General features: G+C 38.6%; 6 protein-coding genes across 6 annotated transcripts; 2 read left to right on the forward strand and 4 right to left on the reverse strand.

The window, feature by feature from the left end:
* Window positions 1-5,637: 5,637 nt before the first annotated feature.
* mvk (mevalonate kinase) lies at window positions 5,638-14,379 on the reverse strand (the record flags this gene model as incomplete). Its single annotated transcript, XM_079251515.1, has 10 exons — window positions 14,249-14,379; window positions 13,848-13,995; window positions 12,691-12,835; window positions 10,709-10,864; window positions 8,987-9,090; window positions 8,806-8,851; window positions 8,600-8,690; window positions 8,096-8,215; window positions 7,756-7,909; window positions 5,638-5,789 (listed from the first exon to the last, which is right to left on the reverse strand). The coding sequence occupies exons 1-10, from the start codon at window positions 14,324-14,326 to the stop codon at window positions 5,638-5,640; spliced, it is 1,194 nt and encodes a 397-aa protein (XP_079107641.1). The 5' UTR covers window positions 14,327-14,379.
* Window positions 14,380-14,760: 381 nt separating this feature from the next.
* On the forward strand, window positions 14,761-18,025 carry mmab (metabolism of cobalamin associated B). Its single transcript, XM_079252021.1, has 9 exons — window positions 14,761-14,894; window positions 15,372-15,427; window positions 15,522-15,615; window positions 16,860-16,917; window positions 17,019-17,091; window positions 17,189-17,286; window positions 17,368-17,432; window positions 17,520-17,579; window positions 17,659-18,025. The coding sequence occupies exons 1-9, from the start codon at window positions 14,791-14,793 to the stop codon at window positions 17,741-17,743; spliced, it is 693 nt and encodes a 230-aa protein (XP_079108147.1). The 5' UTR covers window positions 14,761-14,790; the 3' UTR covers window positions 17,744-18,025.
* A 363-nt stretch (window positions 18,026-18,388) lies between these two features.
* Window positions 18,389-21,936, reverse strand: aldh3b4 (aldehyde dehydrogenase 3 family, member B4; the record flags this gene model as incomplete). The annotated part of the gene is made up of 9 exons (XM_079250662.1): window positions 18,389-18,588; window positions 18,676-18,775; window positions 18,865-19,031; window positions 19,109-19,652; window positions 20,460-20,545; window positions 20,632-20,752; window positions 21,026-21,136; window positions 21,248-21,443; window positions 21,884-21,936. 9 exons carry the CDS (start codon window positions 21,934-21,936, stop codon window positions 18,389-18,391), a joined length of 1,578 nt encoding a protein of 525 aa, XP_079106788.1.
* Window positions 21,937-22,941: 1,005 nt separating this feature from the next.
* Window positions 22,942-33,248, reverse strand: ube3b (ubiquitin protein ligase E3B). The gene is made up of 28 exons (XM_079251539.1): window positions 33,219-33,248; window positions 32,871-33,087; window positions 32,531-32,699; window positions 32,210-32,327; window positions 31,201-31,260; window positions 31,008-31,112; window positions 30,788-30,884; window positions 30,613-30,698; window positions 30,422-30,504; window positions 30,191-30,296; window positions 29,983-30,103; window positions 29,689-29,866; window positions 29,275-29,441; window positions 28,980-29,147; window positions 28,710-28,881; window positions 28,197-28,315; window positions 27,977-28,091; window positions 27,790-27,889; window positions 27,591-27,710; window positions 27,102-27,278; window positions 26,902-27,012; window positions 26,680-26,817; window positions 26,536-26,601; window positions 26,390-26,448; window positions 26,115-26,297; window positions 25,744-25,855; window positions 25,561-25,653; window positions 22,942-24,716 (listed from the first exon to the last, which is right to left on the reverse strand). Exons 3-28 carry the CDS (start codon window positions 32,689-32,691, stop codon window positions 24,525-24,527), a joined length of 3,207 nt encoding a protein of 1,068 aa, XP_079107665.1. The 5' UTR covers window positions 32,692-32,699; window positions 32,871-33,087; window positions 33,219-33,248; the 3' UTR covers window positions 22,942-24,524.
* A 429-nt stretch (window positions 33,249-33,677) lies between these two features.
* Window positions 33,678-38,207, forward strand: kctd10 (potassium channel tetramerization domain containing 10). Its single transcript, XM_079250722.1, has 7 exons — window positions 33,678-33,754; window positions 34,603-34,816; window positions 35,277-35,446; window positions 36,333-36,419; window positions 36,491-36,543; window positions 36,671-36,866; window positions 36,967-38,207. The coding sequence occupies exons 1-7, from the start codon at window positions 33,752-33,754 to the stop codon at window positions 37,183-37,185; spliced, it is 942 nt and encodes a 313-aa protein (XP_079106848.1). The 5' UTR covers window positions 33,678-33,751; the 3' UTR covers window positions 37,186-38,207.
* Window positions 38,208-38,583: 376 nt separating this feature from the next.
* On the reverse strand, window positions 38,584-47,061 carry myo1ha (myosin IHa; the record flags this gene model as incomplete). Its single annotated transcript, XM_079251063.1, has 31 exons — window positions 46,927-47,061; window positions 46,692-46,807; window positions 45,291-45,489; window positions 45,121-45,201; window positions 44,586-44,765; window positions 44,400-44,498; window positions 44,186-44,299; window positions 44,028-44,099; window positions 43,826-43,945; window positions 43,686-43,753; window positions 43,191-43,296; window positions 43,016-43,096; window positions 42,834-42,925; window positions 42,427-42,521; window positions 42,280-42,326; window positions 42,023-42,103; window positions 41,749-41,854; window positions 41,543-41,660; window positions 41,340-41,453; window positions 41,173-41,249; window positions 41,032-41,100; window positions 40,346-40,430; window positions 40,102-40,264; window positions 39,926-40,009; window positions 39,759-39,852; window positions 39,629-39,684; window positions 39,416-39,551; window positions 39,261-39,331; window positions 38,896-38,993; window positions 38,715-38,814; window positions 38,584-38,610 (listed from the first exon to the last, which is right to left on the reverse strand). Exons 1-31 carry the CDS (start codon window positions 47,047-47,049, stop codon window positions 38,584-38,586), a joined length of 3,072 nt encoding a protein of 1,023 aa, XP_079107189.1. The 5' UTR covers window positions 47,050-47,061.
* Between the last annotated feature and the right edge of the window lie 8,472 nt (window positions 47,062-55,533).

Here is a 55,533-nt window from a genome sequence, read left to right on the forward strand (position 1 = left end):
GCAATTCCCTTATGTGTTATACCAACGTGTGGCTACAAGTCAGGACAACCAAAGGTTACTGAAACCCACAGAAATCTCTGAGCTTTGAAGATTTGCTTCTGTAGACACACTTGTGAAGTTGACAAATATCTACTTTGCTATCAAAGAATCTCAGTGGTACTTAGCCATTTGGCTCCAAACACAATAACACTGCAGATGTTGAATATATTCACTAAGTGAGCAATCAGTTGCAAAGTGGGCTGAAAATTACACTTATCCCCCCCCATGATGGTATGCATGGCGAAATAAATCAGAGAGCAGTAGAAGGAGCCGAGGGGCAAGAGGGAAAGTGGTATCACCTGATCTGTCTTATGTTAAAAAGCAGCAGGATGTGGCAACTCTTCAGAAAAAAAAGGAATTCGCATCACCCTGGCACATTTTTATACCAGAGATTTCTGTGAAATGATTGCTAATCTATGCAAAAAAGCAATCAGTGACTCATTCATAATGCATGAGCAACGAGATACCACTTTTGCTACGCTTTTGGATTATTAGATGTTATCATAAATGCAGCAGATGAAATATGAACACTCCTACCTGTTCCACTGTAATTGCATGACTGCAGTGGTCCAGACATACTGTACACTGGGGGAGGAAAAATGTGAAGACAGGAACAGAGAGACAGACAGACCATCAGACTGAACATCCATTACTATCTGACTGCAGATAGCTCTAGATGGGAATATTTGTTTCTAACAGCTTTATATATCCATTTGTGCCATGATTTATCAACCTAAAAGCTGCTGTTTTAAGTACATCTGTCTGACATTTTAATGGTCCATCAATCACACTAAGTCACATGACAACATTTTGAGATCATCCTCCTCTGAGCTGCTGAGAACCAAAGAAAAAAACACAATCCAATAAATTGGCTGCAATCCCAGGGAAATGATGAGAACCTATTTCAAATTCAAAGCAAGTTCAAAGTATGAATGTTAGATAAGCTGCTTCTCAAATTAATGCAAATTAAATTTCATTTAGGATGTTTTTGTTCTATATTAAAGTCTCTCATATACTGAATATCTTTTTTCTATGTTAGTATTTAAGATGTAGTTTAAAGCCTGCCAAAAAAAAAAAAAAAAAAAAAATCCTGTTTGGATTATTGGATTCAGATTAATGCTTGACTTTATGTAATATCATTTATTCTATATGAGAGCGCTGCAAACTTCAACGAAATAGTGAACTCTTTAAACACTTAAACCTTTGACTGAAAACATTGATGCAATATCTAAAATTACTACCCATTTTTGCTTTCTTAAAAGGAACACACAAATAAATAAAACTAAGTTAAAAAAAAATTAACCTTGACCTCAGAAGTCTGATTAGCTTCACACCAGGCCACACGAGACAGAGACAGAATGTCTCTGCTTTATTTCTTCTGTTTGAATGTTAAAAAACCAGAAGTCAGACTTGTTTAAAAATGAGCGTTAAAGTGTCTGAACAGCACCTGGAAGGCTTGTGAAAAGCACTGACAGCTTTAATACGTTTACATTTGGGGCAACGTCAACACAAGGGATTTGCTCTTAACACAGCAAGGATGAAGGGTGGAATAAAAATCAATGAGGCTTTTCAAATGCAACATGAAAAAACAGCACTTTATTCTGCAATTAAACAAGAGCGCTCCTGGCACTGAGGGATGACGGAAAATGTTGCACGTGCCCTCAACTTCACAGGATCAATTCCAGGATCGATTCTAAGACATGATACAGTTCCATGATGGAAACCAGGACAGAGTTTGGGGGGGGTTTACAATTATGCAGTTCAAGGAAGTCTGCGTGCTGCAAGATGGTTTGGCATGACAGAAGCCCACTGCTAGACCAAACAGACCTTCCAGGTGGAAACCTCATTTCAAATGTTTTGGCTATGCTGGGAAAAGTAAAGGGATCGGGCTGGTGCAGTGTTTACAGCTAAAAGGCTTTTGGTTCGCGCCTCGTTTGGGGCATTTCTAAGTGGTGTTTGTATTTTCTGCCAGGGGATGCATGTTTAAAAGAGCTCTCAGAGTGAGTTAATTGTTTGTCTCTGCATTGACCCTGTGAAGGACTTGCAATCTGTTGAGGATATGCCCTGCCTCTCACCCGATGGCAGCTGGGACAGGCTCCAGCTCCCTTGCCACCTCGAATAAAATAAAGTGGGAATGGAAAATTAATGAAGAAAATAAGCATATAATACTCTAACACACGACTCTTTTTCCGAGGGGAAAAAAAAAAAGTCTGCTTCAAAATTTCTTATAGTCTGATCACAGTACAGCAAAGATGAAGCACACTATTCAGTCCAAATGTGAATAAACATCTCTCCTTATTGTTGTGCCAGGGTTGCAGGACTGACCAGAGAAGCCAACATCAATACAGAGCAGTGGAAAAATTCACTCTATTGGGGAGAGGGAAGTCTGGGCTTCCCTGCTTAGGCTGCTGCCCCCGCGACCCGACCCCGGATAAGCGGCAGAAGATGGATGGATGGATGGATGGATGGAAAAATTCACTATTGTGCTGCTTTAAAATGTGCCTCATTTAGCAAAAGTCACTCAAATTTTTTTCTCATTCAATGCTTTCTGTTCACAAGTCTCTCCACTTTTTTTTAATCCAACACTGAGTTTAAAATGTTTTCAGGACAGAAGCAAATATTTCTCTGGCAAAACCTGAAATGAAGAGAGCTACAAACTTTTGAAGAGATTACATGAAATGAAATGACATAACTTGAGACAGAGATGTCTCAAACCAGCTTACCAACGTCTTTAGCATACATCTGTTACACAAAACCTACTTTTAAAACTATTTCAGTACATTAATTTCATTTGGACATATAAAATGAACAATAAAAATATACAGGGAAAAAAAGTCCCTCCACACCAATAACTATCTACAGATTGTGAAAGGTGTGTATTGACATTTTTAATTAATATTTTCTGCAAGTATTTAGTGCATGTATATAGAGCAAAAAGTAATATAGTTGCCTTGATCATATTGATATCAGGACAGTGACTTACCAGACTGTAACAGGCTGAGGTGGGTGTTGTGGTAGAAAAATCAATAGAAGTTTGTTTTCAGCATACTGTGAACCAGTGCAGCTTCCTCGTGCTCCTTAGGATTAATTTAATAAAACAGAAATTAGACTAGTTGTAAATGTCTTTAAAATGTGCAAATTCAAGACAGAGGTCATATCACACAAGGCTCTAGCAGCAAAGTCTCTGTATGCAGCAGCTTTTTGTTTTTAAATTAAATGACTTCCTTTATGTGTAAGCTCGTTGTATAAAAGTTGGCGACTCCTTTTAATACACACTGTATTACAGTATGAGGAACAGTGATTAAAAAAAGAACAATGGATTCATTTTTTATATGTTGCAAAAAGCAAAATTAAATCCTCCAAGTTCTCTGACAGGACCCCTGTATCCTGCTGTCCAAATCGGACCCCTACTAACAATACTGGCCGCCAACCCCCACTTACTGAAAGGGCAAACATCCCCAAGAGGATCATAGAGCTCATGATGGAGAGGAGCTCATGATGTTGACGTTTCCTCTGTCATTGTATTCTTATGAATGCTGCGAGAGGATGGTCGCCCAGATCTCCCCCTGCTGCGGCCAATTCCATATTCACTCTGGATACAGACATTGTGTCAAGAGACAGAATGGAAAATGTGTGTTTTCCATAATAGCATCAAATGACGATTTGTGATCCAGCAGCTTATATAGGTGGATGGAGGGGTCCACTGTCGGAAGCAAATCACACACCCAATCCCTATTAGCAAAACCACTGGACATCAGCATCATGATAGCTTGTCAGCCAGGTCTAATTCTTTATTCAAACTTAATGGCTCCTGACAAGCATTTCACCAGTCCACAGGGCACCAGAGGGAATGTGCCAAAGTCAGGAGGAGCACTCAGCAAATTCACATTTACAATTTCAGTCCTCCTGCTTGGACAAAATGAATTATTCATCCTTGATTCACTTACATTGATCCATCTGGACAAAACTCCCTAAAACACCCAAAATGTTAAATGATTTGTACATGCTCCACCTCACCACGGGGCTAGTGTACCTATTTCACCAGTTCCCCTTGTCCTGACATTCTCCCACTATCTTTTACCCCATTCATCCATCCCTCGGTTATTTGAGATAATGTAAGGCCCTTCCTAGATTCTATTTATCAGAGCAGAATAAAGCAGCCACTGACATTGATATAAAAAAATACCATCTGTGCCTTGCAGGGGTAAAAGGAGTGAAAGAATGAGACGGAAAGTAAAAAGAGGGGCTTGAAATAACACTGGCTCGGTTGTAGCCTTCTTGTCTACCCCACCCTCACCCCCGCCCCTCTCCATCCTCGTCAATGCCATTTCAATTGAAAAGCGCAGTGGTAATTAAATTCCAGCAGGGGTTAGGGGCAACTGTGCAGTGCGCTGACAGGGGGCTGCCCTGACATAAAGATGACAATTCCAGAGGACAGAGGGGGCGCCAGCCAGAAAAGGAGGGAGGGTGACAAATGTCGTTTATTCACGTATTCTGCCAGATTTGGACTACTCAATCTTCATGACATTTAAAAAGTACAAAACGAAATGGATATTCAAACTCGACTGAATCCTACAGTGACCTTTTCCCCCAAATCGAGGATATTCTAGATCTGTCGTCTGCATCTGCGGCATATTTGGTCATGCTGAGGAGAATAAGCGATTAGGTGAAAGAAAATTTAGGAAAACGGTTGTGTGTGAGCAAAAATGTGCGACTCAGAAGGATGCTGGTTGTTGTTTATTCACATTATTGTGGCGCTAATCCAGAGTCTCCAGAGAGGCCAAACACTCCTGCTGTCCCCTTTCTCCACCCTCAATTAGCAAAACAACACAGCCATTTACTCTAACTGCAGACACAAGCAGAACAAAATAATGAAATTCAAAATATTTTCATTTCTGTACAATTTTAAAATAATGTTTAAACTATAGATAAAATATGTATCAATGCACCAATAAAAAAAGCAGCATTCTTTAATTGAATTTGATGTGACATGTATCAGCATTGGGTATTTATAAGCTGTGAGAAAATCATTGTGATCACTTAAATTTCCTGATTTTCTCTTAATTATTTAATCTAAAAAACTAAAAAGTGAAAACTTAAAATATAAATGTTAATCACATTCATTCTGGCAGACATCCAACATTATGATAAATAGTAAAGTCTGTCAGTCATCTAACTCGTGAAAAACAAATGGGCTTTACCCATTTTAACATTTGGAAAGAATTATAATTTAATATGTCTACTAAAGCCTCTAAATGAAAGTCCTGATTTATGAAAAAGCATTTGAGAAACTGTGATGCCACCTAGTGGATACTGAGGTCAGTTCACATGGCATCAATTCCATGAAATGCTTCACTCAAAACACAAGACTTAGTTCATTCTTGGGAAGAAAAAAAAAATGTATCTCCCCCTCTATACAGGAAAATCTGTAATTAATACTGATGAACACAGTGTGGTCCAGCTTTACACATTGTAAAGTATTATTTGGTTATCGCAGCACATGTATTAGTTCGATATACCTCAGGTTTTGAGGTTAAAAAAAAAAAAGAGAAAAAAAAATCAAACAGTGCCTACATTTTTTTCAGTCACAAGAGGGTCTCAGTAACGATTTAAAACCTCCAGAACTTCCTCCTTAACAGATACAGAGGAGTGCTGCTGGACACCTGGTCCACCAATACTCGTTTCCCAGCAGTCAAAGCCGCAGTCTCTCAAGTCCTGCACCGTGCTCTGGACAACCAAGGAGTCCGTTTCTGCAACAAAAAAAAGTTAATATAATGTCATGTTGAGACCAAAATGTACTAGAAAAGCAAAACACGTAACACATGAACACTCGATGCAGAATGGAAAGACTGAAACTTTGTCTATGTGGCCTTAAAGTTTTGCCATTTCTATTACAAATCAACAAAAAAATCTGATCTCTTAACCGAAATACATAACAAAAAGACTTTGTGAGTCTGCTTGAGTCAAATTCATGGTACATCCCTGTTTTCCTTTTTTTTTTTTTTTTTTTTTTAAAAGAAAATGTCTGCAGTTCATTTTCTTATGTAGCACATTACACAACATAAGTCGTCTCCAAGCACTTTTAAAGACATGCTTCTGTAGACCCGCACAGCAATAGGGACAGCAAACACATCCAGCTGATGTGTGAACGTTTCAGATGCAGGCGCAGCTTTAGAAGGAGAAGATGAAAGAACTTTATGCCTCCTTTGACTCAAAGAGCATTACTGTCTGACTCTTTTAAAGCATTAGAATAAACAGATACTTAAAAACAGCTGCTATTCACAGAGAAAGACTTGAGCTCAAAAAAAAAAAAAAGAGCATTTTACAAATCTATTTGGGGATTTAGAACTTATTCATATTCAGCACGCTACAGGCTGTAGGCATAAACAAAAACTGAACTTGCAGGTTATTTTACTGAAGGAGACGTTCACCCACACCCCCCTCCCATCTAGATACATTGTTGTAGCTGTACACACACACACACACACACACACTTCACGTACACGCTTCTCATAATTTCCTGCCACTCAAACTTAAATCAGAAACTAAAGGTAAGGGAGCTTTAGAGGGAAACATTTGCTGTGAGCAAGAGTTTCCCTGGAAGATCAAACCTAATCACACCTCATCACAATGTATCCATTACACAGTCACATGCAAAAGTTTGGGCACGCTGGGGCAGTTACTGAAAACATTTTTGGCTAGATCAGTGTGAATTCTTTCATTTTATTTTTTCCATTAATGGCAAAAAAAATGGTACAATATGAAAGTATCTGAGCATGCCACAAGCTTTAAGCTAATGATTTTCACAAAAGCCTCAGATCCTAATGAGCTTCTTTAGACTATGGCTTCTCCATAATCATTATTGGCAATTGCTCATATTTGCTATAAAGGCAAAGCAGTTCCCATGTTTGACTGAAAAAATCTTCAAAAAGATTTCTTAGACTCTGAAAGTGCAATGCAAGTTTCTACTAAACAAACACAAACTTTATAGGAGAGCCATGAGAAGAAAAAGGATGGATCCTCATCAAAATATACAGCATTGGATTTCAGTAAAGAAACATCGGAAAATTAGACAAACACATTTCTGACTACTGGAGCTCAGAAGTGGGTCAGTCATGTTGTTGCAACAAGCGGTGTGGGACAGCAATCAGACAGAATAGCATGGATCCAATCACATACCAGCAACTTCTGGAAGAAAATTTTTTTTTTTTTTTTTTTTTTTTTTTTTTTTTAAGAACTGGGGATAGAAAGAAGATGACTTCTAAAGCAGGATAAACACACCTTGAAATCTTCAATGGATAAAATGTAGAAGGGGAATATTTGCCATGGAAACATCCTGGAATATCTGTAGATAATCCTCCATAGAGCAGAGGGCTAAAGGAGCTCACAGAGCTAGAAGCCTTTTACAGAAAAAAATCCAATGAAAGAATCCCAGAAAGAAAAGAATCTACGACCTGTGAAACTTGCCAAAGGTGGTGTGGGTGAACACCGACCAAACAGGATGCCCAAATGTTTCTTTCAAACCCTTTTTTGCTTTCGTTATTTTGCTGACTTTACATTTCTGCAGTTTTGACTAACTTTGCTAATCATTAAATTTTTAGTTAAGTATAATTTTCCCAAACATGTACTTAGTAAAATGTTGAGGGATGCATTTTAGCCTTGACGACTGCAGTGACTGTTGGGAATTAAAAATGACAACGACAGAACCACTGGTACCTGGTCTCAGGAGTGTGATTCCACAGCCTCCTCCACCTGCACCGGTTAGCTTGCTGTGGAGCCCTTTGGCCAACGTGACGCGGCAGAGCGTGTCCAGGGAAGGGTGGCCCACACCCATCACATTCAGGTGATGCTGGTTGATGTCGATTAACTCCTGGAAATTATATGATATAGCTGCATTTATACTTGTTTGACAGGTGTATGTTTATATTGGCTCGCTCCTTAAAAGAGAATTTACATTCAAAACAAATCACACATTATTATACTTCAAGCATGACAATAAAATTGAATGCCTCCAGTGAGAGTAAAATATTTTACAGAGTGTACTACTGCATTGTACCTCTAGAATATTGTAGTGCTCCCCTGTGATTGGCTCAGATGTCATCTCAGAGAGGACCTTCTCACAAGTGCAAGAAACAGCATCAACTGAGTCCAGCACGGGAGTCATGACAGACGGAAACTGCAAAAGGAAACAACAAAGCAAAACTGAACATTTCCAGCATTTGTGAAAAACAAAGATTTCTGAGAGAAGACTGGAAATTTCCAGGAGGTTTTTGATGGACAGGTTGTGTGCTGATTGTACAAAAACATGTTTGACTTTGACTGCATTCAGCATTGCCACAACAACACACAGTCCCATGTCTGTCTGAGGCAGAAATCCTCACACCTGCTGGTGTCACCAAGGCAACAGCACACAGGGGTGCTGGCTAAGAGTTTAATTTTAATATTTTATGGAGGCACTCAACCCCATGCTCTGGAGTATCTGCTACGCAAAAGCACTGCCTATTATATTAATTATGGTGTCAGCAAGTTACACATGGGGGAGGAAGAAGCCATTTAGTACCTTGTTAATTTTGTCCTTCACCCTGGCAACAAGTACCTTGGTGCTGCGTGGTACTTTGGTATTAGTGAGGAGGATTCTTAATAATGGCACCCTGGAAGCAAGGGAGATGAAAGAGTTTTTAAATCTGCCGATGCACCGATTCACACAAACATTTGGTTTCAGTTAGAAAAGAAAAAAACAATTCAATTCTTCATCAGTGTCTGTACCTGCTTAGTGGTATTATCTTCCCCGCTAAAAACCTCAGCATCCCGCCTACATAAAATGAAAGCAAAATCATCTAATGGACACTTGTCAGCTAATAATGGACTGTGATGGTGCAATACTCTGAAGGTTTAATTAAAATGCATTGTCAGTAATGGAAGAGAACCAAACACCACATTGCCTCACCCCATGTTCCTACGGCGTTGTCTACCCCTGAAGGATTTCCATGGATGATCATCTCCCCTTGGAAAGCACAACTGTTGATGAGCTCCAGGTCTTCCTGACACCATCTGCAGTGAATTAAAATAAAAAGAGGGACTCTGGAGGTAAACAAATCAGCAAACACCAAGAAACACAACTGTGTCTTCACTTAATGGTTACTGATGTTTGGTTTGGGATTGCAGTCTTACTCTAGTCTGAGGTGTTTGCAACACATTCTTTTAAAGGAATACCATTCCATAAATAGGCTAAAATGTGTGTAATTTTTCCCCACACAAGAAACATGACTGTTTTTGATATGTCTGCTATTTAAAATGCATTCAAGGTGGTAAAACAGGGGTAGGCAACTCCAGTCCTCAAGTTCCACAATCCTGCAAATGTTAGGAGTTTCCCTGCTGCAACACACCTGATTCAAATCAATGGCTAATTAGCAGACTTGTGCAGAGTTTGATGTCAAGCTCTGCTAATTAAGTCTGATGTGTGCCAGGTGTGTTGCAGCAGAGAAACTCCTAACATTTGCAGGACTGTGGCACTCGAGGACTGGGGTCGCCTACCCCTGTGGTAAAAGAACTGGCATATTCTTCATAAATGTATCCGTTTCTGGAGTACAACTACAGTTGTTGAAATAAAAATGTTGATCGATTGATCAATCGATTGAGTTGTATCATCAGGTTTAATGATTGTGTGTGTGTGTATAAACTAGTTGCTGAAAAACATATGCAGCTCAGGAGGGAGAGCCATTTTTTTATCCTTTTTTCAGGAGCTCACAGAAAAACTTGAAAATTTACATTTTTAACAATAGAAATTATATTATTGGGTGATATTACAAGACTTTAAAACTTAGATAACTCTCTCAAAATAACAAAAGTTATACATAGTACAAAGTTTCTTCAGATTTAATGCTGAAGGTCCATTTCAGTGAAGTAATTGTGATGTAGGTTGATGTTTGATGACTGGTGTGAAGAACTCAGTGTTGAGTTCATGGACGAGCATTCATTCATTTATTCATTATCCTAACTGCTTAGTCCGATAAAGGGTTGCAGGGAAGCTGGAGCCTATCCCAGCAGTCTTTGGGCGAAAGGCGGGGTACACCCTGGACAGCTCGCCAGCCCATCGCAAGGCCGCATAGAGACAAACAACAACTCATGCTCACACTCACTCCAAGGGGACAATTTAGAGAAACCAGTTAATCCAGTGTTTCTCAATTACAGTCCTCAGGCCCCCCCACCCTGCATGTTTTATTGGCAACCCTACTTTAACACACCTGAATGAAATAAAGGGCTCATTAACAGGCTTCAAAGAACTTGATTCAATAATCTGTTCAATAATCTGACTCAGGTGCTTTGGAGGAGGAACATGTATAAAGCAGACAGGGCTGGGGGCCTGAGGACCGGAGATGAGAAACACTGAAATAACCTAACTTGCATGTCTTTGGACGGTGGGAGGAAGTCAGAGAGAACCCACGTATACACAGGGAGAACATGCAAACTCTACACAAGAAGGCCACTGTTTAAGACCTGCCCCAGCCGAGGATCAAACCAGCAACCTTCTTGCTGTGAGGCCACAGTGCTAACCACTATGCCTTCATGGACGAGCATGCAGAAGTATTTTGTATGTCCAAATAAATGTGATCAAAGATGGTCATTCTACCAATAAAGGGTTAATGGTTAATCCTTATACTGACATTACCTGGCTGTGTGATCCATCTCTTTGAGAGGAGTGGGGATGACTCCACTTGCACAGAGTAGAGCTGCAGCTAAACACACCGAGTAGGCAGCACTTGACCCCAGACCTGCTCCAGTTGGCAGCTCTGACCACACAGACAGGGTCATGCTGGGCAGCTCACTAAAGAAACAAACAATCAGAAAGACTGAGCTCATGTTTGCATTTGACTGAAATACTTAATCAATTTGGCCATTAGCTATAGCTCACTCCAAATTACACAAGATATTTTTTTAATTAAAAGGCAAATACTGTCGTGTCATATTTCCACATTAACGAGTTACATTGGAGTCACATATATGTAAATGTGTACACACCCATAGACTCGTTTATGCAGCAGAAACTTGCTTGACACTTCTGTCAGAAAGGCTGCTTTTGGGAGAGAGGAGAACACTCTAAACTAATTGTCCAATTCTTCTCTCGAGGGAAAAGCACATCCAGACTTGTTAAAGGGTGCAGAATGGCCCAGTGCCAGACTCTCATTAGTAGCCATCCTGTCAGAAACCCTTCACCTCTCTCAGACACGCCAGCACTGTGTCAGCGCCGATTAAACCCTCCAACAACCTGCAGCTCTAATGTTCCTGAGCATCCCTCCTGTTCAGAGCGGCTGGAGCCACTAACGTGCATCTCTCTTTCTCTGTCTTCATTTCCGAGAGGAGAGGGGTTTTTTTTATTCCTTGACCCACTCTTTATCAATAAGGATGGCATTTATTTTAACATTAAAGATTGAATTAAGAGCTGGGAAAAGTTAAGAGGTAAAACTAGCAGGACTGCATGTAAGCAGTGAGGCAGTAACACCAGTGTAATAAACCCTCAGATGCTACTTATCACCACCTGCTAGTGCTAATTTAATAGGATTTATTTGACTGGAGAACAGAACAGCACATTTTGCTGCACAATTAATTTCCTTACAGTTGTAGTCGGCTTACTTTTGTACTATCTGTTGCATGTATTAGCTGTATATCAGATGTATTAGCTGTATATCCATTCCAAAAAAATAAATACATATTTTATACACTGTCAAGCCACATGCTTACTCATATTCATTGTCTACATTTATTGACATGATTTTACATGACATACAGAATTACAATAAATGCAGCAATTTATGTTGACTTAATCTTAATATTAAGCTAAAAATGCAACTGTTTATCCATGCAATTTGAGTTTTAGCTTTGGATTTAATTAATTTACATTTATTTGACTACTTTTAACTATAATTTTAACCGTTTGTACATCGTTTCGACGCCTAGTTTTCACAACTCAGACTGTCATTTCCTTTCTTCAAATCAGAATTTGTTTCTCTGTTTCCTTACAAATTTTCCAGAGATCCTTTGCAAACTGCACTAGCCTCTGGGATAGAAACACTAAAATAACCTGCAGTAAAATATGATAAAATAACAATAGTCCAATTTACTACATTTGAAAAGATATATGATTGGAGGGAATTAAACAAGGTTGTAGCTAAACGCTGCACAGATTAAACTAATTTGCTTTTTTTTTTTTTTTTATCCAGCTGACCAATCAGAGAAAGCCTGGCTTTTATAAAGGAAAGTCTTACAGAGATATGACCTCCAACATTATATTTTAAAAAGTGGCAAAAGGTTCTGCAAAATCTCAGTGTCAGATTTTTTTCCCCATTTTTTTGGTTCATTTTAGTCCGTGAATCTTTTCTAGTCAACCATAAACTATATTCTTAGAATTTGCACATGAGCGTGTTAAGTTAAGCAAAAATGCAATCACACACCAACTAAACAGACAGGAAATTTGTCAACTCAGATGAAGCTCTCCCATCTCCTCCTCTCATATTTCAAAAACATTCAGAGGAAAAACATGGAGCACAGTGAACTCACCCCTGCAATTGGCACAAAATGTTTCTTTTGATAAGAATGCAACACTTTACACACTGAAACGAAAAGGACACTATAAGAACAGCTGAAATTCCTCACCTTGATCCAAACAGTGACAGGTATATGTAAAGGAAGGCTAAGATGGCTGAATTGCAACTATCCAGGTTTCCATTGGTTATACCCAGAAATTCACGCAGTCTTCTCAGAAGTTCAGCATCCAGACGTGGAACCTCTTCCTTCTTCCCTAAAAATGTACGTTAAAGGACATGAAAAAATAGAAAATGCACACACTGTCATCATTGGAGACATGAAACAGACATATAGCATAAAAACAGGGTTGTGAATAAAAAATTCTTCATCAAGAGACTGAACAATTCATGTGATGTTCATATGGCTGAAGATCAGTACAATGAGCTGAAAAGAACTTCTAAACCAGGGGTGGGCAACTCCGGTCCTCAACAGCCGCAGTCCTGCCAGTGAGTGGAATTTCCCTGCTGGTACACACCTGAATCAAATAAAATGGGTAATTAGCTGATTTGTACAGAGTTTGATGTCAAGTTCTGCACAAGTCTGCTAATTAATTCTGGCGTGTGTCAGGTTTGTTGTAGCAGGGAAACTTCTAACACTTGCAGGACTGCGGCTTTTAAGAACCAGAGCTGGCCACCCCGGCCCTAGCAGGAGCTAATGGTCAAAATATAACTTAAATAAGCAATCATTTTTGGAGGGCCCACTATAACCTAGACATTTTATTGCTTTTTAGATACTTGTTAGCAGTATTACAGTAAACTGAGTGCAGATTAATTTACAATTGCAGACTCCAGACCAGTTGCTAACAACTGCTCTTTGCTTTTTTTTTTTACTCTTTCTTTTTCCATATTTTTTTCTTAATATTACAAGTGCGAAGGAAAAGTGAAAAGTAAGTGGACAATGGTAAAAGTACCAAAAATAAATCAATAAATGTTTAGAAATAATTGAAAATAAATTAAACACATTTTGCAAAGATATAAATTAATAAAAATATGGAAATAATTTTAAATCATACATTTTGAGTGTATGTATGCTACAGCTCACTAATTTACTACTTGCTTGATTATGTGTTTATTATTCTTACAATTGCTTGATTTTTCTTATCCATTATCAGATTTGTTCCCCCACCTACTCAAATGAATGAGTGTCTAAACATTGGACAGGTCTTGTATACAACTAATTGTTGGATGCATGATGGAGTGTTTGTAGGGGCTTATAAATTCTCTCACCACGAAAAAAATGTGCAAGTTGATTCAGTTCAGAGAGGTGCCAGCATTTGAATGTGTCAATATTAGGAAGGTTGATGCAAACTTTGCAATTCGAAGTGGCTTTCAATCGCAAATATGTTCTCAGGTTCAAACTCACAGCAAGCGCCACCTGTAATGAGAGGACATTAGAACAGGCAAAGGGTAAGTAAAGCATCACAGCTTGTCTTGTATGAGTCAAATCCCATTTAAATGAATGTTGTCAGGTCCACAAAATCTGGGGGTACGTGCATTGAAATAAAGAGCAAGAAAATAAGCACAGTGAAATTAAGTATTAAAGCTGCGTGTGGCAGAAAATTGCACTGAAATTCTTGGTCTTAAAATATGGATCACAACTTTGTCTCACGCCTCAATTCACAGTTTACCTTTCCGTGCACAACAGCGTGCTCTCCGTGCAAGATCGCCTTCCCAGGGGCAGACACTAGGCAGTCCTTGACTTGCATTTTGGATTGAAAAATGTTTCAAAGAAAATGAAACTTCAAAGGCAACTTTCCCCTGACAGTATTAACGCTGGCTAATGTTAATCCGCTGAGGCAGCAACCTGCAGTTCGGCCACACAGCTATTTGTTTTTAACGAATGACCAAGAAACATTGGAAGTTTCATTTAGCATCAGAAACCACTGATACTCTATTTACAAAATCTGTCTGTGTTCTGCCTGATGTGCTAAAAACACAGTACATGCAGCAAGGAAAAAGCATGGATTTGGCTTCCAATGTCCAATCAGCAGAGGAGACAGTTGAACGCGCTTCCCTTTGACCAATGGCTGTCTCCTGGTCTACTACGACACGATGAGTCGACCAATCATGCGATAAAAGTGAAACGCCCATAGGTTACGGATACCACAGAGGGACAAAACAGAACCCCAACGACATTCACCTTTAGCTGGCTGCTACCCTGTAGCTTAATATGACATCGCTTTTCATCAAACCCGCACTTCTTCGCTGGGTGGTGCGGATACCCAGGGTCATAACCGAGCATCGAACAGGAAAAATATTGTGTTCAGAGAGAAGGTATTCATACATCCCCGTTTTGTGTCAACGTGTAGAAAGTGTTGAGTTTAGCACTGTTGCAAAACTCCTGACTGGGGTTTACACAATGGTTTACACTGACACCTCAGATATGAGAGGAAGAGACCCAGTTACACCCACAATGGATGTCCCCTTACCTCCGGGAAGGGGGTTATGCTTCTGCCTACGTTTATCTGACTGTTTGTTAGCAATTTTATGTAAAAACTACTGGGCGGATTGTTGGGGGTATTTTCCTGAGAATTGGTCTTAGTCTAAATCCCAATAAATTTGAGGAATGATCTGAAAGGTACTGTGGACACAGGATCTTTTAAAGAGGATATGGGAGGAAATGAGTTTTGTTTTTGTTTTTTTTTTAGCCGAGGTCTGCGGTTTCTAAAGCATTATCCCTTTAATTGTGTTGTATCTTGATAAATGTTTTGGAAACATTGATTTTTTTTTTTTGCCTTATTTTCCCTACAGTTATGCTACTGGAACTGATAAAGCACCCAAAATATACACCAAAACTGGAGACAAAGGTTGATTAACTTTGGAAGTTCCATTAGTTTTTCTACAGTATAACAATATAGTCACAAAAGCTGATTTGATTTTTTTTTTTTTTTCCCCACACAGGTTTCTCCAGCACATTCACAGGAGAGAGAAGGCCAAAGGAAGATCACATTTTTGAAGCCTTGGGAAATACAGACGAGCTGTCATCTGCTATAGGGTACACAGTTTTGTTTTGTTTTTTCCCCCAAAGCTTGTTTCTATACTGTAGTACAGTGCCCCCAAAGAACGCATGGTGTTTGAGACTTTGACTGTGCATTGCCTTTGTGATTATTAAAATTAAAGCCATTTCCACACAAGACAAGTTGAGGTGTATCCCCTTGACCATCTCATAATCAGCTGGACTGCAAGAGATAAATGAGTCTTCTTCTCTTTGTTTATCTTTTCTTTTCCTTCTCTTATATGCCAGTGCATCCCGTGCTTGATGAGCAGGACTCGTGTTACTCCATTGCTCCTTGAGCAGAATTGGCTATCCATAGCTGCACAGGTCCAAATTAAGTCACTGAGTGAATGCAGGTTCTGCACCAGCTATCTAAATAATGTCAGCAATGTGTAAACCAGGGGTGGCCAAGTCAGGTCCTCAAAAGCTGCAGTCCTGCACATATTGGGAGGTTCCCTGATGCCACACACCTGAAGCACATCAAACTTAATTAGCAGAGTTTGTTGTCAAGCTCCACACAAGTCTGCTAATTACCCTTTGATTTGAGTCAGGTGTGTTGCAGCATGGCAGCTACTAACACGTGCAGGATTGCAGCTCTCGAGGACTTGGTCAACCGTGGTGTAGACCCATTACATTTATTTAGGATATCTGCAGGAGATTTTTGTCAACCATAAAAAGGAAGTATGAGTACTATTCAAATTTTCAGTAAAATCACTTTTCATTTAGTGTTCAGGCTGGGTTGCTCGGTCTGCATAATACAGAGTTATAAAAACAAAGTTTAGCTTTTGTTAATCTTTCATGTTCAGATATAATCTTGTTGTGGTTTTGTTCAAGGTTAATTTTTGCCTATAAACTTGCAGTTTTATTACTGACTTGTGGCTTCAAATGAATCAACATTTGCCTGTGAAGATCCTACTTTTATGACTTTCAGGGTTTTAAATGGATTCTATCAATAGCATTTATACTTTATATCTATTTAAGGACAGACAAATGCAGAAATGATAAATTAGTGCAAGATTTATTTATAGGACTACCAAGGCTAAATTGAGCCTATGACCCCACTGAGTTCAGGCAGCTTTAAAGTAGCATATATAGCAATAAGCCCTTTAGCAGAGTTGTTAGGATTATAAAGTCACCAGCTGACATCAAATAACTGATGTAATTCAGAAAGCTGCCAGTAATAACTTAAAGGACTTGATAAAAATTTTATAATCTGACTTTTTGTTACTATTCTTTTATTGCAGATTGGCCAGAGAATTTTGCATTGACCAAGGTCACACATTTACATATCAGTTGGACCAGGTTTGGTTTTCATGTTGCATTTATTAGCTCTCCTCAGAACAGATTTCTTTTTTTTTTTTACATCAGCTACAGATAAGATTTGATCATTTTGTTTGTTGCAGATACAGTGCATTTTACAAGATGTGGGCTCTAATATTGCTACCCCTCGATCATCTGCTAGAGAAAGTCACATAAGTATGCATATAGTGGCTGGTCTACATGAACATTTTATTTATTTAGCATCTCTTGAACTTGGATTGTTGTGATGGGTCTTTTCTTCTCTTTTTGCAAGAGAGAACAAAATTTACTGCTCAGCCAATTGCAGACCTGGAAACCTGGATTGATACCTTTACAGAGGGACTCCCTCCACTCACCAACTTTATTTTACCAGTAAGTCCATTCAAGTAACATGAATATTTGTGTATATATGTTCTTATGAGAGTTTAAATTTTCATTCTTTGCATTTCACAGTCTGGTGGGAAGAGCAGTGCTGCGCTGCATTTAGCTCGAACAGTCTGTCGGAGAGCAGAACGCAGGTCAGTTTCAGCATGTTCTGTCATCTGGATTTTTTTTTTGTCTCATTTCAGTTACTTTGTTTAGACAACTTTCTGCTCTTGTTATAGTGTTGCACCTATTGTTCGCTCAGGAGAGGCGGATCCAGATGTTGCCAAGTTTCTGAACAGGTCAGTCTTGTGCTTAAAAAGTTAACAAAACGTTTCCACCTAAAACAAGTCTGATGAACGTCTTTACATCCTCACTCAGGCTGAGCGACTACCTGTTCACACTTGCCAGATATACAGCTATGAAGGAGGGAAACGAAGAGAAAATCTACAAAAGACCCGAATGACCTCACTCAAGTGAATAAGCAAGATTTTTTTTCTAAACATTGGATGTAAATACTCAGGACATGTTAGTGATTTTTTTTTTCTCCTTTCTCATTTTGATAGTTTAATTTTAAGATTGGTCAGAGTGAATCGGTCTGTATTTGTACATCCAAAATATTTGTATTCTTATTGTTTTGCACAGGACAACTTTAAACATTTTCATTCAACTAAGATGATGCCCCACGAAAGTGGCTCTTCATAGTTTGTTTGGTTTTTTTTTTAATTTATTAAAAATTTATCACTCTTGTTGATTCCTGATATGTAATAAAGCATTGAATTATTATGATTAATTATTTAATCAGATTAAGAGCAGTTTATACATTATTAGTTGCTTATCAGTCCTGTCCATAAATGGGTGGGTGGGCTGTTTTGTTTTGGTTTTTTTTGTCTAGTGCAGGCATACCCAGCTCTGGTCCCCGAGGACCACAAACCTGCAGGTTTACATGTATCCCTGTTCCAATACACCTGATGCAAACTAATCAGTGATTGTACAGAACTTCATTGGCTGTGGTATCTATTTAATGAAAGCCATCCTGCAGGACAGCAGCCTTCCTGGGACCGACTTTGGACCCCTGTTCTAGTGTGACTGTCATCAGTCTCCCACACCATCACAGGATTTGGCACCAGCCTTGGCTCTTCTGGGACAGAGAACAGGCCCATGTCATTAGAGAGAGGTTGCGGTCTTCATAGGGTGGGTATCGCAGATAGGTGACACACTCAAACCGTGTACTTCTCAACAGGCATGCTTTTCTGTGAGAGAAGGTATCAAAGCTGTAGCGCCCATGGAAGTACCCCATTCCACAAGCACCTGGGAGGGAAAAAAAAAATCTAAGATCAATTTCAGGCATCATGATTGCTCCATTTTAAATTTATTCATACAATGTTGCAGACTTACCCACTCCACCAAAGGGCAGAGCCACCATGAGACTCTGAAGGATGCAGTCATTAGAGCAAAAGCTTCCACTGGATGTCTCATTCATTAATTTTGAAATGACCTACATTATCAAAAAGACTCATAAGCACATGCACTGACTTAAACAGGAATATTGGATACAACGTGCGATCATTTATTTTTGCTGTGTACCTTACTGTTGGTGGAATATGCATACACACAAAGAGGTTTCTCTTGCTTATTAATGAAGGCAATTGCCTCATCCACATCATTTACAGCCAGTATTGGAAGTACAGGGCCAAAAACTTCCTGTTGCATGATGGGGTCAGATTCGGCCACCTCAGTCAAAACTGTTGGGGCTTCAGAAACAAAATGTCAAATCATATTGGTAGCAAGTGTCAGTAGTTTTGAGTCGTTCAGTAATGAATCTTCTTACCAATATATTTCTCTGCCTCTGTGACCTGTCCACCGACAACCACTTTGCCAGATCTCCACAGAAGCTCTCTTGTACGGTTGAAAATCTCCAGATTGACCATTCGACCAAAGCTGCGAGACTCTCTGGGATCTGGACCATAGAACTGCATCAGACAGCACTTAAGGGCTTGCACCAGGCGTGGTTTAACATCTGTGTGGCATAAAATGTAGCTTGGAGCCATTAAGCTCTGTCCCGCATTGTGGAAACGTGCCCAAGCAATGCGCTGCACGGTGGTGGAAATGTCACAGTGCTGGTCCACGTAACAGGGGTTTTTACCCCCCAGAATCAGAGTTACAGGCGTGAGAGTGCGGGCTGCTGCCATAGCAATCTTGTTCCCCTCCTCTCTGTTTCCTAAACAGGGGCAGATATGTTTGTTTTCGAGTAAACTATTACACAAATGTTTTGATATGATTTTATGCTTACCTGTGAAGAAAACATGGTCAAATTTTAGCTCCACAATTTCAGGCATGTCACTGATGCCTGCAAGAATCACATGGAAGCATTCCTGGAGGAAAAGAAGAAGGTAATTCATTTTAGCTTGTCACCTTCCTTATAATTCAGCAGCTAGGAATATAAATACACAAACAGTAACATCATTACTGAGCAATATCATCTTGGATAACAGAATAAGCATCTAATGCTGAATTTGTATGTCCCAAGGAGATCAAGTGTCACCCCAAAGGATGGTTTTCCAAATTATATTTTCAGGGATGTACAAGACTGTGGAATCTGCTGAAACTTTGGAAGTTACAGCTATGGAGGTTGATTTGCTTTGACTGCAGTCATCACAGTCAGTCATCAGTTCCCCGAAATGAGCACTAGAGTACCAACTACTGTGTTGGAAAGAAAGTACTTTTACTCAAATACAGCACTCATGTCAATTTCTGCGCAACTTTTTATAAACATTACAATTTGTACTTTACATTTAAATGAGCAGTTACATTCCACTTTATGTCTGAGAAAAATGTTACATTAATGTAAAAACACAACACTAAAATGAAACCAGCCGTTTCTTCTATGAACAAACTAATTCACTAAATGGGGACGTTCAAATCGTGAACTTTAGATAATCAATATTCCTATCGGTTCACATCAATCTCATAACGCCTTGGATGTAACTACTGTCCCTTAATTTAAGAAAAGTCAGCAGCAACACACAGTAATGCTTATTACTTTTTTTTTTTTTTCTTCAGCAAAACTTCAAATACTTCCTTCATCACTAAGTTGCCAGTCATTCTTTTAGGGAGGTCCAAACACTAACCTGTTAAAAACAACATTCAAAGCAGTGAGTCCTCCATTCTTGCCTACTTACATTGTCCAGGTAGAAGGGAATGAGACGATGAAGAAGCTCTGCTGTGTGTACAGTGTACTCAGAGGGGCTGATAAGTGCACAGTTTCCTACAGAAATTCATAAAACACGAGGTGTTTGTGAGAGCCTCAGTTTGCCAGCGAGTGCACGTTCAAAAGCAAAACTAGAGAGGCACCTGCTGCAATGGCCCCAACCAAAGGTACGAGACACATCTGGACAGGACTGCACCAGGTCCCCATGATGACCACCACCCCCAATGGCTCATTGATCACCAGACACTCGTCCAACGTGGTGGACTGCACCGACGAGACAAGTAAAAATAATTAGGCCACAGGTGAAGCAAAAAACAAAGCGTTGACTTACAAAAGAAGATATCAGCCTGCTGAATTCTTAAAAAGGTCAATGCAACTTAAGTTTAATCTGCTTTGGCGGCTTCAGTACAATACATTTCTTTGTGGCAGCCAGACTGGAATGTTGTCCCCAAAAAAGTTGTGTAAGCCTTGAATAATCCCAACAATGTTATTGTGAAGAGTACTGGTAAAAGGTTGTGTTACAAACTGTAGTTTCACCAGATTCTTTTCCACAGACTGTGGCTCCATCCACTTTTTAAGATTGCTGATGGCGTGAAGAGCCTCATTCTTCACCATGATCAGTTCGAACACAACCGTTTCAAACCGTGGCTAGACAAAAACACCAAGAAATAAAACATCTGAGCTTTTGTTTCAGTTCTGTGGATAAAAATATTACATAAATGGAATATAAATATAATAGGAGACACTATAAGTCCTGACCTTGTGAAGGTCCCTTCCAAGAGCATCTACAAAGTCACACTCATGTTCCTCCAGCATTCGCACCAGAGCCTCCAGCTGGGCCAGTCTGAAGTCCTCTTTGAGGGTACGTCCAGCTTGAAAGGAAATTCTCGCCCTTCTCAGAAGATCAACACATTCCAGAGGATACGTCTTCAAACACGGCTCCCCCAGCCTGGTCCTGGAACAGTAGATAAATGTTAACACCACATGGCCATTCTGTCAGCAAACACATCATCCCTGTCCATACCTTCTACATGTTAACCGACCATTCCTCTGACAAACATAGCAAGCTCTTATTTTTCCACTCATCTTTATTCCAGGTAATAAATCTGCAGTGTTGGTCTCTTTGAAAGGAGCAATGTGAAGTTAAGCCTGGGCACCCGCTCACTACACCCCACTGGAAGGGAGGATAGTGGAAAATCCTAATAACTTCAGCCAATCAGGTGATGCTCGTAAAACTCACAGCTCTGAGTTACAGCAGTTATCTCATACAAGCTTTCTGCATTCATTTACAATCATCAAAACATGTTAAATATACCTGAGACAGAACGAGATGGTTTGTTTTGCACTTTCAGACCATCCCATTACCAAACCAGGTCAAATTAATGCTGTATTTACCTGCGCAGCGCTTTGAACCATCTGGTTGGAGAGGGACTCGGAGGACTACTCATGCTCTTAGAAGTTCAGGTTCATCAAGCTGTGATCACCACTGTGAAAATCTTCTCAAAGAGCACCATCCACCTCCTCATGCAGCGCAGGAACTGAGCACAGAGGAGAATTTCACCCAAGCGTGCGCATTTGCACCATAATCCGCCATGCGTGGTATTTAGGGAAAGTAGAAGAAATAAGAGGCTTCTGGCCTCCAGTTTGCTGTCCTCCATTACCAGTAAGCTTTAGCTTCATATGTGATTCCATCATGATGCAATTCAGAAGGTGTTTTTTTTTTTTAAACAAGAATATAATTGAGCTGGGAAAAGAAAGCACCCGTAATGTGTAAATAAATTCAAGAATTTATATAATACTAGTACACGATTCGACATTACAGGTAATGGTTTCTCATACATGGACATAGCTTAAAAACACTCCATGAAGTTGTGCAGCCAATTTTAAAAGACAATTAAACAAGATATTCCATTGTCACAAGACGATGGGGAGAAAGGGGGGTCGCTGTTTTCAGGATCATTTTTATTATTTCTTGTACTAAAAGTGTGGATAGTCAAAGCCGGAATCAGCAGTCCAAGGGTACAGGTAAAGTCTATTCTTCTCTTGACATCATATCAAACAAGAGACAAAACAAGTATGTGAGGTATCTTCCATCTGGGCACCAACATACTCATTGTAGTGTGTTAAACAATTCCATTTGCACTATTTCCATTGCATTGGCTGAACAGGAGAACTGAAGAAAGATGTTCCTTCAATTTGTCACATTTCAAAAATGTTAAACTAGAAGCTGTACTACTGCTGTTATTTATATATATATATATATATATATATATTTAAATTTGTGTGTGTGTTGTATTCTCTTTAAATCACAATTTTCATACAAGTTAGTAGCCATAGCACTAACTAGTAACTACTTAGAAACTTTGTTACTAACAAGCATATCCAATCCGTACACATTCAGAATAAAAACATGATTCATGACACTTTTTTTTTTTTTTTTTTTTTTTTGCATCATAAAGATTCTGGTCAAGTTTGCCATTTTCTTTAACTCTCTTTTGTTGAATTAAAATTGCATTTTGTTTTCTAGTAAATTACCAAAAAAAAAAAAAAAAAAAAATTATCCTTTACTTTCAAATTTAAATAAATCCTGTGTTAATATTTAAGCTTATAAAGCCACATCCACCCTCTTGTCCCTTTTCACCTCAACAGCCACAAACCACAAAAATGTGTTCAACATTTCCACGGAAACGTCGTTAAATCATGCCATTGCATTTGGTTGACAAATTAGTCCATGACATCATTTTAAAAAAAGGTTTTAGACCTCAAGATCTTTTCTGAATGGCTTAAAAAGTCCACATAGATTAGAGAGTTTTGTAGGTAAACCCTCCATGGTTGTTGCCGTGGGAGCAGAGATGCTGTTTTACTGCTCTGTTTTGAATAGAAACATAGTCCAGGACCACAGCCCCCCATTTCTATGGCTTGTTTCCAACAGCTGAAGTTATTGGTCAGAGCTGTGATACAGTCACACATGTAATAGCGAGGGGTAATGGTAATACATGAGGCACTCTGCGTTAGTCAAAGGTCTTGTTATAATGCTTTCTTGATACTAAAACATAGATTAACATGACAAATTAACTCTGCTCTTGATGTTAATAAGCACAGGTGTGTGACATTTAACAGGTGGATCTGCTCCTCTGTAAAGATACAAACACTGACAAAAACATTTCCAGTTCATATTTTGCCCAACAGCAGTCGTTGCTTCAGCAAGGACATCTTCTTCAAATCTAATAACAGCACAATCAGATTTTATAACGGTCTGTACTGCTTCACCAGAACTGAAGCCAATTTTCGGTTCTCAAATGTCCTGAGAACATAAAACCCAGAAGGCCAGTGTCTTGTTGCCAGAGTGAAGTCTTAGCAGGGAGAAATGCGTAGAGGTCAAACGATTTGTCTCTAAACTTGACATAATGTAATCTACACAGGATCACTCTCGAGCTGGTCGTAGAGACTGAACACAAGACATTGATTTGCCTTTCACTTGCAAAAGATGCACTATGCCCAGCAAACATTTAAGACTCATCCAATATCAGCTAAAAGTTGCATGGATGATGGAATCCAAACTTGTAAGCACATTAACAATGCATCATCGGGTTTTACACAAGTGAATCGACCACGTGTCTAATGGCTTGCATTGCATCTGTATTGCTTTCCAGTTTGCTTGAAATAGTAGTTAGATCCAAAAATGATTCTATTAGGCCTGAGAAACAGATCTAGCCACCGTACTTGTGTGTTTGATCGAGCTAAGTAATGATATATTCACTTTATGGAGTGTCAGAGGGAGACGTTAAAGATTTTACTGTGTTGCAGGAGCAGCATCCCCTTTGATAAAAGTAGGTGAGACACAGTAACGCTCACTCCATCAGAGCTCATCCAGTTTTAGGAGACAAAAGGAGCATAAGGAGACAAAACAAGTCCTTTGTGACCCTTCCTTTTGTATAGACGGTACCCCTTAAATGTGACAGGCTTTAGTCTAAGCCGGGCATCTTCATGTTTCATGCTGTTTAACACAATCCTTCAGTCCTCCGATGCAACTGAGTTAAGAAAGCTCAAACCCTGTGTTCATACTGATAGCGTAGCGCAGTTTGTCACGCAAGATGCTCTTCTTGCTGTAGTTGGGAAGCTTGAGCAGGTTGAAGCATGTAGATGAAGTAGGAAGCCGCCCACCAGGCTCCTTCTTCCGAATGGTGAAAAAGCCCCTGAGGACACTACCGAGGGTGTCTCCAGTGTCCTGGTCACAGAGGGTGAAATGAGACAGTTTATGAAAACACACAAACAGATTTTAATTAGCATTTTTGTTTACTTAGCTGTTTATCTAAATAAATTCATACAAGTTAAGTAACAAACATGGGCTTAAACAGCAAAATAGGAATCAAAGCTCTTTAACATCACAACTCTTTTTCAAGGTCTTAAATGCAATAAAGAATAAAAGAGTACAAAAGAGTTACATGAAGTCAGAAGAGCTCATACGAAAAGTTATACAGACCATCATAAGGCTGCAAAAGCAGAACAAATTATTCACCGATGGACTGGGAACAATAGGAATAGCCAAAAAAAAAAAAAACTATGTGGTACTTCCTGAGTTGCATAGATTCTCTACTGTTTACCAATGATGTGACTGAAGATAAAAGAAGCCAGATTAATTCTTAAAAACACATAAAGGTGCAGTTTTGGCTCACAGTCTGCAGAGTCAACAAGATGGGTGTATGGACAAAGACCAAAATCAAGCTGTGAAATCTACCAGAAGTGTTTTAGAGGCAAAGAAGTGCAATATATTGCAATGGCCGAGGTAATAACTGGATCTCAACTGGATCCAGCTGCTTCAGACCTAAAGGCATAGCTAAAGGCAGAACCACAGCTGCAGTAACAGCCTGACGAAGGTTCATTAAGGACGAAACCCATTCTCTGGTGTCATCCAAAGGTTACAATTAGATCTAAAATAAATTTAAGCAAACTTGTGATGATGTTAGCTTGTCCATTTGGTACATTTGAGCCCATGAACACAAAAAAGATTTTTTACGTATAAACGAAGGAAATTACAAAACAGCATTTTTTTGCTTTATCATTATTCATACCTGGTCATCTGAAACTTCCACACAGCGGATGGAGAAAGGTGGTTTGAGGTAAGCAAAACCAAGAAGAGGTGGCCTTGAGCAGCTAGTAACAAACTATAAAGATAAAATTTAAAGACAATAAATATTTAAATCCCCCCAACCCCAAAAAAAACATTTAGCTGTGTCAAACAAAATTCTGCTTACTTTTAGGAACATAGCCCTCTCTTCAGCATTAAAGTCACTAGACAGGATGTCCCACAGCCAGATGATGACACGATGGCTACTGTGAAAACCTCCATAGTACACTGTGTGTTTCCTGAGAGAAAGAAAAGGACAAAAATGACAATCAGATTAAAGTGGCACAACAAGCAGGCAGCATGTGTGCAACAAGGGATCTGGCTTAGTTAAACTGTACAAAGTGGATGTTCTAACTTTCTAATCATCACGTCATTGCTGTGTTGCTAAAACCAGTTAGTCACTGGGACGATTAAAAAGCAAGCAGCCACATCTATTTAATGGCATCAGTGTTGTTAGAATGACGACAGAAGAAAAAACAAAGATGAAATGCTTCCTACTTGAGATCATCAAGGTCAATTTCAGCGTTATCCCCCGAGACAAGCCGCTGAACCTCAGGTGTGGAAAACATGTGCAGCCACTCTGGATTAATGATGCTGCGGAAGCCCCGGATGAAAGCAGCTGTTTGCTCCTTAATCTGCGTGTGCATCCGAAAATGAGCCATAAGGTGGATGTAGCTGATCCTGCAGGAGATGGTGAGAATTAAAATCGGAGAATGACAGTGATTACTACAGGAGGGTTAACAATAAGCAAAATAAAAAAAAGAAATGCTGACTTGTTTTCATTGGTGACAGGCATGGTTTTCCCCCCAGGTATCAGTTCATGACAGACAAGCTGTAAGGGGACAAAATTTACTTTTAACTTTTAGATTTTATGTATTTAATACATTTATGTCGTATATTGAATGAACTCTATCTTCACCTGCCCCATAACATCCTCATCATAGGACAAAGTCAGTCCAAGATCCCCAACATCTCCATCATAGCGCTGTGGAAAAAAGATATATATATATCATACCAGTAAGTGATTTGTATGCCACAAATAAGCAAATGAAATTCTTCTAACCTTGATTGAAGTGAGGTTTTTGTAAAACTCAGAGTCTAGTGATGGAAGCTCATCAATAGAGCTGTAGAACGTGCTGTGGTGATGACCCAAGACTTGACTGAGAAAGAAGGAGGCAAATGGAACGTCCACAACAATGCCCTGAATGCACAGACAAAACGATCACTACAAATCCTCAAAATGATAAATAAGAATGAGAAAAAGATATTTTTAAACTACATATACCTCATAAACAGCTTTTCCAAGCATCTTCCCCACAAACTCATATAGCTGCAAATGGTTCTCGTGGATGTAAGATGTGGGTGAAGGATACAACCTTTCATTTCCGCCTGTGGTCTATGAAATACAAAGTTTTACACTAAAAACAGGACATGGCCATGTGAAGCGAGACCATTTTAAAACGGCACACAGTTTGTCTGGGTTACCTTAAACAGGTTGAGAGCAGGATTGAAAACTTTCTTAATGATCTCCTCCAGAAACTCTTTGAAGACACCATCCTGATCGATTCCAGCCTCGTCTACCCCCAGGTCATTCACAAACTTCACACGAATAACACCTTTTATAGAGTTCACCGGTAACCTGCGAAGCTGGTCGTATCCATCCTTAGGGTGGAAAAATCAGAGTGTTGTTATGGAACAACTCAGAGTAACACGCTATGAAGTCATTGACTTTTTTAACTCTGCTTGTCCTGTCCAGCATCACAGCAAACTGAATAGTCATTTGGCTGCTGTGTAGTGCCAAACAAATTAGCTTTGCCAAGAAGAACTTTATGGCTATAAGGCCAAAAATCCTTTCTTTATTCTTTTTTTTTTGTTGCTGAATTTATATATTATTGTTGGACCAGACATGTGAATTCATTGATTGATTGAGAAAAAAAAAAAAAAAAAAATCTGTTGGGTTGGTTGACTTCATACCTCCAACATCCTTGAGCGACGTATGGTAATGTGGGTGACATGTGGTGAAGCAGAGCTTGTTTCAACCAATCCTAAACTTTCTTTTTCCTTTGTGACAATATTCCTGAACAACAGCACCCTCTGTAAAATTGAAGAAAAGTAGTTTTAGGACTCAAAAAAGGCATGACATCAGCGCAACTGAAGAATTCTGTTTACTCACGTTTTTATGAGGAATGACATGAGGGATGTACTGCAGTAAAAGCTGGGCTCTTTTCTTGCCTTTCTCCAGCTCTTGGAACAACAGACTAGGCTTCAGATCCCTGAAAACAAAAACAGGAAAATATTTCTACTGAAAGTCAACATGATAAAGAGATCAGCAGTTTGCATTTTGCGACTTTGTATTTTACTTGCGCAGCCAGTGGTCATCGGGGGTGAACCTGCGTCTGCAGTCACGTTCATAAAGCACCATCAGCCAACCATGAACACTATGGAACAGCTCCAGTTTTTCTCCTTTTGCATTTTCTATCAGTACACAAAAAGTTTTTTTTTTTATGTACAAAAAGACACTTTCTAGAAAAAATAATGTTAAATAATAACTTTCAAGATTCCTTAAGGTCACAAATTTACCTAAAATGCCATCCCAAATCATCTTGTACACAAACGTGTTCAGAAAAGAGGAGATGGTGATGAGTTCTTCTATTTTGAAAGATGTTTGTTCTTCATACACTTCAATGTCATCAAGAATTCTGTGAAAAATTAAAAGTTAAAAATCAATTCCTAACTTGGTAAGCATCTCTATGTGGCGTTTGTTGTAATGTAGCACTACTCCAACATGACAGCTTTTTGTTGTTTAGTCTGGACTAGCTCAGCCTTTAAGCAGAGTCAAAGAAATGCAACTGCAAAAGAGCTGTATTGAAAGATATATAGACTGCACTGCATATTCACAAATCTGTAAGAGTGAGTTTATATCTAGGAATTGTTCACATCATCGCTAAGATGGAAAAAAAAAAAAAACATTCTTATTCAAACTTTTACAAGAGAAAATTTTAGGATTTCCTCTTGAGGAACTTTCAGAGCATCATGACATACTTTTCATGTGTACGCGATTGAATGCAGTACAGTAAAATTCTGTTGAATTACGTTATGAGGTGCCGAGAGCAGTCACAGAAGAGCATGAGCATAGACAGGAGCTGCTTAGACTCTTCTGTGTCATTGTTGAGACACTCCATGAAGAGTTTGAGGCCCCCCTGAGGACCAAGCTCACAGATGAAGGCCCACAGTTTGGGTAAAAGGTCATCAAGATGTGTCAAACCTGCAGAAAAACATCCAAGTGCAGGGTTTTCTTCATGATGATCCCAAACACTGCATGTTTGTTCGTTATGAAAATGTCAGATTTTTTTTGGAACTGACCAGTGAGAATCTGGAGGCGTATTTGCGTCAGTGTGGACAGAGCAGTCTGGTAGAGTACACAGATGCTGCACACTTTCTGAACTTCGGCGGAGTCCACTCGTTTCCCCCCAACTGGTTTCAGGATGTTCCTCACAGAAGCCGACTTTTGAAATGCTCTCTTGAAGAGGTCTGTAAAAACACAGACACGCCGCAGCTTGATGGTAAAACATGTCCAAAGATTTTGTACTAATTAAAAGTTTAAAAAAAATAAATAAATTTTTTTAAAAAAGCAGATCCAGTTTAGGTTCAAACTTACTTTTAACTGGTAGGTTGTTTTGTGATGTGCTAGGTTGTGGCGGTGGGGGGGTTGGCTCCTGGCTCTCCAGCTTTTTAGAGAGGACATCACTGAAGAGTGTTCGGATTACAGTTACACCCCATAGATGCTGAAGCTGTTTGGTGACCAGAGGCATCGACTCATTAAGACTGAGGACAACAGAAGGCAAACGACACAGGTGGGAGACAAAGTCAAGTACATGTATGTGACATTCATTCATTGTTCTCCATCAAAGAAAAAGTACTGAACTACAGTACTAATAACATATCCACTTAGAACTAATGTTTTGTGAGCTTATTATACATTATATTGTTGTTTAATGGCACTATTACTTATTTACCTTTAACAAGCGTGAAAAAACAATATAAGTCAAGATATAAAAACAGCATCACTAACCCATAATCAACTGTTTGCGAGAACCAGCCCAGAACAGGGTGCCAGTGGGTCAAATTAGACTTCTTTTGGGAAACATATCTCTGGCAGTAGGACAGCATGTCGGTCAGGTCCTTCACGAAATGACTGGCTTCTTCTTCTAAGACTTTCTCATTGAGAAAACCCAAGTGAATCAGATTGCCTGTTAAATATGAGAAGCGGTGAAATTAAACCAGCCACAGGACAGCAATCATTTCATTTGCAAACAAAATTTTACTGACTGAAAATGCAAGAACCAAATCACCAAAAATATTATACCAAGTAAGCAGAGTGTGTGGCTGCCTTCAAGACACACACAGATGTCCAGACACTGCTCTTCCCGACTGAGAAACAAAATGAACTTCCGTAGCAAGTCGTGCATCTGGATAGATGCCATGCACTGTCGAGGAAAAGCACGTATTAAAACCAAATGTCTTTATTTCAAAGTCCCATTGTGCAACAGCGACACACAGCTGAGGGGTTTTACCTCTGGAGCCAGCACACTAAAGTGGGACGTGATGGCAGGAACTGACATGATGTGGATGAGGAATGATCGGAGCAGGTTTTCAGAGAAATGAGCAGCAATGACTGGCCTGTAAAATACCAGATTTATATAAAATACAGAATGGTAAAAAGACTATAAATAGAAGGAAAAAATTTTTTAAATGAAAATGCGATAAGAATATCTGATTTACGTAACACTGAAATACTAACTTACCTTAGTGACAAAGTGAAAATGGCAGTCAGAGTGCCTTTGGAGAGAGATGGTTTAGAACGAGCCAAGCCATTGGTCAGCAAGATCTAAGATTAAAAGGTTAAAATACAATGTGATTTTTAATTAAATAGACAGCTGAATGACGCTATAGAGAAAAACAGATGACACTTTTTTCTGTGAGCTGTAATATGAACCTGGAGGATTGAATAGAATCCCATTTGATTGAGATGACCCATGATGTTTTCACAAATCCTCGTCAAAGCAGGTCTGAGAGCTTCACCTGCCAGTATAAAGCAGAAAATATTATGTTTCTCTTTGAATAAAGCCCATTATGCAGCAAGAACATATGTATTTATAAGAACAACTTACCCTTCCCTCGTACTATCCGCCACGTTGATGTGTCGGTGAAGGTTACCAGCATGGTGAGGTACAGTGTTACCAGCTTGTTTTCTTGAAGTATGTCTGGCTGAAAATCCAAAAACAGACATGTTGTTTATTGCACATACATGAATAAGTATGTTCAGTAACATAAATAAATAAAATCAAAGCTATATCACAACCTATTTTCCAGAGTTGAATACAAACTAACCTTTAGGTTTTTCATGAGCTTACAGCAAGTCCACAACACATCTTTAACCTGTTTCAGCCAGGGAATAGTTAGGTCTTTGGAAAGAGCCAAAGAAACATACCAGACCTGAGGACCAAATGTAATAACAACTGAGACCAAAGTCACATATTAAAAATGCTTGACATGTGGATTGTATCTAAACATGCACACTCACTTTGGGCTCATTTTCAACTTCCATGCTGGCCAGGATAGCGCGACAAAGCTTCTCAAATCTCTGACAGAGAAAAGGACAGTATTTTAGTCACAGAGATTAAAGTAAGTGTTCAAATGTTATGACAGCCTCAAAAACATTCGGAAAGTTTGTTTGTATTAGTATATATTTTGATCGCCTTCAGCTATTGCAATACAGCTATTCTTCCTGGAGTCAATACAACATTCCTCTCATAATACAATGATTACACCAGTTTTCTATACATCCTGTTAAAAGTAACAATTATAAGAATTAACCTTATAATAAAGATAAAAAAGAAATTGCTTTTAGCTGCAACAATTTTTTACTCTGCAATAACAGTGGCACAATATGTTTTAATTTCAGTGTATTACAGTTTTTCCCAACTTTTATTATTTACAATTAAACTAAAAGAATTCAAACAGATGATTTTTATTAGCTGAATAAATGCGTATTCATTAGTGATGTTATGAATTACTTTATCAGATATGTCAGTGGCATAAGTGAAAAAATATAACAGTCTGTAAATCAAATCAAATCAAACTTTATTTCTTGAGCACTTTTCATGCCTCAGGCAACACAAAGTGCTTTACAGGATAAAATCAAGTCTTAAGAATTAAAACAAACAGTGGATAAAAAGGCATTTAAAAAAAATAGACACAAGCTCTTTCCACACACTCACACACACACACACACAAGGACATAGAGCAAAGAACCCACCCACATTCCCCAAAAAACATCATTCCCTGAATACTGTCTCTTTAACTGAATTCTGGTTAATAAAACAACTAAAAACATTAAGTAAGTGATAAAAATTCTGACTTAAGGATTAAAATATTTTATAACGTGCTGGTGAGATTCTCTGTATTAATTTCTAACATTGTGTATTATTAGTTGTATATGGAATGATTATCTTAAATGTAAAATTTTACATCATTGTTTTATAATATGTAATGTATAAGTGTTCATTGAAGATGAATAGTGAGTAACTCACCATCTTATCTTCAGGGCAATAAATGAATAGTAATTTCCGAGCAATTTTGAAAATTGAAAGTGCGTTTCTCTTTGCCGTCCCAGTTTCAGAGACTTGAAAATAGTCATCAACTTCTTTCCTGGTGAGAAATAAATATGAAATATGAAATACTGAGCAATTTAAGGCATAAAAGTGAAGAGTGACTGGACAGTAAGAAGAAAAACTGTTAGGCATTAACCAAGTGGTTCAGGTTGGGTTAAGGTACCAGGGTCTGTGAGAGGTCCCACAATTACTGTCCAGTAAACTTTTTTATTTGTGTACATTTTGGCAAAGTGGTGTCACCTGATTTGCCTCTGAAGTCTGCAGCGACAGAGGAATCTCCTGACCAAAGCTTGAATTTGGATTGCTGCTCTTTCCTTCTCCTTCTGTCCCTTTCTTTCCTCTCTGGCCTGCCTGGCCTTGTCCAGGAACTCGGACTTTGAGCTTTGAGGCACACTAAACATATTGCACCCTAGAAAAGAAGAACATAATTCACTTGGCTGTTGTACCACAGACGTTTACCCCAGCAGGCTGCGCAATGGCATTACAATCAATGCTTGGCATGAGTCCCAGAGCCAACATTTGCTCATTACATCCAATAATGGCACATGACTATATTGTTTTGAGTAAGCAGTAAACTTACCTGTGATAGTATGGATAATAAAACTTTGTCTGGCCTTTAGCCTCAATGGGTGCTATACCGTTTTGATCATTTGGCTGATCTTGACATCCAAGCAAGAGGGGAGTCAAATAAAACATGAAGACTAACTTGCCATCTCTGAAGCAAAGAGCGACACAGTGAAGGTGGAGCAGCGATAGTTAGCTCACAGGGCTAGTTCGCAGCTTGTTGGGATTTAACCCTGTGGGCAGAATTTAGCGACAATTAATAGATATTCAACATAGTTGCCAGATGATGTTTGATCATCTACTGATAACAATGTCTTTAACACAGTGAACACATCGTTTCGAAATGTAAACAATGAAAACGGACCTGTACATTGACTGCAGCTATTAATCCCTTGTGTTGCATTTAATGATTCCGGGTAGTTGTTATCCTCATATACAAGTTGCGGAACGAAAGAACATATGAATGATAATATTTTTTAAAAACTAACCTTTTTGTGTTGTAGCAACAGCAACTTCGTATTTCTTTGCCCTGATAAAGCTTTCGTCCAGTGTATTAGGTGGGCGGTAGGGGGAATGTTTTTACTGTTACTCCTTGAACGGAAGTGCAGGCTGAAGTAATTAAAGGACTTTTTAAAATTATTATTAATTATGCAAATAAATGGCGTCACATCATGTAGTGAGAAACGGTCATTTGTTGCATCTTTAACTGAATTGTCACTTATAACGGATTCAATCTTGTAATAAGTTAAGAACATAATATTATCTGTCACTTTAAACGCGTTTGCCAGGGTTGACGTCATTTGATAAATACGCAGCAGTGAAACGGAAGGAAGTGGGTGTAGCTAGCTGGCTAAGGTTAGCGAGCGAGCAACAACTACGAAGTCAGCTGTGGGTTCTATGGTAAATATACGCTATAAAATATTGACTATTGATAGTATTGTACTAATTGTGTTGGACCAACATTATCAAGAAAACCGTTTCTATCATTAGTTCTGTTGAATGTTCTTGTTTGCCATAAGCGGAACACTTTTGGTAAAATGAGATTATGCTAACTAGCGTGCTAGTTCACTAACCGAGATGGATAGCTTCATATGACTCTTTACTGAGTTCAGGCTCAAGGGTCTTGGAAGATAGGAAAACACTCAATCAAAATATCATGCAATACACTTGTGCCAATAGGTTTAGCTGTTTTAAAAAATAACCACCGTGTTGCAAATATTTATTGAATGGTCGCGTTTTTCACATCACCAATATTGAGGTCAAAATATCTCCAGCTAGGCCTAACGTTTCAAATGTTGTTGGTTTTTTCTAGTTTATTTATTTATTTATTTATCCATTAATTAATCAATTACCGGAGTGGGTAATGGGGGAATATTTTGAAGCTGCCGTTTTGTACAGCAATGTAAAACAAACTAAAGCAATAAAGCACATCTTTTTGTAATTTAAGTGGTTTTTTTGTGTGTCAGGACATTACACAATAATAACAATTTACTGTTAACAAGTTTTACAGGGAGAATAATACAATTTAATGTACACAGTGTACGACTTATGTAACTGTCATTACATATTGTGAAATACCAGTGCACAAAGACTAAACTAAATGCATATTGGCATACCAGTTCAATTGTGCTGTTATGATCCTTGTCTCAACCTATATTCAAACATGTAAGATGACTAATTAATTGACTTATTGTTATACAACGGTATTAGTTCTGTGTATCACTTTGTTTCATGTTATGTTGTTTCAGGAAGAGATGTCAGGAGAGAGTGTGGTGAGCTCGGCAGTGCCAGCAGCTACAACACGGACTACATCCTTCAAAGGATCCAGCCCCAGCTCTAAATATGTGAAGTTAAATGTGGGCGGTGCACTGTACTACACTACAATGCAGACGCTTACCAAGCAGGACACGATGCTGAAAGCTATGTTTAGTGGCAGGATGGAGGTGCTCACAGACAGCGAAGGTGAGATATGGGTAAAAATTTTAACCTGTTTTGTCATCACTCTTAACAGTGTGATCTGTTATTACCTCCTCAGAGGAGGATATTTTTTGTGTTTATCTGTTAGTTTGTCTGTTTGTTGGCAACTTCACGCAAAAACTATTAAACTTTTTTTTTTTTCCTGAGAATGGGTCCTGTTCTAACTTAGACTCCATTAAATTTTGTGAGTGATCTGGATCACCCTTTGGATCCAGGAAATTTTTGAAGGACCCTTTACCATTGTGAGATAGGGGGCCTTTGAAAGTTTTATCACTGCAGCAGAAAAAATTGAGAAAACATGGAACAAACACCATAATATAAACAACACACTGGATTTATGTTTTTAGGAATCGAATAGCATAAAATTAATGTAGAACTGTAACATAGAGGGGAAGTCACAATATGGGTGAAAATGAGCTGCATACATTTCTGTGTCTGTGAATAGGTTGGATCCTGATTGATCGCTGTGGAAAACACTTCGGAACAATCCTTAACTACCTCCGAGATGGGGCGGTACCACTCCCAGACAGCCGTCGGGAAACTGAGGAGCTGCTCGCTGAAGCCAAGTATTACCTTGTCCAAGGATTGGCTGATGAATGCACTGCTGCTTTGCAGGTACCATTGTCAGAATTTTCTCTTTTCTCACAGTAATATAGAATAGTTCAAACAATAATTTGAATGAATCTGTTTATTGGTAATGGTTAACAACTATAGTAATAAACTTTATGGTGGTTTCACATCCTTAATTAAGGAAGCCTCTTGTTGAATCGATAAATGTAAAGATATATTTCACTTTCTTTTGAACAATTTTACCCACAAGTCCATCCTTCCAATTTCTATGGCTTACCCAGAATTGGGTCACAGGGGCAGCTGCTTAGGCAGGGAAGCCCAGACTTCCTTATCCCCAGTTACATTTGCCAGCTCATTGGGAGGGATCCCAAGACATTCCCAGGCCAATATTAGTGTCCACAAATCATGTACAAATATATCCTTTGCAAAACTTGGCTATAGTCTGATCTGTCTGCAGTTACTGAGTGCGTAGATCCTGTTTACTGAAATAGTGTATCCACTGTCTGCTTAAACATGGAGCAATGTCAAAGTCAGATTAGTGTGTAATATTGCTAACTATATAGGAGCTGTACTTACATGTACTTTGAGGAAACAAAATACATGCAACAATGTACCAATAGAACTGTGGTTGCAATATTGAGCTTGTCAGATAACACTAAGTTGAGTCAAACTAAAACTGGATCATAGTCACTCCTCAACAAACTTTGTTTGATTAAAATTACACTGAGACTAAAATCCTCTCATTATCATTTTTGCAACTATGATATGCACTTTAAAGGTAGTACTGTTTACATTTATCCAACATAAATTCAGTCTGGTATTCTGTAGATAATTCACTCTAACAAAATTCATTTGGATATTATGTATTTCACATTTTTTAGATTATTGGATTTTTACTCCCTTTTTAAATGTAAAACAATCTTTCTTTCAGAACAAAGAAACATATGAACCACTTTGTAAAGTGCCTCTGATGACATCGTCTAAAGAAGAGCAGAGACTTATCGCAACCTCAAATAAGGTATTTTTTTGTAAGAGGCACTGTCCTTTATTTATTTACTTTTTGATTAAACAGCCTTCTTGAATTTACAGCCTACTGTGAAACTGCTGTATAACAGAAGCAACAACAAATATTCATATACCAGGTGAGTCCTCATCTAATAAGATCATTTAGTATGCCTACTTAAGGAAGGATGACATGTTGAGTTAATGATGGTTCTTAATAAATTATTGTTCATAATTGCTGTTTTTCTGTCCTTTCCCCGATTACAGCAATTCTGATGACAACATGTTAAAAAATATTGAGCTTTTTGACAAGCTGTCCTTGCGGTTCAATGGCCGGGTACTCTTCATCAAAGATGTAATTGGGGATGAGATCTGTTGTTGGTCATTTTATGGTCAAGGTCGTAAGATTGCTGAAGTGTGTTGCACCTCCATTGTGTATGCCACAGAAAAGAAGCAGACAAAGGTTAATGTTAATTTTTGCATGTTGCCTCTTTAGAGCATTTACTTTTTACAGCTAGAGCTACAGTTTGCTTGTTTAACTTAAATTTTTGTGTATCACATAGGTTGAGTTCCCTGAGGCAAGAATCTATGAGGAAACCCTCAACATCCTCCTGTATGAGTCCCATGATGGAAGGGGTCCAGACAATGCCCTGTTGGAGGCGACAGGGGGTGCTGCGGGGCGATCGAATCATCTGGATGAGGATGAAGAGCGCGATCGAATTGAGCGAGTTCGTAGGATCCATATCAAACGACCTGATGACCGCACACACCACCACCAGTGACTTCTCCCTTCTGACCCTTTGTTTCGGACCCCGTACAGTCTTTACACCACACCTGTGCCTTACAACACCTAGCGCCTCTCTTTGGCTTCCTTCTTCATTTACCAGCTTCTCCAGTAGACTTCTGTTTGATAAGCGTCCAGCAACAGTGTGTGGTGGTGAAGTGATGTTTTCTTGTCCATTTGTCTAACTTGTGCTCTCAAGTTGTCGTGTATTGTTAGTTGTCTGTTTTCCGTTGTGTATTCAGTCACTGTTTTCTGCTGTCATGCAGAAGCTCATGAACATGGATGTTTGTATTCAGCATTATTTCACTACTTTGTATGCGGAGAGATGAGAAAAGAATGTTGGTGTAAATTTTTTAGAGGTCCTCATTATCTGACTCACAGGAGAGCAAAATTATTTCATTTAATCAACTAATGAAAAAAGAAAAAGTAGTGTAGCTATTTGAGCTTTGATCTATCTTGGTTCTAACAGGTCTATTGTAAAATAATCTATGGATGAACCTTGTGTTGTTCATAATGGGCCCACATGGTGGCACCGTTTTACGTGTTACCATGGCTATATTGCGGTCTGCTTTATTATAGAAATTAAACTTTTAAATTTTATATGAATAAAATATCCCAGATAGATGCAACATTTCACTGTAATGCTTCTGCTATATTTAGTTCTAACATAGCATTTTCTTCACTCCACAAAACAAATCATTATTTTCAGTGGATGGAACCTGAGCTGTGACCCGAGGTGTTAAATGTACCGGGCTGATTGAATGATGGATGCTGAGGTTGAAGTGAATGACTGTAACTGGAGATTTCTCTGGCAGGAAAGAAACCCTGTCTACATGCTTTTAACAGGGAGAGAAATTAGACCTGTCCTTCATTGCTGCATTCATTGGAGAATATACAGTTTGCACACTAGGCTTAAGTAGAAATATCAGTTGCATTACTTATAGGTCTATTGTACAGAAGTACAGAACATAAAACTGTTTTATATTTATATATTCTTTATCACAAATAAATTTCTACAAACACTCAATCTGTTTTTATTTTATATTTCCATTCGCAGTCAACATATACAAATGTGACACATATGGCTTCATCATTGTGAATTTTAGAGTGATTTTTTTAAATTAAAATTTATTGCAGGTATTAAAATATTAAAAGATTTTTCATTAAAAGTCAAAATGTTTTGGGATGAATTGCATAACAAATGAGTCAGTCATTTGCATAAAGTACAGAAAGAGTGTAAAACTTGGAACTTGATCAAAGACAAAGTTTGTTTATATCCAGCAGACAACTTCATAGGCTGTGTGTCTCTGGTCAAGTGTGTATATTGTATCCTCTCTTTTGGGGTCTTGTAATGAAATATGCAGTGGCTACTTGTGTGTCTCCTCAGCCCCACGCATCACCGAGGCCGTACCCGGGTGGCAACCTGCGGTGACAGAGAGTCTTAAGGTATCTCCTTGATTTGAAGGTTAGTTTTAAGCCAGAGCTGAAAACAAATCAGTCCTTTCACTATCACAGGGCTCCACTTACCACCATGAGGTGTCCATTCTTGGCTTTGTAAACCATGGGCTCCTGCCCAGTGCTGAAATCCACCGCACTCTCTTTCCCTGCCTGGATTTCAATCTTTATACTAACAATGAATGGTGGGGAGGAGGAGGGGTTAGATCAATGTTTGTATCAAATTATTGTTCATTTCAAAGCTGAAACTCACCTGCCCTGAACCACTTTGATTGCATTCTCCTTTTTAGCAATGACACTGAGTTTGGTCAAAAACTCAAACAAGTGATCACACTGCATTACCAAATCCCCCTAAATAAACCAGAGTCAATATAGTGAGACAAAATGACAAATATGTCAGTTTTTCTACCCTAAAAATATGGATATGTTGATATGTAAATTAGCTTTATGCCTCATGTTTTCTATTTCAGTATATTTCTACAAAAACATTTACAGCCTCCATGGTTGTTTGGATCTGAACACTGTTGTTGAATGTAAACAAACATAACTAGTACATTTGTGAATAAGAGATCATTTTAAAAAGCACAAATATCTGCTGGATTATACATTTGTATTTACCTTTTGTTTGAGGTCTTTGCATGTCACATGTAATACAATGATGCCATCAGTCAAGTTACTGACTGAAATGCCTGCAACAAGTCAAACAAAAGTTTTTACACCGTATAAAAAAACTTCCCTGATGGGTAGTATTATACTTCTTGTGTTGGTTAGACCTTTGAGAGAGGTGTACAGCACTCTCTGTTTGATCTTGGCCTCCTCTATCAGATAAGCAGCAGTCTGAGTGAGAATGAGCTGCCTTGGCCTTGGTTTGAAGCCATTTCTGTCATACTTTATTACTGGAACGCTATACTGTAGAATATACAATACAATGAGCTGTGTGGGATGTGATTCTGAAATACTTTTTAGTGCCAATGCCATTTTATTACCTTAATCTGCTCATTGCGGATCATCTGGAGAACCCTCATGTTTATGTCCTGGTCACCTGGAGATATTAAGTAGTGTAAACATCATGGTTTAAAATGAAAATAGCACTGTTGGACTTCATCTGAAACTTACTGATTCTTGTGTCTACAAAAGGCTGAGGGACACTTTGTGGATAACTGTCCTTTTTGCCTTTGAAGATGGAGCTAGTTATAACCTTCAGTTGAAGCTGAAAGTAGAAAAATACTATTAAAAAACTGATTCCATATTCTCTGATAGGATGTGCATTTGATGCCTCTTACTTGTGCTTTCCTTTGGGGTGTGATTCCTCTCACATACTTCCGTACCATTAAACGGTAGTGAAGTTTACGCAGGATCTCTGACGTCTACAAAAATAAAAGTATAAATTATGCAAAGTCCTAATAAAACTGGTATAGAGGTTGATGATATTCAGCTTATATATGTTGCAATAGCCTACCTCTGTCAGCACAGGCGGCGGCGTTAACCAGCTGGTCTTATCCAGAACAGTCTTAGGCAGATTGTTTTTTAATCTGTTCAAGTAACTTTGTCTCACAAATTGCAGGTACTCAGAGTTGTCTGTGGTTTTTGCTTGCCCTCGGGTCATGTAACCCTTGATAAATCTGAAAAAAGGTGAAATGTTACAGCAGTCTTCAGAAGGATGGTGGGTTGGTAATGCATGAGTTTAAAAAATTCTTGCTTACTTCTTGATGACTTTTACAGCCCAGGCTCTCTTCTCTCTCTCCTTCCGAGCCTGCACTCCTCTCCAACAGGTTTCAATCTTAGTGGCTGCGAACAAGAAATGTAATGGAGAAAGCCTCACTTTTTTTACTACCTGTTGCGGCTAACTGTCCAACGCCATTATCTACTTCAGCCGCTGCAGGCTAAACACGCGCACTAAGATGTATGTTCTCCTTATTGCATTTGTTTATTTTCATCGTTACTTTAAATAAATTACAATGAACAAACAATCCGCAGAGCAAAAGCATCTAATTGTGGTCAACAAAAAGTTTTCTCCCGAGCTCACCCCACTTCTGCATCCTTACAGCCAAACGATGCGCTCAGGTAAGTGCAACTATTTCTAACATGTGCATTCACACCCAAAGTGACACACCCTCCACCCAAGTGCCAATCAAGCATGCACACATCAGCATATTCGCAGACATTTATGACTCATAATATGGCTCCTACACTACCTATAATTCATAGCCCTCCATGATAGCATGGTACTTTGACAATTACAAATAGAAAATAATAAAAAAATATTTAATCAGTTTCAGAACTATTTTCATAATGTCATGATTTATGTTATAGTTTTGCAGAAGTGATGAAAATTTAGAAGGAATTGCATACGTTTTAACGCCACTCTGTGTTGTGTTGCTGCATTTACCAGCTTCCTTCTTCTTTTGGAATTCTCCCTTTGCCTTGTATCCTTTGTATTTAGTCTGAAGTCGTGTTGCTGCAAATGCAGAGCATAAAATGAAATCCTTTTGAAGCAACTGATTGATTTAAACATTTTATTCAAACTCACCGAGGTCATGTTTACATTTCTCATAAACGTCTTCTGTGGCATAAAGTGTTCTTGGGTGACGAATGAATATTTTGGTACTGTAAAAATAAAAAAAAAATAAAAAAACAGTTCTTGTTAATTGTGGCTTGCAGTGCAATAGCCAAGTTAAATCAGAAAGCTGTCCTCACCGTCCCATTTTGTACTCGTCTGGCAAGTATCCCAGATGTTGAACCAGCACTTCCACTCCATCAGCAGGCACTCCTGTCCAGTGTGGCCAGGTGGCTGGGCACAAAGGTTTGTATCTGCGAGACAAGCCAAACAATACACACAGCCCTTGTTTTAAACTGAAAAAATCCAACACAAATGCAGCAAAGGACAGCTGTTGAAATACCTTTTTAAGAAAACCTCATATTTGCGTCGATAAGCAAAACCAGCTCGTCTGACTCTGAGATGCTCCATCAAGCCGAGATACTTCACCTGGTGTCTGATCAGTGCTTCATCAAACTGACCTGTGGTTGTGTGACAGACACAAGGACGATTTAATCAGATTCACACATTCCCATCTTCTTCAGATGATCTGACTCTCTGCTGATCTACCTGGCTTCTTTGACTCGTTGGATTTCAGACAACGTATGTACCAGGCCTCTTTTGCTGTGAGCATCTCTGTCAGCTTCACGAGGCTGCTCTTAAATTGGGTTGCCACCTACAGAAACAAGATCAGGGTCATAGTCCCTATCAGCTAATCAGTCAGAGATCATGGAGCGGTTCAGCTGTTTCTAACAAAAATAAACGTTTCTGAGCAAATAAAGTACTGTATAGCATCAGATGGTAGTGATGAAGGATGTAGGGAGCTAGATATAAACACACTTACAGTTTCTGGTCTTCTCCTGTTGTCCAGATCCATGACGGAGAAACACTCTCTGACTATGGCATTTTTAGATTGACACAACAGCTAGGAGACAGAAGGTGTACATATGTACACCACAGAGCGTTATAAAAAAAAAAAATAAAAAAAAACATTTATTCCTCTTTCAATAGTAAGAATAAGCCTACAACATGAAGTGATTAAAGACTCCCGTCAAGTGCAAAGCGGTTCTGTCTAATTGCACTACAAAACTTCACACTTACATCTTTTATGCTTCTATACAGCAGGTCGTTATTTTTGTCCAGGAAACCTTGAAAGAACAAAGACAGATATCTGGAGCCTTAGAATGAATAATTAAAAGTGAAAATGTTTAGATATGTGAAGAGGCAAAAGACTGTGGTTCTTTTTACCCACAACGCAGTATGTGACCTCCCCGGCATAATGCAAGAGACGGAAATCTCCCCTCTCCAGAGTCTTACGTGTCATTTTGTCAGCCAGTTTGTGTCTGCAGTTGCAGAGACAGAGACAGACAAAGGGATGAAGAGTGAGAGGCTGTTTAGATTAATCCTAATCCCCTCTTTTTGTCTCGTTGTTGATTCCCATCAACACAGCACTGATGAATGAATGCATGTACCAATGACAAAAATCTTGACTCGATGAGTTGTGTACTGTCAATTGGACAGTTAAGTGAATGGGTTGTTAATCACTACATACTTAATTACTACTTCTTAGTGAGAGATTCAGAATGATCGTGTTTAGTGTTCGATTTCCAAATTATGTGCTTTGATAAAGTTGTTCATGTGAGAATTGAGCTCACGTTACAAAGTGGGGATGATTTCCCATCTTTTCTTCTAATCTTTCCAGAAAGGTAAGATCAGTGGTATCACCTGGCCTGAGGCACTCTTCATCCTGCAGGACAACCAGAAGAAGTTTTATTATCTGCTGTGTGTGGTTTTCTTCTTTTCTGTTCCATGAAATGGTAAGACTGGCCATACACACCAGTATTGATATGATTCCTGTGCGTTTCTCCTCTACCAGGTCACATATGATCTTGTTGTTGAAGAACTGAACGGGTTCCCACTGGAGAAATCAAACCAGATAGATTCAGCTGTTTAAAACAAAATAATGTAAAAATATATGAACACATGGCCTTTTCAAGTTCATATCAAGTTACCTCAATTCCTTCTGCTTCGTATTCATCCTGCTCATTTTTGAGTGTCAGCTGGATAAAGAGCTGCTGAAGCTTCTCATTGCAGTAGTTTATGCAGAATTGCTCAAAACTGAGGAAAAGAGCAAAGCACAAGAGATCAAACTCAGCAAATATGTTGTTTTGAGAGTTTATTTTCTAAAAAGTAAAGTTTCTTTGTTAGCAAGGACGAGACCCCCATCCATCATTCCTCAGCTATTCTGTTTTTCCATCAGATAGCTACAGGGGGCTGCAGCATAACCTGGGTCACCTGTCCATTCAGAGTTAACTCAGAGAGACAAACACACACTCTAACACCTACTTTAAATTCAACTGGACAGTCAGAAGAACCTGGAGCATCCATTAAACTTATGCTGAACATAGAGTTAATGCAAACCCCACACCGCCCAGCGCATCAAAATCCAGAACTTTCATGCTGCAAGGTGACAGTGTCAAATTGATAATATTTAAGATACCACTTACCTGTTTACGTAGAAAACCTCAAATCCATATATGTCCAAAAGCCCTATAACAGTCTTCTTTGATGTGTCCTATCAGAAAGACTTTATTAAAACGTGTTATTACCCAGAATTTGTCATCTGTAAAAAAACCCTTGTCTTCACCTTGTTCTCCATGGACTCATTGATCATGTTTACCAACCAGGTAAAGGTCTGTCCATATATGGCTTTAGCCAGGGCATCTCTGGCATAGATGGCATGATCAATTGTAAATGGACTAAGAACCTGTAAAGAGGGAAAACATGATCAATTGAAACAGAAAAGCGCATTTATTTAATAAAAATAAAGACAGTTTTTATATTATTACCTGATCCTTTTTGGCTTCAATCTTCCTGAATGTAAGTCCCTCCTGAAGACTGTAGGCATCTACACCAAGCAGCTGCAAAGATAAATGATATGAGGAGTGCCCTTGTGCATACTGGACATATTTTGATTATTTTAAAACGAGCTTTGTTGTTTCCTTACATTTGAAACCCAGTTTAGTTCTGTGTTGTTGTTCAGAAGGACATGGCCCTTATTGTCAGTGTCAAACTGAACATTCCCCAAGTGGAGAACACTGGCAACGACCCCAAACAAGTGCTGCACAGAATTATGATTTTAATTGTACTGCAAAAAATGGTAACCAAAGAAACAGCTGTTCCACTGTCAGTCAAGGCATCTGAGATGCTATCCACCTTACGTTGGTATTAATTTCATCAAACTCGATGACTTGCAGTGCATTTTTGACTGATTTCCAGTCATTTTTGTCATTGATGGACGGTACAATGGCACACTCCCCCTGTCAGAAACAGTACAGACAACAAAATGTCAAGTGGACAACTGCCTTATAGTTTTGTCTGTAGAAGCTTTACTACATCATACACACTTGTGTTAGATAGTTGTATTTCTGGCTATTTCTCTCCAGGCCCAGCTGCTGTAGCAGGTCATCTGATCCCCCCTCCACTAGCTGATAGAATATGTGGAAATTTCTCTCCCCATGATTCTGATGCACAACTCTCGACTTCTCCAGCAAGTAGTTCAATATGTGGCCTCCAACAGCATCCCCCTAAGGGGAACATGATCACAAGAGCAAGAGTCAGCTTAATGTCCAGAAACCAAAGTTAAGACTTTTAAAGATTAAATTCAATCATTAAGAAGTTATCAGTCTAAGAATTTTGGTATTTTGCTCCTTTTTTTTTTTTTTAAATGCACTTCGTGGTTTTGCAAACGAACCTTGAATCAGTGTTTTAAATTGTCTTTTTTCAGTGTTGACATGTAAATGTTGTCCCTGTGTTTTATTCATCACAAATTATGCAACAATTAAGCACAGTGAACAAAAAAGTCAGTGCTCATTTTTTCTTTCTTTTACCCGCTTTTAAGTAATTTCTTAAGCTCTATCACTTCTGTGACCCCTTACTTACCTGGCTGTTAAACTGAATGTCCATATACTTCCCAAATCGACTTGAGTTGTCATTTTTAAGTGTTTTGGCATTCCCAAAAGCCTGCAGTCAAACACAGTCATGTCAGTCAGAAAAATCATTGGCAGTATCACCCACTTTTAGACATGTAACTGCAAAAGTAGTGGTCTGACCTCTAGGACAGGGTTGGACATGAGCATTTTGTCCCTGACAGTGTTTAGTAAATTGGTGCTTGGACAGCTGACAGCATAATACTGCAGTATCTTCTTGGAGGCCTCAGTTTTTCCTGCTCCGCTCTCACCAGAGATGAGAATGAAGTGATTGTTGAACTCTGTCAGCATAGTGTGGTAGGCATTATCTGCTAAGGCATAGCTGTAATGATATACAGCAGTCGTTATATTTCTTATTGGTTAGTCTGGACAAGTTAATCAAGGAGCGTTTATCAAGCATTAAAGTATATGACAAAAGTTACTACAACTTGTGAAAAATCATTTGAATATCAAATCAATCAAGTCTTTCTAAAATACAAATGAATTGATGAACTGATGAGTAATTCCTGTAATTACAATAAACCATGTTAAGTATACCCATAATTTGCTAAATTGTTTTTATAAAACCTGTGTATACACCAACTTTTCCATGGAATTTGACCTGTAACTGTCTCCGTATCGACATTCTTGGTCAGTAAGGAAAATAAATTAAACAAATCAGGGCTTGGCATCAATAGAAAACAAAAAGTCAGCAGTACTCAGGTACTACACATAGGTACTACATGATGAGCAAGTGTTTCACTAATCAGAGAAGCAGTGGTGACCCTCCTAAAAAGGACTCAAATGACAGAATTTGGTTTTATAATCTGAATTACTGTCACAGTTTTTTTGGAAGACAGTGAAAATGATGACTTCTCCAGCATGGTATCCAGGAAAGAAACTCTTGTTTGTACCTGCACAGTGCACAGTCCAGTCACTAAAGCAGAGGTGAGATAATATGAGACTGCATGTTTGCAAAATGTATTAAGGGAATAAAAATTTTTAAACACGCAATATTAACAAAGGGAACTAAAATAGAGAGAGAAGAAATTATTTCCAGCTTCCTGAGAGATAATGATCATGCTGCAAGTTCATGCAAGTTTTAAAGGTCATGTGGTTAATTTAAAAAATTTTTTTAAAACCATCAAATCTCTATGTTTATTGTTTTTTTCTGTCAAAAAAAAGAAACGCAGAACACCTTCCCAGAGATTTATACAACAGTAATGTTTTCAGCAGTGAAGAGGATCGAGTCTATCATGTAAAATAAGCTCAATTTACAGAAAGAAAGCAATAAAAATTCTATAAACTCACACTTTTATGTTGTGGCCTGTATTTTAATATAGCAAATGTATAATAATATATAATATATAATACTATAGTCTTCATTTCATTTTTATAAACAGAAAAAAAAAAAAAAGAGAAGCAATGCACTTAGAAGGAAACCATTTTGAATAATTTGGCATTGGTAAAATATTGCTGTGGTGTCTTACATATGTTTATCTTTCCTGTTCAAATCAGTACTCATAGCTTTCTCGACATACTCACATGTGTGGTGGAAGCTCAAAAAAGTTGACACCCATATAGATATCCATCTGTTTCTTACTGTAGATGTCCAGCTCCTTGTATGGATTGACAGACACTAACAGAGTACCAATGTAAGTCTGAATAGATTAGAGGAGAAAAAGAAAAACATTCTTAGACTTATTGTAAAAAAAAAAAAAAAAAAAAAAAGGCACATAAATGTTGAATGCAGGATTTGAATTGTCTTTCCTGGACTCACATAAATGAGATCTTTGCTGAAACGTTTTTTAAGGTTGCTGATAAAGGCCACCTCTGTGGTTTCATCCAGGAGAACAAAGTCCTGGATTCCCACCCGATCCCTGGCTGTCAGGGCGCCCTCCATGTTTAGCAGACCCTGAGCAACAAGTGGGAATAAACCATAATACTGAGCTCCACGGCACTGAGCCGTGGCATTTTAAATGACACATCTCTCTAAAAACAAACAAACACAAAACATAAAACCATTTCCAGGCATGGGGAAGCAGTATTTGGCTGTTATGCTGAAAAGTGGAACAAACTGTCTGTGAAGATTGAAATTTCATCAAATGTAGATGCTTTTAAATCCAGGATAAAAGCTTTTCTTTTGGACTAAATCTCCATGGTAACTTTTAAATGATCTCGCTTTTAATTATTTTAATTTAACTGATGAATATTTTATGTTGCAATTTTTCCTGCCTTTTATGCTTGCTTTATATGTAAATCACTATTAAACTGTCTTGTACATATAATTTGCTTTGCAAATAAACTTGCCTTGCCTTTTCTGACATTTATGGGAACTTTGAATAAAAGTTCAGTCACCTACAACTACAGCTGGATGGATGAATATGTGAAAAAATGGCTCCATGGGAGAGGACAGTGTATAAAAAACACCAGAAAAAGCACAAACATGGTGTCTGTTAGGTCTATTGAAATGAGGGGTCTAGAGGTCCTAAATATCTTTGAAACCAAGTTGTGTGATTGCGCAGATGAACAGACAGAAGATAATCATTGCAACACAACACACAAGGACCCTGGCTGGCAGCCCATGGTTTCCTTGAGCTGTTGCACAAACCAAACACAACACAGTGTGCAAATGGACTGGCCGAGCCTGCGGCACATTTAAGGAGCATAGTGGGAAAAAAAATTCCACCAGTCTGTTTTGCATTTGCAGCAGCAACACTTAGACCAAAGGTTTTCACAGCTTTTGTTGGTTTTGTATTTTTTTTTTCTCTCTCCTTTGGAAGCAAAAGTCCTTTGATTCTCAACTCTCTCTGTAAAAACATTAAAAAAGATAATCCATTGGATCTAATTGACACAAAGCCCTCCTCACCCCCTCCTTCCCTGCTCTCTCCTCCGCCTATGGCCCTCATTTCTTCTGAGAAAGGCCAAGTGTTTTTGTCCTGTAAATACCACGGAGCAGAGACAAAAAAGACGTCTTTAAAATGCAGTCTACAATCCATTACACATATTCCCCCTGCATATCTATTCAGTAATTATTCATTAGAAAACATTTAACGTCACAGTGAATTTCACACTAGGCAGTCGAAACACAATAGAGGAGATTTGGCCTATTTTGGGGTGAGGAGTTGGGGAGGGTTAGCTGTACAGAGGAAGGGTGAAGGCAAAGGAGGCGGGGGGAGGAGAGGACCAGTATTTGTCTGATCTGAGAACCTCTGAAACAGGGCCGTCTTGAGACAACAGGCCAGACTAAATAGTGCGGTAACGGTCCGTGCCCCGCTGCTTGCTGTGACACTCATTTAGTTTGCTTTAGAGTGCCCCAAGGGCAAACAATAGAGGCTTGTTCTTAGCAGTCCTGTGCTGTAATTTGGACTTCATTACTTTGCTCATACAGGGCCCCATGGAAGGTTGAAGGAGGCTAGTCAGATGAGTGTTTTTTTTCCACCTGTCAGCACTGCACCCCCAAGTCCTCTCACCCCTCTCTTCAACAATACTCCTCACCCCGTGTCCCCACCAATAACCCTCACACGACCCCCTTCCCAAAGCAGCCCCTCCCTCACACCCACTTTAAGCCAATGAGACAGGTGAACAATATCATTGAAGGAACCCCTTTTTGGACGTCAGAATCAATCTGGCGATGTGATGGTATCCGTGCTGGTGTGGGGTATCCGTGACACCCCCTTCCTTCATGGGAACAAACTTCTCTCAAGGCAGCACAAGCAGACAATGTGCTGGGACAGCGTGACTTAGGGATCTGCCATACGGTATTACAAGTAATAACATGGACTGATAAGCTCCTGTCAAGGGAAGGATGAATGAATTCGGTGGTGATAATAACGCCAATGTTTTCACTAAATCTGAAAGTTTGTTGTTTTCCATTCAAGTTTCTTTTGGTTTCCTGCAGCTATTTCTTTTTAAGAAAGCTGTCTGCAGCAAACAGAGGAGTTTCTAATGACACTGTGCCTGAAAGGCTGAACACTGAAGGGGCGGTTTCAGTCTAGGAGGACAAGAGAGCCTGAACTGAAAAAGAAAAAACACATGTCAACTGCAAAGGTTGATCCTTATGCATGTATTATTTGTAGCCTATTAATTCTAAAAAACTAAAATAGCCAGATTTTTATTCCAATAATAATTAAACAATAGACAACACAACTGTTGCAATTAATCCTGAAAGCCGCTGTCAGATCAGGTGAATTGCTATACTACCTCAGAGAACAATCAATTGTATTTTAATTAAGAGATGGTCCCTCAGCTTGGTCTAGAGTGTCAGTGTTGCCTGAGACAGAGTGACCTCATCTGTGTGAGGAGTGGAAGTAGCTTTAGATGGGGGAGGGAGGAGAAGCTACTCGGTTATTTAAATGATTTACACACAAACAAGAAAATGTATCCCCCCTTACAAAGGATTATACCTGATTATCTGACCCCACGTGTAACTGAACCTAGCATACTTAAAGCATCCAGGAAAATTATCAGTCCTCTAACTTTTTTGTTTTTACCTTTTTTGCTCTAGAACTACATGATGAAGGAGATGAGTGACACAGTCCCCTCCACAGCCAATTAGCTTAACTTTGAAAACGCATGTCAAGCAGTAACAACGTCACTTCTAATACTACTTAATTAATATTTTTTATTATGTTTTATTACTTTGCCCAGGAAGTTATGTTTTTAGCCATGTTTATCTATTTGTCTGTCCATCTGCTTATGTGTTTGTTTGCAGGTTTTTGCAAAAACTACAAGATAAGGTGTTGTGATTTTTTTTTCTGAGAATGGATTTTGGTTAATATTCCATTAAATTTTGTGATTGATCTGAAAAGAATTTTGACCACTGGAATTTTTTAATGATTCTTGCTCATGAGCTGCTTGGCAGAGGTCTGGGCTCTGTGAATGCTTTTGTTTTGTTGTTTGGGAGTTGCTGTTGTTGTTTTTTTTTTTTAATTATTAACAGTGTTGTAGTATCAAAGTCTCAGATATATCACCAAAGGATGTTTTTAACACTGTTTTATGCACTGTTAATAAAAAAGATCAATCATGTGAATCACTAGAAATGCCAGTAGGCTAATTTTGTTGACAACATGATCACAAGAACATCTATAAACCTCCGTATCCAGCTTCACATTTGTGACACTGATATTGATCTTGCCATCCAACTTTCTGCTAGAAATCATGTTTCATTTTTAATTTCCGAGGTGATCAAGAGTCATCGTTGCCTACAGACTTAAATCATTTAGCCTCAAGGAAAGTTCTGTCAACAGCACTCAGAAATGTTCTGTCAGCTCTCACACTTTCTTTTCCAACTTTGAGAATGTGGCTGTGCCATTTGATCTGTTACAAGATCCTCTGAGTGCCAAAAAATCTAAAAAAAAAAAAAAAAAAAAAAAAAGTTAAAGAATAAATGGTATTTAGCAACAAAATGTAAAGCCAAACCTGCATTTCCGAAGCTAGGATTGTCTGCTATCCGTAAGCAGCCTCTCAGTCTGGATCCAAACTGATAAAAAAATACTATTTTTTATTTTTTAAAAAGAAAAGAACAAAAAAGAGAAATTAGACCAATGGGAGTCCTCCTGTGTCTGCTTGCATGGAGGCAAACGGCTGAACCATGAAATTCTTGGCAGTTTGTTGGCAAAAGTCAGGATTATTTCATGTTATTACAAGAACACATTTGCTCTCTTCTCTGTTTTGTCCAAAAGCTCATTGATGCAGTTTGTGCTGGTCGTATGATGTTGAAGATGCTGCATGGAGGCCAGTGCATAGATATATCATAGCCTTCCCTCGGGCTCAAGGCACCATGGGCCGAGTGTGTTAATCATTCATGTCTGGAGGTGGAGAGACAGAGAGATCTTATTCAGTGCTTACCTGAGTATCTACTGCTCTACTGAGTGTAACATAACAATACAGAAACAAGATCCAAACCTCACGATTCATCCCCCTTTACGTCTTTCTTTCATCCTGGTATCTTCTTCTCTTTTTCTCTTTCCAGGCTCCATTACATCACTGTCACAGCGAAAAGGCCTCAGTCCCTTTCTTCCAGCTGGCACGTTCAGCTCTGGTTAATGATCTTTGATTAGTAACCAGATCTGACTGCATTAAGCATAACAATGTTTGTCGGAAGATCTCCACTGTTTTGAGACAGTCTGTGTTTAACTTGAACTAAAACACTACAAGCTTGATGCACGTATACGACTAAACATCTAACTTAAATTCCTCTTGATGTTTTGTTATTTTATTGAGGAGCTGAAGGTTAAAGTTTTGGCATAAGACCCACATTTAAATGCTTATTGTATGCAGATTCTAACATTAAAGTTAAAAAAAAAAAAAATTCAAATTAAATTCTACAATGTCCTAAACAAAGTACACTGCAATGTTATCAATTAAGCTGAATATAAATTAAAGCAAAGTCTGCAACATTATAAGGATAAAACTATTTAATAGATGTTGCCAAACACCTCTTAATTATCTTTGCAGGTAGATTGTTGTAAATGAAATGGAAATATGTCTATTCATGGGAACAGTGTAATACAGTATGTTAAAAAAGAAGACAAAATCAGAATTATTGTCAGAATTTGTTTGGGAAAAAAAAAATTAAGAAGTTCATTAAAGTCATTTTGAGTTAAAGAAGTTAATCCATATACAGGTAGTTGGACAAATAAAGGACTGGTGCAGCTCTGCATATACCACCGCTGAATAAACAGTGATATTGGGTCAAATTGAGGTGTCTGCAAAGTGCCCTGAGATGACATCGTTGTGAAGTGGCGCTTTATAAATAAAGCTGAAATTAATTGATATTGTACAGGAATTTGCATTTTCTGCAAACATTTTGTTCTCTTTAGTCAAAAAATTAAGGAGGATAACACTTGTAGTAAATGATAAAGTTGGACTCAAAATGTGTATGTTTATGCAACCTGGTAACCCCTGTTAGAAAACACACTCTCCAAGGTAACACAGGTGTCCATTTCCTCTGCTCCAGTGACCTATATGTAAGAAACGCTCAGGTTTCAGCCGGTTTATGAACTGATTAATGTCTGGAAAGCTTTCAGTCAATTGGCTATGATGGACGAAAGGTTGAGTATTCAACATATTTAATTATTCACTCTCTACTCCAGAGAAGTTGTCAAGGTTACCTCTGCCGTCGCCCCACCTCTCTCTCAGCCTAGCAATGCTTGTCCAATCTTAACAAGCTTTGTGCTACCCACTGGGCTCTGATTCAGCACGAGACCCGGCAAATCCAATTACACAGGAGTCAGAGAGGTTGATTTTCCCATTATGGATTCCATGCTGAGAATGAGAACTGATGATAACACTCACATCACACCATTGCTGCCTCTCTCTCTCTCTCTCTCTCTCTCTCTCTCTTTCTGATATTTTGTCCATTTTAGAGTTACGCCTCCCCTTATTTCGCTCCATCTTCCTATCTAATTCTTCTTTTTCATAGGGCTTTCTTTCTTCTCTCTCCTTTTCTTTGGACCTCTCGTGCTTTTATAGTCCATTATTCAAATTTTTCAGGGCAGCGTAACGAAGGTTGGGCCTGTCATTATTTTAGTCTTTAAAGTGATGGGTCACTGAGGTTACTTCATACCCCATACTGGACAATTTGCTATTACACAAAAATGTACTGTCTTGATTAAAAAGCATGAGAATGGGGAAACAGAAAAAAAATGTAATTGGGTCTGTTTTAAATATTGTTCTGCCTTTGTTAAATGGATAAAATATAAAAAAAAATATCTCACTTAGTTTGACAAAGTTTTAACATAGCAAGTGATCCAAGCGGCATGACTTTTGAGTGTCTCTCCTTACAAGACACACCATGTGTCGGATGTGCCACATTAATGCTAAAAACAAATAAGTCTCTTTTAAACTCAATCATCTGTGAAAAAGAAGAGGACTTTTGCTCCTTTCTACCCTTTGGGTTACTGAAAAGGCCCAACACCGCCTCTGACCAGAGGCTTTGGTGCTGAAGCAGGCCACACAAAGGTCAATACCGCTGACCTTTCTGATTCAAGAAAGGGCTTCCTGTGATCCTTGAGGACAACAGGATTGGGAAGTCCAGCTGTCCATCTGTTTGGGTGAAGAAACAAAGATGGTGTGAGAAGACCTGCAGAGGAGTTTGTCTGATAAAACTGACCACTACTCTGCAAGAGCATTGCCTGCTTATCTGATCAGACACATAGCTAAATAAAACTTGCCTGACAGCGGTGACAAAAATGTAATCAGGTCTAATGAAAAAATTTAGGGTGCAGCACAGAAAGTTGCTGTCAAATAAATTTAACATAATTACATTCAACTGTGTGGCGTTATATCGGTGACAATGTATCTTCAAAAATAAGTTAAGCAAATAATAATCATAAAACAACAACTTTTTTAATAAGAAAGTCAGAAATGTCATTGATGATGTAAAACCCCAATAAAAACAGCTTTTTGAAATTCTTTTTATTTTTTATATATTATTGTTATTATTTTGGACCAGAGTGATTAGTATATTGTGTTTTAAATGTCAAAGTAAAGTCTTTTCTTTTGCAGCCTCTTAAATCACTTTCACTCTGCTTTAAGTTCAATTTTTAACGCTTGTTTCTCACCAAAGCTACAAAAACTAAAACAATAATTGATTATGACATTATCACATCGCCGTCTGCCTATAATAAGAACAGAATCCACATTTAAAGAAGGCCAGAGTATCTTGGATCACTAAAAGGAAAAACAAAATATATGAATAGAAAAACTTACTTTTGTTTTCCTCAGCATTAAACCAGATGCAACAATTGTATTAGCAGTGGAGCTTCTGAGAATCTTGCAACCCTGTTTGGTGTTTATCATTCTGCTTTGAAGCTATTACTGGTGATGGTCATAAAGCTCTTATAATTATTCTAAGCTTGATGGGTAATCAGACTTCTATAGTTTATAACAGATAGTGTGATTATTCATAAGGCCTGTAGATCATTTTTCCCCACTGCCTTTAGATGTAGGCCTTTTTTTTCTAACAACAGGTAAGGATTATGAATGGATTATGTTTCAGGTACAAATAGTTTCTAGGACTTTTGAAGTTGTAAAAATAGTTGTTATAATTGTGCTTCTCTAATCTGAAAAAAATCCAAAAGTATTGATGTGTTTAAATTAATAAATGAAGGAAAAATGAACACTTTCTGAACTTATCAACAGTGTTGTCAGTTTATTATCATCTCTTTAGTCAAAGTGTACCTACATCTGAGTCTGTAATTAGACATCTGACAGGCCTTTGATGGGGCAGCCTGCTCACTCGGCTCCATCTAGGTTGAGGCTTTATAGGGAAAGCAGTTTTTGGCAGAACACCGATGCTGCTCCTCAGCTAAGTATGGCTGACAGCCGCTTCCTCAGTGTGACCAGTGGGTCACCCTGGGTGACATGCTCTTCTGGGGGACACTGTGTTTCTGCCTGCAGAGGCGATTAGAGGGGCAAGCTGACCTCGTTCTCAGAGGGGGCCCATGTGTTTGAGTAAACATTTGGTGCAAGACAAAAACACAGGCTGCAAACACAGGCCAACCCTCTGGTGGTGATCCCATTGTTTCCCCATTGCTCCCGAACAGGCATGAGGGACGAGAGCTGTCACTTTGTGTTGCTGAGCTGCAGGGAGTCCTCATGCTCTTAGTGATACTTGCGTGTATTACACTAGGCCAGGTCACCCCCATAGGTCACTGCCATTACCTCAACACACCTAGAGATGGACACACTGTACATCAAATATTACCTGCATTACAGCACAATTTCACTTAAAAAGCATAAAATGACTCCATGTACCAACAAGTAAGGAACATTCATTTATATAGCATGCTCTTCCAAAAAAATCTTTATGGCAAAAGAAATGAAAACTTTAAGGCACTAAAACAGGCAATAAATACACACAAACACACAAGAAAATATCATAAAAACTAAAAAAAAAAATTTCCATGATTTGAAAAGTAACAGGTCACAAGGCATGAAACTCTAAATCAGGATTCATATGTATTTAGTTCAGAGCATTGCTGCAGTATCTTTTGCTGCCTGAAAACCTGCAAGAAATTTTTTGTAGAAAAAATTAAATCATTGCAATTAAAATATGAAGAAATAAATACATATAAAAAATTGTTTATAAAATGGATTTTGACACGAGGACTTCATTTTGAAATAATTCTCAAGTGAAAGATATAATTTTGGACTGTTTGAAATGATAATCAAGGTATAGACTGGTCAAACTAAAATTTAGCAGTGTAGACTGTAGAGAGGCCTAAAGAAGTAAATATGTTTTATTTTACAACTTACAACTCATTCAAGCAACCATCAATTCATCTCTGTATGCACATCGTATTGAGTACAAACAGAAAAAGTTAGCAACTTAGCTTTTGGTAACTATGTGGGAACGTATCATTACCATTTTAAATGTGAT

Source organism: Telmatherina bonti (assembly GCF_933228915.1).
Source record: "Telmatherina bonti genome assembly, chromosome: 13".
Classification (NCBI taxonomy): domain Eukaryota; kingdom Metazoa; phylum Chordata; class Actinopteri; order Atheriniformes; family Telmatherinidae; genus Telmatherina; species Telmatherina bonti.

Excerpts from the sequence above, each read along its gene's own strand:
- mmab (XM_079252021.1), top strand. The coding sequence starts at position 14,791 with ATGACATCGCTTTTCATCAAACCCGCACTTCTTCGCTGGGTGGTGCGG. Across the intron at positions 16,918-17,018 it reads TTACATATCAGTTGGACCAG|ATACAGTGCATTTTACAAGA; the intron begins GTTTGGTTTTCA and ends TGTTTGTTGCAG. Across the intron at positions 17,287-17,367 it reads TCACCAACTTTATTTTACCA|TCTGGTGGGAAGAGCAGTGC; the intron begins GTAAGTCCATTC and ends TGCATTTCACAG.
- ube3b (XM_079251539.1), bottom strand. The coding sequence starts at position 32,691 with ATGTTTAGTGTGCCTCAAAGCTCAAAGTCCGAGTTCCTGGACAAGGCC. Across the intron at positions 32,328-32,530 it reads AGACTTCAGAGGCAAATCAG|GAAAGAAGTTGATGACTATT; the intron begins GTGACACCACTT and ends ATTTCTCACCAG. Across the intron at positions 29,442-29,688 it reads TCGCAAACAGTTGATTATGG|TCTTAATGAGTCGATGCCTC; the intron begins GTTAGTGATGCT and ends TGTTGTCCTCAG.
- kctd10 (XM_079250722.1), top strand. Across the intron at positions 36,420-36,490 it reads TTATCGCAACCTCAAATAAG|CCTACTGTGAAACTGCTGTA; the intron begins GTATTTTTTTGT and ends TTGAATTTACAG. Across the intron at positions 36,544-36,670 it reads AACAAATATTCATATACCAG|CAATTCTGATGACAACATGT; the intron begins GTGAGTCCTCAT and ends CCCCGATTACAG.